The sequence below is a fragment of the Caloenas nicobarica genome, chromosome 2 (genome assembly GCF_036013445.1).
Source record: "Caloenas nicobarica isolate bCalNic1 chromosome 2, bCalNic1.hap1, whole genome shotgun sequence".
Classification (NCBI taxonomy): domain Eukaryota; kingdom Metazoa; phylum Chordata; class Aves; order Columbiformes; family Columbidae; genus Caloenas; species Caloenas nicobarica.
The window spans coordinates 74247525-74306537 of NC_088246.1; the positions used below are offsets into that span (position 1 = coordinate 74247525).

General features: G+C 42.9%; 1 protein-coding gene across 3 annotated transcripts; it reads right to left on the bottom strand.

Moving 5' to 3' along the window:
• Nucleotides 1-1344: 1344 nt before the first annotated feature.
• Nucleotides 1345-40334, bottom strand: DSP (desmoplakin). Of its 3 annotated transcripts, none has more exons than XM_065627646.1 (24): nucleotides 39830-40334; nucleotides 31157-31259; nucleotides 29291-29439; nucleotides 28818-28992; nucleotides 26044-26172; nucleotides 24795-24845; nucleotides 24079-24240; nucleotides 23044-23148; nucleotides 21711-21806; nucleotides 21342-21467; nucleotides 20317-20469; nucleotides 18200-18354; nucleotides 17681-17807; nucleotides 16964-17168; nucleotides 16234-16451; nucleotides 15261-15427; nucleotides 14841-14979; nucleotides 13250-13443; nucleotides 12252-12414; nucleotides 11563-11646; nucleotides 10600-10707; nucleotides 9884-9982; nucleotides 8551-9048; nucleotides 1345-5227 (listed from the first exon to the last, which is right to left on the bottom strand). In XM_065627646.1, the coding sequence occupies exons 1-24, from the start codon at nucleotides 40015-40017 to the stop codon at nucleotides 2033-2035; spliced, it is 6789 nt and encodes a 2262-aa protein (XP_065483718.1). In that variant the 5' UTR covers nucleotides 40018-40334; the 3' UTR covers nucleotides 1345-2032. The 3 variants fall into 3 exon arrangements, with proteins under 3 accessions (XP_065483718.1, XP_065483716.1, XP_065483717.1); XM_065627644.1 differs by having other exon boundaries at nucleotides 6757-9048; XM_065627645.1 differs by having other exon boundaries at nucleotides 8083-9048; nucleotides 39830-40094.
• Between the last annotated feature and the right edge of the window lie 18679 nt (nucleotides 40335-59013).

Sequence of the window (59013 nt, forward strand, 5' to 3'; positions counted from 1 at the left end):
AGACACTGCTCTTCCTCTAGGGTACAGCTAATGAACTTCAGCTGTAGAGAGAAACCTCTGAAGCTGTAGAGTTTCCTAGGAAATGGGCTGCACTCTCTCACCTACTTTATAGAGGTCTCCACTGACTTGTACCAGCCCATTTAATTTCCTAGTCCAGTAACTAAGGATACTTTATGTATGGCAGAGATTTTATACACAGAAAACACTGGAAATGCTTTTCAGGCTAGAAGCTACACTTTAGCTAGAGACAACAGTATCAGAACCCATGTTATTCCTTACTTCAGAAAAGGAACATGCTACAAAAATTAGGCAGCATCATTAACAGTGACAGGTGTTTGTGCTTCTCAGTTTCTTCTGTCTATAGGAACTGATAAAATTCATAGACAGATTGAGTTCCTACATGGAACATGGCTAAAAGCAGGTATGCACTTCAGGCAACACTTTCAACTACTTACAGTAAGAATTCATTTTAGGCACTAGCAAATTATACTAATAGTTTGTCATTAAAGCTCTATACTAGCAGTCTAAAACCATACTAAATTGTTTTAAGTGATCACCTGGCTAAGAACATAGTACCTACCCAGAGGTATCTGCACTGTGTGGCAACTAGGAAAGGAAAGGACAATCTTGAAGTATACAGATCATTTTCTGCTCATGGCAGCTCAAGTGCCTTCAGGCCACTTTTTTCTCCTCTAATCCTGTGGTCATCTAGTCCTGCACTCTGGTTTCTCATCTCAGGAGTTTGCTCAGCTCAGATAAAATGAGTCAGCAGGCTGACAACAGCCTATGTAGAACTGACAACAGCAAGACATCATGTAAACACTGGCATACTCCAGCTATTTTCTCAGCTTAGGCTTTCAGGAGCCCGCAGAAGGAGGAAGACATTTCAGGAGGTGACTGTTCAGGCTTGGAAAGATCCTCCTGTGCTACCACATGGCTTGGGTAAACCCCATCACTGTATCTTCGTTCTGCTCCTTGTCCAAAGTTACACTGATGTGTAAGGAAGAATCTGACTCAGTCCCTTGTAGCTGCAGAGACAATGGGCTGGGGCATGAGCAGAAGAGATATGGTTTTGGTCATCATCAAGTCTATAACCAGCTGCAGAAACATGCTTTCTGCTTCTAAGAGCACTGTTTCCATTACTGGTGCTATCTTCATTTTCCTACTGAAAATGCAGAATCAGAAGTCCACATTCATAAAACTGATGGATCAGCATCGTTACAAATAAAGTGCCTGTACACTATTTTTATGACAAAGCTAGTTGTGGCTACTTTTTAAAATGGGTCTCTCATCTGTACCACCAAGAATGTCCACAGCTAAATTTAAAAAGCACGCAACAAATACTTTAAAACTTGAAAAGTTTATTGCCCAGAATAGCTCACTTGGTACAGTTAGATTTTTTGTTACATGGAAATCAAGCAAAACAGTAGAAAATATATATGAGTAACAGCAAAACAAAAGCCCAGCCTAATAATAGCCCTTTATAGCTATCAAGTTATACTTAAGAAAATGGCTAGCCAAACATAGAGAAGTAGAGCATTTGGAAGACAGAGCTTTTTGTGTTATAGTATAGATTCTAAACCAACATTAAAGACATTTTCTGTCCATATTTTTAATATCTTTTTTCTTCATAATAGCAAATTGAAAAGGGTCTATATGGAAAAAATTAACTACTGCAAAACTTTAAAACCTCAGTTATCAGCTTATGGGTTGAGTTACAGATAAAAGAAGAAGGCACATGACAGAGTATTTAAAATATACAGAGACCAATTAAAATCCAAACGCTAAAAGGAAATGGGAACCAAACTCAAAATTCACAAGTACGGCTTTTTGCATCCCCTAATCTGTATTTCATATGTGTGCATTCAAGCATTTTACAGCTTTTTCAGAAGAGAAATTGAATACACACAGAAAAAAGACTTCAGGGTTTTGCTTTGGGTTTCTTTGTTGTTATTGGGGATTTTTTTTTAGGAAAGGGGATATAGAAAAATCTAAATGATATTAAAATGCAGACACATTCCCTCACTTGTTATTAGCGCCCAATAGACCCACTGCTGAAGGTTGAGTATGAGTAAGAATATGAAGAACTTGCCGATGCATCAAAACTTCCCCTCCTGGACCCACTGCGTGAGCCTGAACGTGAGCCAGAGCGAGAGCCAGAGCGTGAGCCGGGTGCTGAGGAGACATTGTAAGGACTGGATATGCCTTTAGATGAAACGGAGGCTGCTTCCAAGAGTTTAAGCCCGGTGATGTCTTCCACCATTGACCGATTCATTGCATCTTTGTAGGATATTTTCAGTTTGGTCTTGGGGCAGGTCAGAATTTTGGGATAGCTGTTCGTGTCTTGCAGTTTCTGGGCAGCGCGACCATCAATCAATCCATTCCTAATGGCTTCTTCAGTACTTATTCTTCCACGCACTTCTGGGTCCACGAGACCTCCAGTGAGGTACTGGAATTCAAGGAACCGCTGCCCAGCCTCATAAGGCAACCATTTTTCCTTCACTGCTTCAGCTGCTGACATCCTCTTGCGTCCGCCCTTTATGCCTTCAAACCCTATGAAGGCCTTCTGGGCTGGTTTGAGTCGTGTGGCCATATCCTGATCAATGATGCCTTGACCAGCAGCTTCCTGAAGCGAAAGCCTCTGGCCTGTGGTGGGGCATATTATGCCCCCTGTGCAGGCCTGGGCTTCAAGTAAGCGTTGCCCAGTGATGCTATCCACGATGCCCCGCTGTATAGCTTCCGAAATTGAGATTTTCTCCAAGTTTTCTGTGTCAAATATGGCTGCAATAGGACTGCACTCTTCTGGGGTCTCTGAGAAAGAACCGCTTCTGATCAGCGAGGAAGAACTCCTGACACTCAGCACTGTGGGGGATCGAGTCACCGACTCATGCCGAAACACCTCGTCAGTGCCGTTACGGCAGGAAATCATGTCTGCAAACTGCGTCAGGCTTAAACTGCCAGAACGGTACTGGTCAAAAAACTTCCTCTCAACCAGACCTTTATCAATAGCATCTTGGATGTCATACTGGCTACCTGTTTTTCTGTCAACAAGGACTACTCTACTGCTACCATCTGATCCTGTAATAGTTATTTCTTCCCACTCACACTCTTGTTCAGCTAGTTCCGTATACGTGTCATAATCTATGAGGCCTTTGCTGTACGCCTCCTGCACAGACATTTCCCTGTTTGTTTCTGGATCTACGATGACAACCCGGCGCTTCCTAAGGGTGTTCTTCTGCGAGGTGTGCACCACCTTCTTCTTCTCTCTCAGGGGCAGAAGGCAGAGCCCTGTTTCCTCATCCTTTATGCATCTTTCTTTCAGCTGCAAGTAGGTCAAGTTCTCCTCTGTGTTGGGATCAAAGAACCCTTTGGTGTCATCACTTGGATCACTAAGGATCTGGTTGAGCTCTTCATTGAAGTAGCCACGCTTGTAGGCTGTCTCTACTGGCAAGCGGTAGCTCTCTTTGGGGTCAATGATTCCTCCGGTAGCAATCTGGGCCTCCAGCAAACGAATGCCATGGCCTCTCTCTATGAGCTCTTTGTTCATTGCTTGAAACAGAGAAATGATGTTTCCAGTTTCTGGGTCTTTGTACCCAGTGACAGCTCTTTCAGCAGATAGAAGTTTCTCTTTAAATTCAATTCCAACAAGGCCTCTTTTGTAAGCTTCTTCAACAGTCAGCCTCACATTGCTGACAGGATCCACTATGAACCCTGTGGCTGCCTGGGCTTCTAGGAGTTCAAGGGCTGTCCCCGGTCTAACCAAACCTATTTTCATAGCCTGGTAAATGCCAAGTTTCTCTTTGGTAGCCTCATTGTAGATACCCGCAATACAGCTAGAGCCCTGAAGGAAATCAATAATTCTCTCACTCACTTCTTCCACTGTAATTGCACCTCTTTCCAAGTCATTCCTTGTTGATTCCTTAATAATTCCAGCCTCGAGCAGTGCATCTGCTGAGACGGGCTGCCTGATCCCTTGGAATGACATACTCCTCTTCTGCACTGGGAGGAGAAGCAGACCAGTGTGTGGTTCAATCCTACATTTTTCCTTCAGCTGCATGTAAGTGACTGCTTTTTTAGTGGTGGGATCAATGAAGTTCTTTGTAGTGCCTTGGCAGTTGTTTAGGATCCTGTACAGGTCTTTGTCAATCAAGCCACGAGATAATGCTATATCTTTGGGTAGGAAAACACTGTTGACAGGATCAACGATCCCTCCTACAGCCAGCTGGGCTTCAAGCAGACGAATCCCAGTTTCTCTGTCAACCAAGTTTTTCTTGATGGCTTCAGATACTGGCACAGTTTTGCCTGAGAAAGGATCTTTAAATCCTGTAATAGCCTTTTCTGCTGTATAGATTTGCTCTCTGTCATCAAAGTCGATCAGATCTCTGGCGATAGCACTGTCCACTGTTAGTATCTCATTTCGGTGTGGGTCTATCACACCTCCTGTTGCTGCCTGGGCTTCTAAGAGCAGGACCGCGTTTTCTGCTGTAAGCAGCTGATTCCGTTTGGCCTCGACGAAGGAGTACTTCTGCCTGGGCGAAAGGGACACTCCTGCAATAGCACCTGCCCCTTTGAGGTAGGGTTCAATGTCAGCCGCAACTTCTTCCACTGACCTCTGCCCCTTCAGCAGTTTATCCAGTGTGAGTTTGTCTATCAGTTGACACTCATACAGCTGCATTGCTGTAATCTTCTTCCGCAGCCCACTGAACAGCAACTTGGAGGCATCGATACAAAAGTCTTCTTCAGTCTGCGTAGATCTGTGGGACCCATACGGACGCTGCTTGAGTTTCTCAATCTCTCTTTGCAGCCTGAGACGCTCAGACTCCAATTCTGACTGGCTTTTGACAGCAGTCTCTTCCAGTTTGCACCGGTATCTCTCCTCAATCCGTTTGATCTCCATCTGCAGCCTTTCAATTTCACTCCTCAGGCTGTTCTTCTCCCTCTCACTCTTCTCTCTCTCACACTGGATCTTCCTCATGGATTCTTCTGTCCGGGAGTGTTGGCTCTTCCACTGATTGAGGTCATTCAGGATTTGTTGCTTCTCACTTTCCAGACGTTGCTTCAAACGCGACTCCGATTCCAGGGTAACTTTCAAGCGGTTCAGCTCCTCTTCTAATCTCTGCAGCCTGGCTTTGTCTTGCTCCAAAGCACTCATTTTTATCAGCAAAGTTTCTCTTTCTTGCATAAGGTGAGTATACTGATTTTTGGATTCTTGAATCCTATTGGATGCCTACAGTTTATAAAGAAGAAATAAACCAAGAGAGGATGGTTAGAGTTTATGCTCGTTAGAGTTATGCTCTCCACTTAAAATGCTCTTCAGCCTGTCATTTAACCTGCAGCAAGCTGCCACTGGAAAACACTCTAGTTGCAGCAGTGCCTTACCCAAAACGATGGATACTCATAAACCAGTGAAGGTACATTGTTCCTTCACTGACAGTGTCTCTAGTACCACTGGAGACTCCATTCTGTTACCCATAGCCTTGATTTTCTGCTGACTTAGTTCTTTATAACTTTTTAATACTTCTCACAGTACATCTGTGCATACACAGAGCATTCAAGACTCATTAAGAGTCTGATGCTCAGCAGATGTACCATGGCACAGCCCTACTAACCTGGCTGAATTTGTGTTAGCTAAGGACTGGTCATACTTGCATAAAAAGGAAATATATTACTCAGTTTTCAGTTTACTATTATTTTCGCACGTTACTCCAAACAATTTTACCTGTGTTGCTTTACATTTTAATTCACTAAATGTCTTCATATATCTATACACATATACAAACACCTACAAGCATGCACATTTGTATGCAGTCCATATTAAAAAGAATATAAGGTTATATTTGTAATATATGCATATATATATATATATGCACAGATGTCAGATAATCCTAAATGTTAATTTTTTAAAAAATCAGTAGTAAAGTTTTTCAAATAAAGGAAAAATAGCTGAGAATGGGAATGAGAAAAGAAATGTAAGGGACAAGTATAGCAAAAAGCAAAGAAACATTTTCACAAGTGCTCACTTGTATATATTCAAACAGTGGCAGACAGAAGAATGAAATATGAAAAAATGTTTTCTTTAACTTGTTTATGCTGTTGCCTCAAGTTTACGAAATAAGGGCCAATGGTAAAATTTGCAAATGCCCTTACTGACTTAGGAACATAAATCCCCAAAAGAGTCAATGAAATGTAGGCTTTCAGTACCTTAGGTACAGCTGACAACATCATCTTTAATCCTCACCTGTAGTCAACACCTTACCCAGCTAAGCAGCACTTTGACAGCTTGTTGGTTCTGGGGTTTTTAGCTGGTTTAGTCTGTGACAGCACTCAGGTCAGTCCCAAAGGACCGCGTTACCCATCCTGGCTGAGACAGCCTGAGGAAGCACACAGCCAGCAGGGTACAGCTAAAGCACAGCAGTACTCCGTGTACTCTCCTCTTCCCCCAGCATGGTTTGGTGGAGACTGGCACAGGCCCAGGGTTTCTCCTGGGCCGAGGGCTGAGGGCAAGGCTCAGCTAGATGGTAAGACAGCTTATGGCTCCCTAGTACAGCTCCCAGGGAATAAAGAGGCTAAGAAAGTGGCCAAATCCTGTCATTTTTGTTTAAAAAATGAGCAAGGGGAAGGGCCATAAAGGAGATATTAGTCATAAGTACAGTGAACTTAAACAGCAAAGTGTGAATTAAGTTGATTCGAATGGACACTGCAATTAATTATACATGTGAGAGACAGTAAAGCCGGGATCAAAATATGTGTGAATACCTCTAGAGCTTGCTTTTGGAATTTTTCAATTTCCTGTCTCAATTTTTCCCTTTCTTTGTGTAAATCATTAATCAAGCCCTGAAGTTCCAGGGTTTGCTTGCTGCTCGTCTGAAGCTGATTCTTTAGTTCAGCAATGGCAGTATTTTTCTCATCAACTTCACTTCTGACCATTCTGAGATCATCGTACTCCAATCTAACATTTCGCAGCTCCTCCTCCAGTAACAAGTGTTCCTTGGTTAGGTTCTCAGTGAGAGACTGAAGCCTTTCAATTTCTATTTTGCACTCATTCAAGTTTTTGCTTTTTTCCTCAGAGGTTTTCTGTAAGTGCTCATTTCGTAGGTGAGCCTGTTTTAATTGCTCCTGTTCTTGGACCAACTGACGGCGTAAAGTCTCAATATCAGATGTGCATTTTCTTATCTCCTCCATGTATCTCTGCTTCTCTCTCACATGACCATCTAATACTTCTCTTTGGTGTCTAAGGTCATCTTCATTCCTCTTCTTTATAATAGACACTTCCTCTATCTGCTGTGTGAGATTAGTTATTTTAACTGATTGCTCTCTGAGAGATCTCCTCATGCCTTCAATTTCCTCCTCCAGTTTCTTCCTCCTGGATGTCTCCTCCATTAAATTTTTATTCTGCCTGCAAAGTTCTTCCTCCAGCTTATGTTTCTGGATCTGCAAGTCTTTTACAGTGCTTTGGAATTTTGCACTTTCTTGATCCCTGCCTTTTTTCTCTTGTGAGACTCTTTCATAGTCAATTTTCAGTCTGGTCAGTTCCTGCTCCTGGATTCTCAGCTTGTTAATTGTCTCAGTAGCACTCGTGTTTGCTTTCTGCAGGTCAAACTGGACTCGTTTTAACTGACTGTTCTCATCCTCTATTTCTTTTCTCTGACTTGTTTCTACATCCAACAACTTTCTCAGCCTTTCAATCTCTTTGTTTCTTTCCTTAATGGTCTTAGAAGCATCATCAAGCGACTGTTTGTACCGCATGCTTTCATCAGAGTGCCTCTGAATAACTTGTTTTAGCTCAATCTCCAGCTGCTGTTTCTTCTGAGAAAGCTCTGAGCCAGCTGCCTTTTGCTGCTGAGCATTCTCTTCTATTTTCCGTAGATTATCAGTTGTCTGACTTATTGTATTCTTCAGTCTCCTAATTTCCTCACACAAATTCCTGTTTTCTCTCATGGCATTATCAAGCTGTGTTCTATAATTATTTGTGTCCTCTTCCTTTTGCATGGTGACCTGGTGAATTGTGGTCTTTGTGATATTAATCTCAGTTTCATATTTGTTTTTTAAACTAATAATTTCCTCATCATAACTGTTCCTTACCTTAGCCAATTCATTTTCAAGTTCCCATCGGCTTTTAGCCTCTTCCTGAAGCTGAACCTTTAGCCTTTCCAGCTCCTTAGTTTTATCCTGAATAGTCGAGGCAGCCTCCTCGAGAGCCTGCTTGTATCTTGAGTTGTCTTCGCCACGAAGCTGAATGATCTGTTTCAGCTCCAGCTCTAACTGATGCTTCTGCTGTGACACTTCAGAACTGCAAGCCTTCTGCTGAAGAGCATCTTCTTCTGCTCTCCTCCGTTGATCTGTGGTTTGCAGAATGGCATCGTTCAGCCTCACAATCTCATCCTTAAGGTCTCTGTTTTCTCTTGTCAGTCTGTCAACCTGGGCTCTGAGGCCTTTTGCATCATCATCTTTCTGTGCAGCTATCTGCTGGATCGTGGTCTTCTTAATATTAATTTCTGTTTCATACTTGTTCTTTAAATTACTCATCTCCTCGCTAAACTGGTTTCTTACCTTAGCCAGCTCATTTTCATACTCCCTCTTCCGTGTGCCTTCATCCTGAAGAAGAACTCTTAATCTTTCTATCTCGTACTCCTTCTCCTTGATGACCTTCTCAGACTCTAACTTTTGCCAACCAAGGCTGTCTTTCTCGTTTTGTCTTGTTTTCTGCAGCTGGTCATAGTCATTCTTCTGCTGCTCATATCTATCCTCCAGCAACTTCCTTTTCCTTTTCTCATCTTCAATCTCATAAGTCAGCCTGGTTATTCTGTCATTTAGATCCTTTATTTGGGCATAGCATTTGTCCAGGTTTTGCTTAGCAGAATTTCCATCCATTTCAGCTTGTCTTTTCATCTCCTCCAAACTCATCAGCTTCGCCTTGAGTTGAGAAACGTCCATCTGGTACTTCTGCAGATTTTGCTCCAGGAATTTATGTTTGTTGCTTGTCTCTGAATTGGAATCCCTGGCAAGCCTGAGTTCTTCTTCCAGGAGTTCAATTTTGGTGTTTTTCATCTGTAAAATGATAGCAGAAAAACAAACAAAACACCCACTTGAACACTTGTGATAACTGTTTCAAAATCATCACATGCAATACCGTATACATTTGTAACACTGACAACTCACAAAGTTATTTTTCTCTGCTTCAATAAGAGCTCAAAATCCTTTCCTACTTAATGTCATCAACAAAAATTCTGGAATCCTTACTTATTCAGAGTCAAACGTTATTCAGAAATCAGCATAATGACCTTCAGAGGGGAAATGGTACTTGATGGGGGGAGTGACATGCAATACAGAGAGTAAAATCCAATGTAGCAAGAGTTCACCAGCAAAGTACTAAATAGCCTTCTTTAGAACTTCCGCGATACTCAAACAGGTGATTCACATTCCATATATGTGACCTCTTAAATGCACCTGTTTCCACTGAACTGTATCAAATCAGAAGTTACTCCATTTGAAACACTTTAGATATGGCCTGAAATGTGGTGTGGCCCCTGAACCATGAGGAGCAAGTTTTCAGCACTGAGATAACTCTGCTTTCACTGAGGTCAAGGCTGTGACTGGCAGAGAAGGACTTCCTCCATGCTTTGATGAGCACCTTCTGTTTGCCGAGAAGGCTACTGTTCTCCACCTCACATATGACCTTAGAGGTAACTTTGCAAGATACTGTACTCTTTGAAAAACGGTGCATGAAACTGCTTATGTGCTTCCTTCATGGGACAACCCTGATCTCAGGATTTAGTTTGGTGGACTGTTTTGCGCTCTAATAAAGCAGAAAGTCTTTGAGCAGTGACAGCTTGCTAACATGTGATAAAAATAGAAGGTAAAGAAAATAAAAGAGTCAGATTACCTTCAAGTCCTCCATGCTCTTTAACATTTCACTTAAGAATCTGTAATAATCTCCTGATCTTGTAAGAAGCTCTATGTAGCGAGACTGAGCCTCGCTAGCCTTGAAAAGAAAGAGAATTGTTAGCAGCTTGTACTATAGAGTGAACATACCTGTCTCAGATCACTGAAAGGATTTCAATTCACTTGAGAAAACACATCACTTGACAAAGTCAAAAGTGAAACCTCCTCCTTACAAATTCACATGACTTTCTGGGGACCCTAGATGTATAAATTCTCCCTTCTGATAAACCCACACCTTCTTTTTCAAGATTATTTTCTCCCATGGCTGATGTGATATTAAATCCAAGGCTTCATCCCCTGGTTCATCATGCTCTTCCTGTCTGACAGTCACAAGTAATCTAAGTTAAACTTCTAATAGTGGTTAATTCCCAGGTTGAAAGTGACTAAACCACTTGGGGCATGAATCCTGCTTTCTCACAATATGTATGCAATGGACATTGAATAGGAATGAGGCAAATTTTTAAGGGCTAATCTACTGAGCCCAAGTATGATTTTACAGCACAGTGACTATTCTGCACTAATTCCTTGTGTTTACATGCTTAGCGCACATTACCAATGACAGTGCTAATTATTCAAATACACCTGGACATGACTCACAACGGCTCACATGGGCAAATAAATGTATTCAAAAGACTGATGGGGAGGAAAGAGTGATACCTCTTGTAGAATCAGCACTGCAGGAGACTGAACCACACTCTTCTTGATAGGTATGTTGAGCAATGTTTCTAATCCAGAACTGTAGGAAGCAACCTGTAGTTCGTAATCCTGTAAAACAACAGGGAAAGGCAAGACCCATTTAGCAACTGCCAAGGAACTCTCTGGGAATCTGGATTTCTCAAAATGCAAATTAAGCTTTGGGGTTGTTTTGGTTTTTTAATAAAAAGCTACATTTTCCCTAGTTTATATCTCTGGCTATGTGGAGACTCACAGAGGAGAACGACGAATAGAAAAAGAGAAAAAACATTTTACAAAAAAGGGAAGATATGTGTTTCTGTTAGTTGAGGGCTACGCAGAGGTGAAAGATTCACGGGAGCAACTGCTCTAGGTACTGTTATCAAACAAAACTTCACCAGAAATAACGGTCTCTGCACCTCTTTCATATCACATATGCCATATCATGCATACAGCAAGATCATTGTCCCAGAAAGTAAGATTGAGCTGGAGAAAGCTCGGATATAAAGGTGACATAAAAATGAAAATACCATCTCCCTGTATATTTTCTTGGTTTTCATGGCTATTGCACACCATTCCCCCTGCTAATCTGCATTTGTCTTGCCTCTCATACCAGATCCTATTTAGACCTAATTCTTAAGCTAAAATCTGTTCTCTACTCCCTTATTTTTTTAACATGTGAACTGGAAAGTTTGGCCTGGCCAGAAAAAGGCTTTGATTCTCCTGAATAGAAGCTCTCACTGGTATCTCCTGTATCATCCTGTGGTCTTCAGGTAGCAAGTACTCAAATTGCTTTAATTATATTTTGTACACACAAGTGCTTCACCCCAGGAATTTCTGCATACACACATCAGGGTGCTGACATTTCACCTGCCAGCAGAGCAGACACAATGGGACACGCCTGACCATGAAAAACCACACCCCATAAAAATGCTGAAATCCAAGTACCTTAATTGCAGCTGAGCACTGATCTGCATGCTTGAGAAGCTCCTCAACTTTGTCTCGCTTCCCACAGATTTCACTGTGCAAGTTCTGTCAAGAAAAAAAAGTGAGCTGTGAAGCACTCCCTGAGGATTTCCCAGTGTTTCCTCCTGTACATGCTGCCTCCATCAGAAGGCACCTGCAGGATGAGACCACTGCAATCCCAGAGGCTGAGACCTGAAATGACCTGTAGCCATGCAGTTTTCACAATGGCAAGCTCTCTGTGCATGAGAAGGTTGTTCTCAGAAAGAACACCTAGCAACTGAACAAGCCTCAGAGCTGGGGAGGGAGAGTTCATTGACTTTAGCTTAGATGTATTTCCTCGGTTTTTATTTTTGTGCTATAGTTTGTCCCATGAGTTACACCACCATACAGTCCCTTGATTTAATTCAAAGCTGATGTGTAAAAGTGTCAGTGATTGTGTAGGAGCCAAAACCGGTCTTGTTCATAATCTGTAGCAGTGCTGACAGAAAATAATGAGGATAATATTTCCTCTCTCCTGCTTTTTAGACATCTGGTGGTTTTTGGTAGCTTGTGTGCTTCCTAATTCAAAACAGGCCACTGTATTGCAGACTGCATTGATATAGATATTTTCTGAACAGCAAAACAATTTAAAATCCAGATAACTGAAGACAACTCATTCAGGTGCTGCATACCTTCTGATCATGCAGATATCTCATGATAGTGTTGCAATCACACAGTTTCATGGACTCAATAGAATCTTGCCTGCGCTTGGCATCACAGATCCATTTGCACAGAGCCTGGTAGAGATCTCTGTAAGTTTTCAGCTGTTTGATTTGCCTTTCTAAATCCCATGATCTAGAAAAAAGAAGGAAAACTGTCAAAATGGAAAGTGCATTCTCTTTCTCCCTCTTTAAACATTTTTCAGAAACAAGACAGTAATAAACTAGGTAAAACTATGGGAAGCTCTAAAAGGAGATTCTGAAAAAAAATTTCAAATATATGAGAATTGTACAGGTGATTAGTCACCCAATGTGTTTTTAGGGCCCTACTTCTGAGTAACTCTGCAATATACAGAGGTTGACACTTTCTGTCAACTAAGCAGGGGATGGATAAAACTTTGCAGTGGTAAGAACCAAGTTCACTGACTTCAGTTCTCGTGTTCTAAATTTTCACCAAAACAACCAGCAACCAGTCAATTTTTATTAATGAGACTAGATTTTAACCTGAAGTAAAACCAAAACAAACACTCCAAAAAAACCCACAAACAATCAGAACATGCCTTCAGTTCAATAAAGCATTAGAAAAATAATTGTGATTTTTTTACTTAATTCTCAGTGTTACGTTTTTAACCCTCAGGTATAGGGTATTCAGCATGGTTGCTTTGTTTGAGGGGGAAAATCCTGACTCAAAGTACTTAATATAAGAACATTAGCAAGAATTAAAAAAAATTAGAACTCCTTAGCACTTAGGTTATACATTTACATGACTAACTAAATTTTCCTGCTTGGTCTTACACAATCCCTTTTAAAGCATGTTCAACCTATTCACAGTTGCTCTACTCTTACTGCCCTAAAGTCATCATTTATCCTCTGGAAATAATGATTCATGTACATCAGTTCTTTTAGACTCACTGTTAAGATGGTCTTAGCAATAGCAATAAGCAAAAAGCTATTAGGAAAGATGAGCAAACCTGTTATCTATCTGCTTTTCAGCTCTCTGCCAGCGGTCTATTAGCTGGGTAACTTTGTCACTGAACTTTCCAAGGTCCATGTCATACAGGGTATATGACTGGCAAGACTGTGAGTGAATCTGAAGTGTTTTCTGCAGCTCGTTTTCCAGGGCATTCAGTAGTGACTTTTTCATGTTTAGGTCTGCTTTCATTTTCTGGAGAAAAAACAAAATGCTGTCATACATTTTGTTCTTGAGAGAGTACTCAAATTTAACTATCAACAGTATGCACAATGTGTTGTCTAAAGATTTTTATTCTAATTCAGTAAGGTATGTGCACTGATGTCAGCTGGACTTAATATAGTTAAAGTGAAACACCTACTTTGGTAAACAGAGTTTGACTTAAGAATGTGTAAAAACTTAGACTCACTCTTAAACAATTTGCTAAACCGAAGCCCTCTGCTGTCATATTCTGTAGCTGACATTTCACTTTCTCAAAACCATGTGGAGCAGTTACCAAAAAAAAAAAAAAAAAAGGGAAGAGCCTGCCTTGCTTGTTCCTGAAACAATTCACTGAATTGAAGTTCCTGAAAATTTCACTGAAGTATAAAAGACTCCTGCACTTGCAATAGCTGTGGAATCAAGCCTCAAGATTGACAGATCCAATTTTTAAATGTTATCTAAAACATCTGCACAGCTTTTTTTTTTCCTGTTTACATTTTTATAAACATCTTCCATGGAGATGTTTCTTTACACACATGCTTGTTTGTATGCACATACTTGCATACTGTGGGGTATCACCAAATGGCATACACAGTGCAGGCAGTGGTCTGCTTTGCACAGGGGTGACTGGATCCTTCAATCATATGCTCAAGCTTTTTTTGTGTGTGTGTAGCTCAAATTTACACCAGCTAAGAGCAACTCCCGGCAACTGAACTGCAGCTCTCATTTAACGTGATAAAAAGGTAACCTGGTTGTGTTCCACTTCTGCATACTATTTCCCTACTACCCCTGAGAACAGGAAAGAATGAGAGAGTCTCTGTTCTCCTAAACGCATTCAGTGCACAAAAGGACCAGCTCAACACCCGATAAAGACTTGTTCTGCAAGGCAACTTTGTGCTCAGCATAGCGGCTCTTCTTTGCCTTCTCCCCCTTGTACAGGATGGATAGTTCACACTGTAAGATTTGAAATGGACTCTATGGCAAAACTGGGACACACAATTATTCTGACAATAATACTCAAATTTACTTGTTACAGCTAGATGACAAGGGCAATTAACAAGCCTTTTTACAAGAAAAGAGGTATTGCCTTCAAATCCAGTTTCGTAAATTATACAAGTAAATACAGATAATTTTGTACAGAAATGCATCATGGAGACCTTCTACATCACTGGCTTTGCTGTGGGAGCAGCAACAACCAGGGGATGGAGGAAGTAGTAACCTGTATATTCCTTCCAATAATTTGCAAAAGCACTGTATGTCTATGTCATAAAATACAACAGGATCAGCATTGCCATCTCCTGTGGTTTCGGAAGGGTTTCACCCAGCTCAATAGACCAGTGCTGGCAGCTACGAATTTTGCCTTGCTGTGTCCTTGGGTCTTGGCCTCTCACCTTCAGACAAGCCCGATAAGCCTCCACTTTATCAAGATCCAAAGGGACAGTCTCCTCTTCAGACAGTCTGACTTCAAAAACTCTGATCACATCTTCTGTTTGTAGAATAATCTGGAGCAGACACCTCAGTGCATTCAGGCTAAAATAAATAATGCAAGACAAATCCGTTACGGACTGAGGCAGGAAAGGTGCTATTTCTAATTAATTGCAGATCATTAGTTAAAGAGAATAGACAATACAGAAGACATTTCATTGACACCCATGATTTTCACTTTTTTAAAAGTATTCCAGAAAAGATAAGAAATTCACGTAAGTGTCTGTTTCTATCCACATGTACAGCATTTGTAGAAAAGAATGTTTCTTGACTAAGAACTATGGAAGAAAATGCATGATTTATTGCTATAACCTCAATTTTCTTACCTGTCTAAGTAGCCAGCAGAAACACCATTAATATTTTCCAGTTTTTGAAATAGGGCATTTATCTCTGACTGCAAGTACACATACTTCTCAGAGCCTCTGAAGTTAGGCAGCAAGTCCTTATGCTTATTGAGGGTTTCAGCCATTATTTGAGAGTCATTCTGCACACCCTAAGGAAAGAGAATGCCTAATTTACACATTTTTGGTGGCTGAATGATCATTCTACAGCACATATGCAATTGGTCTCCTTATCCAAACAGTTTGCTTTTATCTAACCAGTTTGATTGAGGACTGAAGTGGTGCCTGAGCTTGCTTTCTTCAATGTAAGTAACATTGGGCAGTTTCTTTTCTGTCCACAGTCCACAACAGGTAATACTTCTTTTTGAGCACTGCATCCACTCCGAAATTCAGCTCTGCCAAAAGCAGAGCACTTTACTGCCAACTGGCTACTGCACTTAGTAGACTTGCCAAGGTCCTTCTGCTCTTAAGATCTTTGTAACTTCATTGCCTCAGGGGAATTTCTCATATGCTGAACCTGTCCTCTTTTCTTACTAATCTTCTCTCTCCAGTCTCCTTCAGATCTTAAGAACTGGGAGAGGGAGAGGGTCTGTAAGCCTCATGTAACCACTCTGCATCCCACAGACAGCACTTCAGAGGCAGGTGGTAACAGGGGTCTGTGCAAAAGGATTTTAATAGTGCATTAACCTGGATGAGGCTTAACATGAGCTCAGGTCCACATGACATCAGGCTTTCTGTATTCTTCGCTTGACAGAATTTGACTTATAAAATCCAAGAGTCAACTTTTTCTACTTAGGAGCTAAACTCCAATCCAAATAATCATGATTAGCTTCCAATTGAGAATTTTCTGCACAGGATGTGTGTCCTTCCCAGCTGACCAGAAACACAAATGCAGTATGCTCTGCAGCACAGAGTCAAGCTCAGCTTGAGATGCTCAAAGAAAAACATTCACAGTTACCTCTAAATCTTTTATTCTGACTGAAAAGTCATGCACAGCCCCTTGATCCACTCCAAGAGGAGTTTTTTGAACCATCTGAATCTCAGAAGCTTCAATTTGACGCCGAAGTTTCTGAAGCTCCATCAGCAGCCAGGCCTCCTGCTTCTCATGTTCTCGGTTTCTCTCGTTAACAATAATGGTGCTTGAGGAATTCACAGGACAGCACTCAGTTGGGACCACTGTAAAATGAATTGAATAAATGTCAACTGCCAGAGAACTGGGCACTGACATACAGAAAATCAACGTACTGCCCAAGTGACCAAAGCACTGAGTTGATCTGTAGAACTGAGAACAGGTGGAGGATCTGGGCCCTTATGCAGCTGTTTCAAGGAATGAAATCACTCCTTCACAAAAACATAAACTTGCTTCCTGAAAGGCAGCAGTGAGATTTTGCTTCCTAATAACTGAAGACATATCAGATGGACTAAATTCCTCTCATTTTCCCAGCAAGTTCCATGAACTTTGGAGGACTATTCCCAGATTCACACCAAAGGAAGGAAGAACACAACATACTCTTCCCTATGCATGGCCAGTTTCGTTATGATGAGAGAAAGCAGTCCAATTCTTGAACATGTTTCCATTCATGTGTTTATGAGAACATTTTCACAGAAAAAGAATGCACCACCATCCACGCTCCGAACAAAGAAATCAAAACAGTCCAAGCTCTACAAAAAGCAGGATGATGACAAACCTGTTTGTGGCTGCCGTGGTTGATTGGGCAGTTGTATAATCAAGGTTTGGTAGTGCTTCTGAGCATCAGTGAACTGAGTCTGGATCTTTCGCTTGTCTTCATCGCCAAACATCTCTGAGCCTTGGCTGTTCCTGAGGAATTCTTGATAATGGATCTCTAGGTCTGTTATTATTTTTTGGTAATCTTCCTTACGCATTGTTTTCAGCTGAAATGGGGAAGAAAATAATTTTGAAAAAAAGAGCAATTTGGAAGATTTATGACCAGTTAATCATTAAGGAACAAGCTAATACACCTACATATTAAAAAAAAAAAAAAGGAATTGCAGTTTAGAATAAAACCTACCTGGGCTGCCTCTAAAAGTATGGTGCTAATAGTGCCCTTTGGGCTAAACCATTCTTGTTATAGTAATTTAATAACTTAAGATTAGTCTGCCTATCCATACCTTTGCATAGTGGGAACAAGTACAGCAAGTATGTAATAAATCTCCTTAGCTAATCTTCCTGTTTATCCACATCATGTTTGAATGGGAAAGCATTTTGCTTCTCCTTTAATAAGACAAAAACTTTCGTATATAACTAACTGTGCAACCCAGCAAAAGGAAGGCCCATGGTTTTGCAGAACATACATCTGCACGGGATACAGAAAGCACTGTTTGGGACAGCAGAGGCCAGGTCATGGATGTCCCTGGTCTAAAGGTAAGGCCAGCTGGAGTCTTACCTTGGCAATAGTCATAGCTCTGATTTTCTCAATGTCAATCATGCAATAATGCCAAGATACCAGGCTCTTCATGTTGATATACAGCTGGTTCCATAAAGCTAAAATAGCTTCATAGTACTGCTCAATTCTGAAATGAGAAAAGAAATTCCATGGTCAAAACATGTCTGTCCTTGTAGCATAGCTACAAAACATCCCAAGAAACATCCACCAGATGTGGACTGTGCTAAGGCTTCTTCTCTACATCTTGGAAGTTAATTTATCTATGACTTTCATTATTAAAGATGAGAAAAAAACATTGTAAAAGTTAAGTTTTAAATATTTCTAGATCCCAACCTAAATCCTAGGAAGCTTCACTGAAGTGAATTTCCTCAAGTCAAGTGTCTAGTCCTTAATGTCCCATCCTTACAGGGTGAGTGGCCAGTCCGATCAAGGCACAGACTAGATTTTGTGGCTCACTGCTATTTTGAGCAACTCTATCTGCTCCCAGTGGCAGGTGTCCAAACCCAGGCAGCAACTCACTTGGTAGCAAGATCCACTGCTAATGGATTGGGGGGTGGAATGATAAGACTAACAGATGGCACCAGCATATCCACTCCTCCAGGGCCAGTCACCAGCCACTTGCTGCGCTCATTATTGTCCTTCAGGATACATTCATCTCCTTTGCGCACCGTTTTCTGTAAGGAACGCAGAAAATTTTTTTCTTTAGTTAAGTAAGATGGAGTTTGTAGGAGAGATACCCAAGGAATCATAGAATACCATGCTGGAAGGGACCTCAAGGATCATCTGGTCCAAACTTTCTTGGCAAAAGCACAGTCTAGACAAGATGACCAAGCACCCTGTCCACCTGAATCTTAAAAGTGTCCAATGTTGGGGAATCCACCACTTCCCTGGGGAGATTATTCCAATGGCTGATTGTTCTCATTGTGAAAATTTTCCCTCGTGTCAAATCGGAATCTCCTCAGGAGTAACTTGTACCTATTACCACTCATATTTTCCCTGTGACTGCTTGTAAAAAGGGAGTCTCCATCTTCTTTGCAGCCACTCTTTAAATACTGGAACATGGTGATAAGGTCTTCTCTAAGCCTTCTTTTCTCAAGGCTGAACAAACCCAGTTCTCCCAACTTTTCCTCATAAGTGAGGTGTGCAGATGTGTTTTGCTCTTGCCCCCCAACCCAAAGGCACCAGGGCAAGCCCCTTGCCTGAGGAACAGTGGCTACATCACAGAAGTGGGAGTGCTCCCCAGCTGCTAGGTCTGGGTGTGCATCTTGGCTTCATACAGGGGGAAGACCAGTGCAGATCAACCCCTTCTGCCTGAATCTGGTTTCCATGTGAAGAAAAAACAAGAAAACCAAGTGAGAGCCACAGAACACTCTGAGCAATTGCCAGTCTGGTTGATCATCAGACTTGAGGCTTATCATGACAAACATCAAAGACTGAATGTGGACACATGACCACAGTAAACTATGCAACCACGTATGGCTGTAAGCCAGTGAGCTGGAGGCATAAGGATGCTTAGTGATGGGACTGGGAGCAAGTGTGGCGGAGCTAGATCCACCAGCCCCAACTGCCAGAAATCCTAACAATGAGCAGCCACAGTGCAGGTTACAACCCACTCACATCCAAGAGTGGAAGGCTCCTCCTGTCATTTATCTTGACGGGACTCTACCTGCATCACACCTCTACAGCCAGCAAGTAGGATTTTTGCCATAACTAGTAAAAGGCCATGGGCTTTGCATTGATCTGAGCATGAAGTGGCTCCAGAATTGTCTGCTTCATCTGAGCAGAATTTAGCTTGCTTGAAGTAAGAGCAATTGCCAAGCAGTCAGGTAACCATTGCCTAAATTTGTTTAGTTTTGCTTATAGTAACAACAAAAAGTTACTCTGTGTGGGCTGAACTTCTGTGACTCTGGAATAAAATGTGGTACGGAAAAGTGCAGACACAGAACGGATAGCGGAAACCCCGGATCGTAAACACAAATCACAGTGGTCAATTACTGGTCACTACAGGAGTGCAACCTAGTGAATCAGGTAAAACAAGTGTTACAGATAACAGAACAGAAAAACTGGGTAGCTGGGAACCATTGAAGAGAAAGAGCACACAGGCAGAAAACACATCGGAGCCTAATGTTAAGAAAAAATATAGAAATAAACCCAAGCAGCCCCAGTACTGAAGAAGAAACATCATCATCAATTTCACACTTCATCCAGCAAAAAACTGGGGATACCAATGACTCACTGTACATTCCTCACTTTTTGTTAGATGAAGTGTTGACCTAAGGACACAGAGGGACACTGAAAAGGTGAGTAATCACACAAAAAAAAGGTGTAGATGCAGGGAAGCATCTGTATAACAACTTTACCCCTATTATCAAAGAGACTTTTCTGTGCTAATTTGAGCTATCAGTATTAATACTATTTAATGGACTAACAATTTTGACTCGACATTTGCCAACTAGAACCTAGCTTGTTTATTCATAATTGCAAGAAAGTCAGGGCTTTTTTGTCCAAGAAATTTCAATGTTGACCAAAAGCAGACAAAGGAGTTACACCTATCATCTCAGCAGTTTGTTTACTGAATTATTTGCCGTGCCCTCGTTTACATGATGTTCATTCTCAGCCAAAAAGGGATACAATACCAGATCTTGTTTGTAGTCACACAAAGCCTTCAGGATAATGGGCTTGTTACTTCGGTAGTCTGGGTTACGTGGCTTCAGCTGCACAATCTTCTTGGATTTATTCACCAAACTCTGCACTTGTCTCTTGTATTCAAGAATTCTCTCTCGTTCATTCTGCAATGATTAATCGCATGTTAAAAATTCATTCTAAGAAGAAACCACTTCTACTTCCCACTGCTTTGTTAAGAGAGGGATACATCTGGAGCTCGTGGCACGCAAAACTTCCCTTAGCTCCAGTGCGATGAGTCTTTGGACTATAATGTAAAACTGCAGTTTAAAAAAAAAAAAAAAAAAAGAGAGAAGCACCAAACTAAGTATCTTTGCAGCTCTGGCAGGCAAATTTTGCAAAACTTGCAAAGCAGGTTTTACGTACAGTTCTGCAATGTGGCTAAAGTGGCATGTAAGAAACACAATAATAGATAGAATCTATTACAATATGGATTCTAACAAAAAAAAGTAATAGCTACATTCTTGAACCTGACTTTATCAATTGCCCTTTCACATCACTGAGCATTTTTTCTGCACTATATTCACTTTGGAATTGTAGTACCTAATCCATGATGAGTAAATAGTTAGCTAAAAAGCTGAGTTAAGTCCTTTCAAAGAGACTACAGTGATATAATGACATGATGAATCATTTATTAAATGCACTTATCCTCCGAGGCAAAATCTATTCTGCCACTTATGAATGAAAATCTGCCCTTTTTATAATTTGTTAGCATGTCAGAAACTTGGTAATCTGTTGGGCTCATTCCAGATTTAAAAAGAAATCAGAGTTCCCAAACAGTATCACACAGGTTAAAATAACACTGATCCGTTTGTAGGCTCTCCTAAGAAATGGGCAGGAATATACCCTTATGGTTTCAAGTTCATACAGTTCTGTATTTAAACATCACAGTACACCTGGGTTTACATTTGGTATCTGAAGAGGGCAACTGACTTCCAAGCAAAGCAGAACACAGCCTGTCGGGTGGCTGTGACAGTACCTCCAGCTCTTTGATCTGCTCCAGCAAAGTTGGCAGTGACATGCTCTTATCACAGATGAACTTCTTTCTGATGGAGTCTTGTAAGTTTTTCAGGTAGCTCTCCGTGGATTGGGCCTCTTCAAAGAACTACAGGAGAAAAGTTGTGATTTCAGTTGTACACAGCTCTTAAAAATGTCTGCTAAAAATAAATGGATTCCTTTCATGAGAAATTCCAGTTCACATCTGGCAGAATGGCATTTACAACATGGTAACAGTGTGTTATGCATAATTGTGCCCGGATTTAGAAACATTTTGGTACAGAAAAAAATATCTGTGATGGGATTCACATTTATAACAAAAGTAGTGTGAATTCTCCACATCACTACTCACCTGAAAGTAAGCTGCATTCTCTTTCAGATGAACATCAATGCATTTGGTGATCTGAAGAATCCAGCTCCACTGAGTTTGTAATGTATCCATGTAGGCCTAACAAAAATAGTAATATACAGAACTCAACCCACCATACTGATCTCTGTCCCATACCTAGACTCAAGCAAAACTATTTATGCTCCACATAAATGCAAATGAAAAATCTGCTAAAACAAATTCATGCACATCAGAATAAAGTAACTCATGCAAATAGTTCCCCAACTTCTAAGCATCCGCCTAACTGAAAATGAGTTAAATACCTGCTTGTGGGATACAGAGAGAAATTTGTTCATGACTTGAATTTTGTTTGATCAGCATAAAGCCTGAAGTGCATGAACAAAAAGGGGTGAAATGCACAAACAGTAGTGCAAATAAAATATTTCAATTGCGAATCGTTACGCTCTCCTTCTCCCAAGAAACAGTGTCAAACATGATTTTTTTATGATGGCTATTTTTAAATTCAAACTTCTCAAGTAGTCCTCATGTATATTCTTTAGAAAATTACGTACAACTTGTGCTTCACTACTGGAGCTTACAAGGATCTTTCCTTTAAGGCAGAAACTGACTACAGAAGAAATACGAATGCTGATTCTACACAACACAATAACAGTCTTTCTGAAAAGCAGAAAGGACTCTTTTTTTTTTCCCCCCCTATTAGCTTCTTTCAGTTTCAGGTTCTTATGCACTCTTAAAACTGTAACAGCTACAGCATTTCTTAATGAAATGAGGTTTTCCAAATTGTTGCGGCCTTTGTAATTTAAAGGTAAGTGTACACCACAATGTGAAAGCAAAAATGTCTTGGCTAACCTGTAGAAATGCACTATGAATTTCAGTTGCAGAAAGTATTTGCACCTGGATTAAATATTAACCCTCGAAGGGTGTGGCTTTCTTCAAAACACGCCAACTAAGATAGCAGAAGAACAACAACAACAAACGCCTTCCTACCATAAATTCCACTGCACTGTAGTCAATGCAAAGGAGATACAGCAATTTCAACATACTCAGACAACTCTCTAAGCTTCATATTAATTTTTACATGCATCTATCATCAAATTTGATAGCAATGAGAGCTCTCATAGCTCTTAAGAAGCCTGCAGCCATTGTGGCCAGGTTTGTAGAGGAAGGTAGTAACATTTATGAGAGCAGCTGGTAAAGCTAGATAAAAGTGGGCATGTTTTTGGCTTGCAAACCCTTCCCAGGTCCAAATGCAGTATTTTATTTGCAGACTTTCACTGAGAATTTTTCCCATGTAGCAACTAAAGGAGCAAGAGAAATCACGCAAAGTCTAACTCACCTCGATTTTGTCTGAAGCAGGATGCTGGTTGAGCACTAGCTGGTCACTTTCTTGCTTTAGCTTGTTGAGTTCTTTTTCTTTAAGCTCCAGTTCACTCATGCGTTTCTAAACAACCAAAGCGCAGCATTAAACAAGCCCCCAAACTTAAGCTGCACAGGATGATTTACTTAAAATTTTCCAGATAGTTGTGATAATGTAAAATTATCCCTGATAACACTATGTAGTAATTCTATTCAGTGTATTGAAGTTAATTATGAAGGCAGTAGAATTTAAAAAGTACAATCATCTCAGATGTAGTCTCTAGGCTTGCCACTTCACAGAGCAAAGCACCCAAAGTTCTGTCTTTCCTAGGAATGATGGAAGCAAAAATGACAGCATCTTGCAACATCCAGGACAACAACTTTAAATAAATAAATAAATAAAAGTACCTCCTTAATAGTGTGAACTTTCAGTCCTTTTTCAATTTGGTGATCAGCACCAATATTGGTCAAAGAAATGCACATGCTCAATTTCCTGGTGTACCCACAAAGGACAAGGACCAGCGCAAACTGTGTGTTCAACGTGTTGCTGGCAAAACCATCAGAGAAAGAGAGCAGCTCCCTCTGGTATAGCTCTGCTTTCTGGTGACAGAAAATCAGGGCCAAATATGGGGACCTCATAACCCCTACATAGTCCTAACAGGGAGAATTAAACTGCTCGACTCAAGTCCCTTAGTTTAGCACACCAACATGATGACTGTGTGCACAAACTATATGTGACTACCAGTCCACAGAGGACTGTACTGATAAGGCCAGCTTCCAAGATCAAAAGAAACAACTGGTTGAATGGGAGCACCATCCTCCAATAGATGTCCAGTCTTGATGCAAAAGGTTGTCACACAGTACTTAATCCAAAAATGTTGATAGAAGTCCCCAGGAACTTCAAAAGAGTGAAGAAATGCCCATCCTGTGGTCAGTCCCCCTGACCCAGGCTCTTCCGCCCTCCCTATCCCAAAAGAGAGCCCGTGGAAAGCATGGGGAGGTTGAGCTGTCTTACAGAGAAGGCCTCCTGCTTCCTGGCAATGTCAGTGTTCCTGTCACTCCAGTCATAGAGAAGCTCCTCTTCCTCACAGTCATTGATCCACATGATCTCTCTGCTGGTGGCTTGGATGAGGTTCTGGAATTGACGGAGCTGATCCATTCTCTCAAAGGAGTATTTCTGCAAGGAATTCCAGAAATGAGAAGCCATAAACACAGAAATGCCTGTGCTAGGTGGAGAAGGGGAAGCCAAGAGCACAGCATAGACAGTGGGCAACATGTCTGGATTTATGGAACAATGGGAACCTAAAGTCAGCAGCTTCTGAAAGACATTTCAAACACAAGTGTAGCAGACAAGCAGGGAAGACGCACAGACCTACACAGAATTTGGTTCTAATCCCACCTCTGAGTGCTATATTTACTCCCATTATGGAGGTAGAATTCTACTCTTCACCTGCTAAGCAACCAACTCCTTTCTCCAGGTGCAAACTAGAAACTTCCTTGTAAGGGTAATTCACTATACCAGGTAATGAATTAATCTCAAGTTCACGATGCAAACTGAACCTTATAGAAAATACAAAGCACTGCCAGTTTACTACTGAATAGAATTATTTAAATATGCATCTGTCACTCTGTTGAAACCTGAAGTGTCCCTTGACTATCATATTGGTGTTAATAAAGCAAAAAGAGCATCCATCATAGAGGGTATCAAAAGTGAACACATCTCATGCTCACCAGCAGTCCTTCGTATTCTTCCTCCAGCTGATGAACCGCAGCCTTCTCTCGCTGAAACAGAGACAGTAAATATTTTGTGAGCCTTTTATAAGTTGCCTATTTGCTGATATTTCTTTTACAGTGCCAGTATCATAACATTACAACTACAGGTGGTAACCTGCAAATGTCTGTAAGGGACATAGGTAAGCAGCTTGTCTGCACCACTGGAGGACCACAAGAAGTATAAAACCAAGGCCTGGACAAACTTACTTCCTTCAGGGATACTTAGAACATAAGCAAGGTTGCATATAACTCCTGTAATATCAAAACAGCTTCTGAAACTGGATCTCTTTCTGTACCAAACTCCTACACAGCTGTGGGGAACCAACTAATCCTACAGCTAGCTTCGGAGATTGTGAAGTAGTATGAACTATGATGTGAACAGGAGGCTCCAATTTTTATGCCTATTTCTATGACTAGGAACCTCGCAGCCTTGGAACTGGTATTTCATAGGGCCAGACTATCACCTTTCCTATTGGGAGGAGAAGGGAAAAGGGAGTAACACTCCTTTCACTCTTCAGCCTGGCTGAGAGATCAGAGCTCCAGAACGGGTGCCTTTTCCTCAGATCCAACTCTTTCTTCCTGTCTATATGAGCAATTAACAGAAAAGAAGAATAGACATTAAGTCAGTCTCCTCTCTCCTATACCTAGCTGGGCTGATAGGAGAGGAAGTTAACCACTGCATTTGCAGTGACTTCTTTATTCCAATCACAAGACCCAGAAGGGAACAGAAGCCTCAAAAGGTGGGGCGGGGTGAGGGAAAGGCAACACCACACCTAAGAAAAGCTCTACATTTACCCCAGAATTTGGGCATTTCTCACAGAAATTCCCTCATTACTGAAGCCTGTCTCTAAGCACCTCCTTTATCCTTTCACTTTCTTGTTTTAATATGCCTGGGCAGAAACTGAGAACAATCAATTCTTAGCCATTCTTCTCACAAAAAACGTTGCAATATTTATTTGCCAGCTTTGGTACACAACAACATGATGTTAAATAGCTACTAAATTTTCATTTTAAAATGCTGGGGAATGAAGTGTAACACAAAGTAATCACGAAATAATAAATATTAGGGTTGAAAGTGGTTCCTATCATGACACCAGTGCTTTCTGAAGAGGAGCTGAGCTATTCAGCATTCCTTTTTGTAGTGGAACACCAGCGAGCCAATATATAAATCTAGACTAAGCAATGTGTAAAGGAAGACAGCAATTACCAGATCTGTTTTGACTTTGTCCAGGTGCCAGCGATAGTCTCCAATGGCATTGTGAGTTCTCCTATGGTCACTAATTTGTTGCTCGATGGATGCTGCATCAAACCCCCATTTCACTAGCTCCATTTCAGCCTGGCAGAAGGAGACAGTAATTGTACTTTCATTTCCAACATTATTATCTAAACCAGAGCATAAAGGAATTGGACTGAAGGAAACATGACTATGCAGTAGAGAGTAAAACTGAACAAAGGGAAGTTCAGAATAAGCGTTTACAATTTCTTAAAATTGTAATCACTTAAACTGTGTAACAGCCTACCAAAGTAGAAGAAACAAAGTAGGGAAAATATTTAAGTTGCTTAGAATTAGACTAGATGAAGCACATTCAGTAGTGTATTTTAATCTGTGTTCTTTGGACCAAACTGTTCTTTTATGTTCTACAGTACAGTTACATTCTTATCACTCCAAAAACAAATTATGACTTTATCAAACAATGCTATTCATGCAATTCATGTGAAAATACCCAGAGTCAAGTTCCGTAGCCCAGTACACTACATTTCCAATTTAATTACACTCATGTAAATTCCAATAACTTCAGTAAAATGCAGTCAAACTAAATGAAAAAAAGGAAGATAAACCGAAATGATTATAGAAAGTGTTGTTTGTCTTGCATTTCGGCAACATTCATTGTAGGATGCCAAGTGAAAATCACTAGGGACAGCCTTTGAAAAACAGTAATCCACCTGGATAATTACTAACTTAAAAACTATCTGACTGCAGTTCTTTGTTTCATTATTTTCAAACATAAAAAGCCACTGCATTCACGATTCAGCTCGTCAAACTCCAAATCATCTTTTATACTGTAAAGACACACTCCGTCTCTGTCCGAACACCTGTCTGTGCATGCGCACAGCAAAGAAACAGGAATCTTAATCTTGGGTTGGGACCGAATTTGGTAATTACCAGCCTGGAGCCAAATCTCTGTGAGTCAACAGAAGACAATAAAGCCCGAACCACACTCAAGCGTAGGGGTTCAAAGGCAGTGTTGAAAATGATCCAAGAAGCAAAACCATTTTGCATTCAGCCATCTGAAAGTTACAGGACTTTGACCCTTCTCGTTATATTTACACAGTCTAAAGAGTCTGTAGCAACAGCAGCAGTCCCGGCTGGCTGCCAGTACGCGAACAAAGGCTGTCTGGATTTCACTGCAGTTTCCCTCATTCTGCACTGGAAATTTGACCAACCCTCCTACCACCTGATTCTCCTGTCAGCAAATCATTCGACAGAAAACAGAAAAACACCGGCAGAAAAGCACAGCTGCCCAGACCTTTTTCCCATGTCTCGACACATTGCTAGGGGAAACATTATCCTGGTCGCACTATGAGCAGGTAATGGAACAGAGCAAGACACAATGGAAGGTTCAAAATAAATCCTCCCTAAAAAACCCCAAAAGCCCAACAGGGAGCTAAGTGCTTACTGGCCCCACCTTGGCTTTGCCTTAGGGATTGAAGAAGGGAGAGAGAGAGAGAGCACCTTATACTTTCACAGGAGGTTTTGTGTAGGAACACAGCTATACAACACTTGCTTATGCTCCCTGTGCTTAGCAAGGGATGTCTGAGCAGGGTGTCACGTGGCGTCTTTGGAAGGTGCAGCATGTTCACCGTCTTTCATCGCTGGAAGCGTGCCCAGCGTCTGTCCAACATCACTCCTCAAACCCTGGCAGGTCTGACAATCAGCCTGCTCTCCCACAGCATGTGTAGTGCAATCATATCTGCTGTTGCTCTCCGGGCACAGAGCTTATACACATTACCACTCAATGAGCGCGCCTCCACTTCCCCTTCTGCCTCTAAAACACGCCATGCTCTGGGAGGGCACTGGAAGACTAGACCATGAGTAGCACTCACAGAAAAGTATGGGAACCGTACAGCTCTCCCCTCCCCATCTGGTTTGCATAGCAGCCACCTGGCAAACACCATATGCAGATAACAATGACAGGATCACTAAGCAACAACCTAATAGAGACAAAAATACTGCAATTTCAGTTTACAAGGAGTCTGCAGAGTATAACTTCAGCCACCTTGTTCCACCCTCCCTACGCGTCTCTCAGAAAGGGCTGTCCAACCACAAACACGCAACTTCACTTCAACAGCACAAAAAAACCCAGACTACGTGCTCTCAACATGCGTCTTCTATTCCAGGTTACACCATCAACAGCTGTGCACAAGCAAATTTACTCTGCGAATGCAACAGATGGCAACTTCAGCATTTTTGTGTGAATTTCGGCAGTGACTTCTGAAAGCCTACTCCTGTGGCAGTTGGCTCTACCTTCTGGCTCCCACTGTGATGAGGATAGATTAGAGGGGGAGAACAACTGTAAAATCCTGGATAATGGTTAAATCTGTGAAGCTGGTCCTGTGTAAAGGGTTAAAATAAATATGAATCATAAAGGAAATCTGTTGAAGGAAGGAAATATCAAGCCTAATAATCTCTAACGCAAACATTCCAATGCTTTTTGTTATGTTAGCAGCCGTGTCGCATTTAGCTTTCAAAACTAACTTCCACACTTATTGCTCTGCAAAAGAAGACCCCAAATGCATGTTCGTATTTCAGTGGAAAGTCACTATATGTACAATACTGAAAAGAGGAAAAAAATAGGAATTTGGAATAATATATGACAAGCATTCATATGTACTTTTAATCTTCTACTGGCACCCAAACATTACTACTTTTACAAATAACACCAGGTCTTAGCATTGTCGCTGGGTTTTGCACAGATTTACCTTCTGCTGCCTCATCCAGCCTAAACATTCGGTTGTGACACGTTTCGTGTACTCATCCCAGCCTGAGCCACTCTGAGAGGAGTAGCAACCACCGCCTTTGGAGCTGGCCCTCCTGGCGCGGGGAACACTGATGGCTTTGTACAGGGCACGCATTTGCTCTTGAAGTTGAAGCAGCCTGAAAGGGAAGGAACCACTTAGCATCTATGAGGAAAATGCGCAGAAAACATGGAAACAATGCAATTCATCTCTCCTACTGGACCACCAATTATTCAAAACAAAGTGCTGAAAGCAAAGGCTGTGAAAAAAAAGTACCTGCAAGGCCCTTTTCCTTGCCCCAGATCTATAGAATCATCGTTTTTTTAGTTCCACCTTATTCATTTCTGCCACATCCTGCAACACCAGGGAAGGTGAGCACTTGAGACAACACAAACTTATCAGCCACATTCCCTCTCCCAACTCTTCCCTGGCAATACCTTTTCTGATACATCTCACAGGGTTGGCCCATTTGCCTCATCTCTCTAATCAGCCCATCCAGGATATCCATTTGGTCATTTGCCTGTGCAAAACAGTCTTCCAGATCTCTGTTCCCTCTAATCTGGACTCCATCTCCATATTTCAGTTCCTAAAACAAACGAACAAAAAAAAAATACACAAAAAGGAAAGAGATGGAAGACTAAGTTAAATATTCATCACGTAAGTGTCAGCTTGGTTGTTTTAAAAGAGATGTTACGAAGACTGATTATTTTTAAGAAGCATGACAGGTTTCAACTGCTAGGTTTCTGACTGTCAGTTTTAACTGGCAGAAGGTCAATTGACAGAGGATCCACAGACATTGGAAGGTCCTTATTACAAATAAAATATGAAATAAAATTATTAAAACATAATACCAACCAAACCTTCCCATAAAGAACAGCACATCCTGACTGATGTTTATTTCAGCAGATCCAAGGCTTCACACGGCGTGCTAACTCTTTAAGACCTTATGCTTTCGTGTTTAGAGGACAAGAAGAAAAACACTGTCATAGTAGGAGCTAGTGGATACTGCTCCTAATTTTTCAGAAGTTTCCCTAAGGTTCTAAGACTTTCATCCCCTGCAAAAACACAGACTGCACCCTGTCTGCCTGGGACCAGCTCCATGCCCCACCATATTTGCGTCCCACCTTATCACCAGAGTTTAGGCAAATTCTCCATGCACCTTCTAAGTGCAGTGGACCAGCATGGTCATGGTGCTTCAAGCAGGAAGACACGGCTTTTTGATCTCATCCCACACTGACACAGCCATGCTGAACAAAACATAACCCAGCTGTGATTTGACTTTGCAAATAAAATGTTGATGGACCTCATTACTTTGTCCCTCGGAAAGAAAAGAAAAAAAAAAACCACGAAGTAAGTAATGCGTGCTGTGGCACCGAGCTGGAACTAAACATCACTTTCTTTTAACTTCACTGGAATAATATTAATCCTTAACAAGAGGCAGTATTTACCCTGGCATTGATTTTTATATAAACATGCTCACACATGCTGTGTCTCTGAAAAGGAAATGAACTGCTAACCACAGAGTTCATTCCTGAAAGATCTTTCTGTCCATAGAGGGTCCAAAAACGTGCATTAAATCACATCTACTGCCAGAACTGTGACTGGGGTTTGCATCTCAGAGGCCTCAACAGCAGGATGCACTCACCACCCTGCACCTCCTCTAACTTCAGCAGGAACAGAGGACATTCCACATTTCTCCAGGCTTGAATCCCGCATCAGTGAGTAACCCACCCCCAGGCACTATGGGTTTATACCAGTGTAGCATACAGCAAAGATCACCTGCATGCATTTGGCATGAAACAGTCGAGAAGACTTTAATCTAGCTTTATATATTTCTTTAGGAATCATCTGGAAAAATAAAGATAATGCAGGTCTTTCCTACAGTGGTTCTGGTTCATTATGGCCCAGAATATGATGACAATATTCTATAGGACATACTAAGAGTATAAGTGGGCATAACATTATAAACAGCTGTTTACACTGACAGTGGTCTTGATCTAAAACTGAAAAATAAAATGCAGCATAATCTGTTTGAAAGGTGGATTTTTTTTTCTTTTTAATGAAGAAGTCCCCCTTTTCTTAATTGCATGCATTTCACTCAGTTTTACTGAACGCTAACTGCAGGAGGAAGAGAGACACCTAGGAAGGAGGTGTGCTATTCCACTTCCAGTTTCCTCACACAAACAGCTGAAAGGGGAGGAAGGAGATGAAGAAGCAGAGCCTGTGAGTCCAGATAACAACACGGCATTAATTCCCTGTAATATTTGTAATCACTTTTGATAAGAAGAACAAGAAGCACTCACGGGTTGTACTATGAGCTCAGCTCGCATCAGGCAATCCGAACAGTTTTGCAACAGCTCCTGGATGGTGTTCTGGCGTCTGGACACTGTACAGGTCCCATTCTGACTGTTGTGGAGAAGAAGAAGATGAAGTAAGTACAGAGTGATCACACATCTTGAGGAGACACAAGAAACACAAATTCAGAATGGCTAAGGGAAGTTACATGGAATAATCCATCTCATTTAGCTTCACAGAGACGCACACACTTTATCTGGCCCTCCTGCATAACTGCACTGTGAAGTTTGAATGACCATTCCACAATGGCAGAACCAGCCTATAATCTGTAACAGCAAGCATGGAACTGGCTTCGCCACAGGACAGAGCAGAAGGTAGAAAGTGGCAGGCCATAAGGAGAAAGTTTTTCTTCAGTACAGGAGTTTGCAGCTTTGACAGGCGAAACTTTGGCAGTATTACAGTGATAATAAATTACTCGCAACCTTTGTTAATGTCACTACATTAGAACATAGCCTTTGTATGATGTTCTAATATGTTGCCACACCAGCCATCGAATGTCAGAGCATAAAAAGAAAGCAGGATCCTCTGCTACACATGAGCACACAAGTCCATACAAGTGTACAAAGGGCCTTTTTATCAGCAGAAATGCATGAGGCTAGTGCAGTGTCTTAGGAAGGAACTGCACGATGCGCAGAAATAGATGTAGGGCGTGGAGTTAGAGGACATGCTTTCTTACGAATAAATAAAGTGGTAGTTTGGGGGTTCCAAGTAAAACTCCAGAACCGAAAACACTAGTAGGGGAAAAAGCCGAGATAGAAAAAGGACTTGCTATTATTGTCTCGCACATAGCCTACTGCATCCATACCACTAGAAGGTTGCTTTTCCAGCATTTGGGATTGAGCCGCCAAAGCGAGTCACTGCTAGTCAAATGTGGGTGAGGTGCTTCAAGCAAGGAACCATTCCTCTGATGGAATCAGAGCTCCCAAGCAAGCCCAGGCAGCTCCCAAATTGAAGCACTTGCCAGTAAAACTAAAATAAACCACGACTAAGAGACGTTAAGAAAAAGAGACGCTTCAAAGCTTCCTTTTCTAACTCCTGTGCTCACAGTAGGTAACCTTCTCCATTACAAATCACTGAGGCTCAAACCTTCCATACAATACTAACATCAAAAAGACAATTGGTACAAATCTGTCCGGCTCAGACGCAGCAAGTCATACAGATTCAATGGAAACCTTTCCACTGACTTCAACAGACTCTGACCAACCTTCACAAAAGGAATTGTGACAATGTAAAAAGCTTGGCAGAGGTGTTCTTGGGAAAATCACTGAGAGAAATGGTCAATGGTGAGAAATGGTCAATGGTGTATTTTTAAGAGCTCTTCTGCAATGTGTGCAGTTGGTGCTCCAGCAGCCTGCTATTCTCCTATCAGCTCCTCTTGAACAAGTGGAAAAACTTTGAGCAACTCATCACCAGCTTCCCCCAGTACCAGAGAGCAGATCCTCAAAGACAGAGAGATAGGACTGGAGAATCACTGGGTGACTTAAAACCAGCTGTGCATGTGCAACTCCTGGTTGGCACTGTGACCCTTTGGCTGCACAAACGCTGCGCCCTGCTGTGCTATGCACCCCTGTATATCTTGGAAAGAGCTTAAAGAAAGCAATTGTGAAAAATAACATATGGGTCTGACTTTGTGCCAGGCTTCCTGTCAGCTTCCTTTTCTAAATCGTTCCTTCTCCTTAGGCATCACTGTTGTGTTTGGATCTAGAAGTATCTGGCTGCATCTAAAATTTACATTTAAATACACCCACAATTATTCTCATGAATGAAACATAATAAAGAAGAGAAAGGAACCTTCCAAGCAATTTTCTCTTTTCAGAACATCAGAAGTGTATTTTTCTTCTTCAGTCGCTTTTTCAGTCATCTCCTGACAGCTATAAATGCTGGATATCCATTAAAGCCAAAAGAACTATAGATGGAGACCAGACTTCTACTGTAATAAATCACCATATCTCCACTGGCCCCAGTGTAACTTCACTGATCTTAAAGGCATTACTTCACTTCACACTGAGAGAAGGTCTAAACAACAGCTGTCATAGTTAACACGCTAAGAAATTGTGAAGAAAAACTTTTTTTCAAATAAATAAAAAACAATTTAAAAGATAGGAAAAAAAGAATCGCAGGTATTTTGTGCTCATCCCAACGATGTTAGAATACCACAACCAGAATTATTGTCCAAATAACAAAAAAACCTGGAAAACTGAAGATGGTTTAATACAGACGCACAGAACTATTTCAAAGGCAGGAGCAGATGCCTTGAAGTAGGAGGCTTAAGCGCACTCTATTTAGATCTTCAAATAGAGATCTACAAGTAAGTTGCTTACAGTTCACAGGGACCTTCAGAAGAAGAAAGCAGCAAGCGTTTAAGGCTCTCCGATCTAGTAGATAAAGACATAACCAAAATAATGGCCAAAGCTGGAGCAATACAAACTGAAACCAGAGAAGCGCACAATATTTAATCAATGCTGCTTTTATGATAACACCTTGGATGTCCATTTTGTTGTTAAACAACTAACTGTTATTCTAGTCAAAATACTGAGAGCAATACTAGGATGATGGGTGAAAAGGTGGCGGCTTGCTAAAGGCATTTGATGACACTGGGTGAGCTCGTGGCTTTCAAATCTGTCAGGCGACCAAACAGAGCTACACTGGGTCACGGGGCATCCCGAGGGACAGCAGGCACCAATACAGGAGCTGATGTTTGACGGCATAGCTTCACCAAGTCAACAGCACTCAATGACTTCACATCCGAAGAGGATTTAGCTGTACAAACATACTCAAGAAAGGCATAAATCAATCTCTGAGTTTAGAAAATACTTAGCAAGACAATACCTCAACATATATTGGTTGATACATCAGATGGCACTAGCCCAATCTCAAATGGACACATCTTCAGTACTTTTCACTCATGCGACAGGAGAGTATTTCATAAGCAGTTTCAAAGGCCCTCAGTGAAATATTTCTCTTATTGAAACCAACAGTCCTTTAATGGGAATGAATAGATCAAAGCAGAAACCCCAATGCAGAGTAAGCAGATGTCCAACCTTGAGGCAGAAGGAAACAGCCAGCCAAAGGAAAACCATATCCAACACAATGGCATAAGGAAAAAAAAAATACTGGACTAAAGAAACTGAGGCAAACCCTAAACCCTGAACATATTACATGGAGGCAAGAACAAAGCTGAATTTTCAAAGTACAACCACGTAACCTAGGTCATATATAAAAATACATTTATGTCCTTCAGAAAGATGTAGGACCCCAAAAATCCTCACAGGACATAGATTAAGTGGATTGCTACGGATGATATTTTGTCAATGTCTCTCTTGCTTCATCTGACTTTGTTTACATGAAACTGCATTAGTTTAAAGTAATGTTTGATTGTTGTAACAACTACTGCTGCTATGATGACAATTCGATTCGATTTTTAAACTCTGGCAGCATCTAAAGCTCAAACCTGTGAACAGGAACCTGCTGTGCCAAACACAGTAGGAATGCCAAACAGTGAAAATAGGGACAAATTTTTCACTTATTTTACTGCAGAGCATAAAAACAGCATACATTTTCAACCATTCCAGCAGAAAAGAAATGGAGTTCAATCTTTTAGCAGGGCTTGTAACATAAGAGTGCAGGGAATCCTACTAACAAACACACGCATTTGCAAGAATCTGACTATTTGCTGTAGTGCTTTGGTTTTGTAAACACTGCATAACAGTGCTGAGTGAAACAGCTTGGACTGCTTCAGACCTTAACCACCCATTTCTCCCTACAACTCAAAATTTTAGACCACCACTTATTTTGAGGGCAGCTCATGAATTTCAAAAAGACACTATTAAACTGAGTTCTTTATTAAAACGGCTTAGTTTTAATAGTCATTAGCCATTAAAGGAACAAAGGAAAACAACGATGGGTAGCGTCTTTTTCAAAAATTATGAGCATACTTCAGAACACAGAAGAATCCCAGAAGAATCACTTTCATCTGGGATCTTAAAACGTAGCCCTATATCTCTCTCCAGCCAGAGGAGCCCTAGGAAAGGCACGGCATCTTCACACTGTCGTCATTCTGTACAGGAGCCACCCTGCTCGCTGCATGTCAAGGCAGAATACACGGCTCCCTCGCTCTCCCAGAGAAACCAGAGGACAGCCCAGCCCCTGCTGCCACTGGGCTTTGGGCAGGATGGTGCAATACACCCCACCTGAGCTAAACTCAGCCCTTACATTACTGCTGAACTCTCAATTTCTGAACCAGGATTGCATTTAACTGTTAAGCAGTACCAGTGATCCTCACAAGAGCCCCAGCGGGGCCAAGGAGACAGGCAGAAGCACATCCAGCAGCTCCACAGCTCCTTAAAGCTTTGGAAACACAAATGGGACACTCTCGGCCCAGAAGATCTGATTTAAACCAAATTAGAATAACCCTTGTTAAATTTTCTGATTGCTCCACAGAACATTTTGCCTTTTAAAAATCTGAAGTGCTTGGTTTTTTTCATTCAAAAAGTAAAGGAAGCTTTAAAAAAAGGTCTTTATGCAGATGGAAAGTATCAAGCAACTCCCTTAACTCAACAATGAGAGCAAAACAACAGCATTCACTTTTTTTTTTTTTTCTTTCTTCCTCCCTATCCACACAAACTTGTTTGAACAAGCAATAGATTCATCAAGGGATTACCTGGTATGCCCAGGGTAGGCAAGTCAGAAGAAAAACCTGACCTGGAATCTCCATTCCCAGCACACCGCCCGCACACCCCACAGGACTAAACCCCAGCCCATCTGCCACCGCCTGCCAGTTGGGCGTGTGCGCCCCTGAAAACACATGGGTGTACGCTGGCAAAAGGTGACAAATCACAATACCTGTAAGAATATAACCAGAAACTAAAATACTATAAACCAGCATTTCCCGCCCCCCCACCCCGCTTCAAAGAAGGTGAATGGAAGTGTCAGTAATTATCAAGAGTTTCATAACTGGGTTCTCCCTGTACATCTCTGGTTTTACTAGGATCAGTTTTGGCACACTCTGGCCTTGCCAAACTAGTCCCATCTGCTGAGTATGCACATACACTAAGGCACAATGACAGGAAACTTCAAAAGATGTCTGCGTCTTACACAATTGGGCTCTAAATACCATTAGAAACATGCAAAAATTTAAGAGTCAGTGGTGAAATCTTAAGACATCTGAGGCCAAGCACCTTTAAAGAAAGCAGGGTTTCACAACAGACCCTACCACATGTATTTGCAGAAAATCCTTGCACTTTTTCCCCACTGGCACTAATCATCACGAGCAACAGCACTGTTTCTAAAGGCCATAGCTGCCCAGTGCAGCAGGCTGCAGACTTGCTGCCTCTCCCACCTCCGGCTCTGGGAGAGGGAGGTGCCAAATACCGGGTCCTGCCTGCACCACAGAATTACGCCCCTGCCACTCGAAACGCCAGCAAACCCCTCTCAACAGGCTTTCACACCTGCAAAGGCACCTAGCTTGAAATCTCACACACATACCTATGGAAAGGTGAGTTGGGATGGGTACAACCTGGTTTTCTTCTCATGGCGTGGCACCATCACCAGCTGCCGCCGAGACCCATGTCTCGGCCAGCTCCAGCACACCAGCGCAGGCTCTGCCGGTGTTGCAAGCATTCGGCAATTCCGACGCATCCCTCCCTCTGTCTGCCCAGGGTTTTGCCTGTCACCAGGACAGCTCTTCCCTTGGTGCAACGCTATGGCAGAAGAGCCCAAAGCCCCACCACCACTCAGCTTAGCCAGGACCCTGCAGATACCTGCGAGACTGATGGGAAGGGCAAAAACATGGCTTTGAATCTGTTTTCTCCAAGTTTACTTTGTCTGTCAGTCCCTGAAAGTAATGTCAGAGGATAGGATGTGAATTTCTAACTCCTTTTCTAACTTAAAGCGCAGAAGTCACATTCATTCTTAAGCAGAATTGTGTAAATTAATTTATTTTCTTATCACACAGTAACCGTGAACACCCCTAATCTTAGCAATGACAAAACTGCCTTTTTTTTTTTTCCTTTTCTCACAGCATATCAGATTTTATCTCTCCATAGCAAAGACATTGACAAATATTTGACTGATGAATTGGCAGCTTAGGAGTGTGTGACTCACTGTCAAGCTGAGTCTCTGTACTCAGGGCCAAGCTCATCCTGAGTTCCCAAGCCAGAAGAAACCGGGAATGTTGTAAAAGCACCTTGCTGAGCCCTAAGGGTAGGGAGCGTCTTATATTGCTCTGTGAGTAATGTAATACTCAGCACAGACTTGTTTGGCAGAATACGCCCCAAAACTTACAAGACTAGACCATACGTCGAATGCTACTGCATTTAGAATTCAGGTGCAGTAACCTTCCCCCTTGGAAAAAGAAGCCTCGGTTCTGTAAGATCAGTAACTGCCACTAAACTTTGGCACTGTGCAGATCAGGCTGAATTTAATTATTAAAACCACTTCCATAGATGATGGTCCTGGTCCTGCAAGCACAACATGCACAGGATTTAGTGTGTTTTCTGCTAGCAGTGCATCTGCAAAATCAGGCATTGGTGCTTTTTTTAATTAACTGACAACAAACCCCTCATTTCGTATTTTGTGGGACATTTTAATTAAAATCAGAACTAATTAAAAATAAACCTATACAAGGTGCACACACATATATTGTTTCGCAAATAATTACTTACAGTATTTTGTTATATATATATATATATATACACACACTTACAGTATATGTTCTATATATATATGCGTGTATTTTGATCTCACTAACAGAGTTCTTTAGTTCCATGTAGAAACCTCGCAATAAAGTGAACAAGAAGTTTCATTGCAACCTCCTTGCCAGATACGCCTTCCGAAAAAGGAGATATGAATATCATATTATAGACAATAAGTGACAGGATGTTGATATAAGGTTATTGACCTCTTGATCACATCTGTCCTTTCCATTCTTGCTACGCCACCACTGAATACTACAGAAAGAAGAGCCTAACAAACTACAGACTGGTTTAAAATATGTAACAAAAACCAAAGAGTGCTAAATTAAAGGAAGGTATTTCTCTTCCAGTGAAGGTCAGGAATAATAGGGGAGTGACTCTAGTGAATCCAATATAGTTGCATCAGACTAACCTGGGAAAAAAAAGAGAACAGCCTGGAAGGAGCATGTTCCGCCATTAATTTTTCATGTCTGCCTCTTGTAAACGGTAAAGGTATTCGCAGCGGAGTGCCACTGAGCAAAACAGATCCTCACAAATGCAATGCAATGACGGCATTTTGGAGTCCCTGTTCGTGCACTCTCCCCTGGTAAAGTATTGAATTGTCCTAATTATATAGCAATAAATAGGTATCCCCATACTACTGTAATAGTAAGTAGACATGTTACAGCTGCAATTCATCATTAACTAACTTACCTGTGCACGCACCAAACTGAAAGTAAAATGAAGAACTAAGAACCAGGCAAAGTAATGAAGAAAAAATAGGTAAAATGCAAATTTTGCCTTTCATTCAGCGGTCCTCCAGCAACAGGTCTGACATACATAAACAGAGGTCTCTGTGCTCTCTAGGGTAATCCTAATTCTCTACAGTAATTTATAGATCTGCTTGATTTAATAAAGCCTGCCTGTTCTCATCTGCTGTTTATTTACTATACTTTAATATGTTTAATTCTCATCTTGCAATCTGATAATGATGTACTATCCATAAAATTAGGCGATAAATTCTAACACAAATTACACAACAGCACTTCTGAATCAATTCCTAAATCAGTGGCATAAATAATTAGACAAACAGGCTTAATGGAGCCATTCCACATGTACAAAGGAGTAATCTCCAGCAGTGTATTGGATAGGTGCCTTATCATACACCAGTGCTGTTTTCCTTCAGTGACTGTAACTGCTGCCTGCATTTCAGTCCTGCGAACTCCAAGCCAAGGGGATTAATGGAGAAGTCTTCATGATCACTGCACTGATTTTGCTGGAACTGATCCGCATGGACTGCTGGTACAGCTGCATCCATGACACCAGGCATTCTCCAAATCAGGATCCGCAGCCTGTACCCCATCTGCAAGACCTTCTCTGTGCTCACAGCAACACAACAAGCAAAAAGAAGGCAGGGTGGGGGGGAAGCAGACCGTATCTTTGCACCCCAGCCAGGGATCCCTACATAAAAGATCATGGCCTTACACTCCCAGGCCTTGCACAAGTTAGAAACAAACTCAAAAATGAATACGAGAACAATTCCCACTAGTTAAAATTGTGCTATAGCCCGAGTAATGCAAGTGCTGCTGAGGACAGCAAGAGCTGAGCCTGGCTGTACGATGTATAAAGCACTTCACCTAAGTACAGCTTGTTTTGTACCACCGAGCAAAGCAGGACTTTATCCGCAGAGAACTGTTGGCTCAGTACAGCCAGCACAGGCACATCTACACTCCAGATTGCAAAGGGGAGACAGCGAGGTGACCATTCTGCCTTTTTATCCTCTTACTCTCTTCACGGAGTCCTCACCAAAAGTTAAAAAAAAAAAAAGTGTGCAAGCTGGCACACCTAGGGAATTAACCAGCGAGCAGGCTGCCGGCAGCTCTCCCGAGGCGGGTCCGAGGGAGCGGGGCCGGCGGGAGCCGCTCCCTCCCCGGCCCGGCCCGCACCTACCCGTATCCGTCGGAGGCGTAGTCCCCCCCGTAGGTCTTCTGGTAGTAGTAGGTCTTGTGGGTGTGGGTGCCGCCGCCGCCCCCCACCACATGGGAGCTCATCTCGTAGCGCAGGTCGGTGCCCGAGTCGGCCCGCGCCAACCGGCCCAGGGTGTTGATCCGCGGGTGGGAGCCGCCGTTGATGCTCATGGCGGCGGGGGGGCGCGGGGGTCCGCCGCACGGGGAGAGGAGAGGGGACGACGGGCGAAGCGACGGGGAGACTGACCCAGAGCCGACGCGGGGAAAGGCATTCACCCCTCCCCCGGGAGGGCCCGCCGCGATGCCGCCGCCTCTCCCTCGCAGCCCGCCGACGGCCGGAGAAGGGCCGAGCGCCGGGGATCTGCGCTGCGCCGCAGGTGTGGGGTGGGGAGGGCAGGGGCGCCGCGGAGCGCTGCGCGGTGGCGGGCGGCGGAGGCTGCGGCGGCGGCAAGAGCGGAGGTCCGGTCCCGTCCCGTCTCGTCCCTTCCCCTCCCCGCCGGCAGAGGAAAAGCAAGGCCACACCTTTCGGCGGCGGTTTTAAGCGGCGCTCCTGGGCGTGGAGCCGCCGCTGCCGCCTCGCCTGCGCCCTCCGCGCCTCCTCGGCGGCCGCCTCAGGTTTCTCCGCGGCCCCGGCCCCCGCCCCGCGGTGGCGGTGGCGGTGGTGGTGGCGGTGGTGTCGGTGTCGCTCCCCGGTGGCCGCCCGGGCACCGTAAGACCTCTCGGAGCGTCTGTACCCGTGTTTCCACCTCCCTTGGTGCCCGCACTGCGCTCATCAGTTGCCCATTAAAAACTTAGTCGTGACCCATATCGGCTCTACCGGCCGGCGCTTTCCCCGTCGCTGTCGCAGAGCCCCTGGGCATGGGGTGCCTGGGCCAGGGGTGCCCAGGGCGCCTAACACCCTGGTACCGCTCCAGAAAGCAACCGGCAGCCGAACAAGGCAGCGCCGGCTAAATCAGTGCCATTACTTCAAGGATGGGTCCTGTTCACTGGACCTCTGCCCCTGCGCATCACAGGGCCAGTGTGCTTGTTAGGACAGCAGCGTCGATGTTTTATTCATCAACTGGGAAATACATCAGATCCCATGTGCGGGAAGGCTGTTGATGCTCCAAGTCCAGTTTGCTTCTGAAACAGCCCAAAAACTTGTGCACCAGCACATGAAATGTTTGGGTTGTGTCACGCACCGATGGCGTCTGTGTGTGTGCAAAAGATGATATCCAGAAACAGGTGTTTAAACTGACATTTTTGCTTGTTTTTTTCTTGACTTCAGGAGTAAGCTTTACTCCTAAAAGTAAAAAAAATAAGCCAGATCCTGGAGATAAAATCATTTTAATATACTTATATACATGCAAGGTGTTGGCAAAGGTGGTTTGCCGTCGATTGCCCAGCAGTGCCTCCATTATCAGCCATTGACCACTGGGTCAGTCTCAGTGGTCAACTGGGAACAATTTCTTAGCTACGCTCAGCGGCAGTGCCTCAGCTGGTCTGGCCAGTTGTCCGTGATGTTAGAAGACAAAGGGAAAATGGCCAGACCTTAAGAAGCAACAGTCACTCATGAATAACCCTGCCAAGCTTTTCTGAAATAATCCTGAGGCTTTCGTCCCTAAGTGCAATACGGGAGCCAGCCATGTCAGTCATCTGATGCTCCGTGACAATGCATGTGCTGTAAGCTTTTTAAGCTTGTGGGAAATCACCAGCAGCCCACACCACGCATAGACTGTTGGGCCCGTTTCTGTTGTCCCTGCACTGATCATTTTCCTGGTATTTTAAATCCACATGGTAGGCCACAGGACAGTAAATAACAACTGCACAAACATACCAAAGGACAAGATTTTCTGAACTATTCAAGAGAAAACCAAATAAAAGCAGTTCTCCTCCATGCCACTGAAACTGCTGTGTCTTTATGGGAGCACTACGGTACAGGTTATGTGAGAACCTGGCCTGCTGCTGGAGGTGATGGTGGGCACAGCGTACCAGGGGCATAAAAGCTCCTCCAAGCAAACGTGGGGTTGCTTGATCTCGAAAGGCATCCTGACGGCACTGCCCGGAGCTGTATGGAGCGCTACAAAGAGGCAGAATGCAAGTTGCCTATTATCTATAAAGTCATACAGTGACTTCCATATTGTAATATATATGCCATATTATATATAATGTGAATCATTATATATCAGTGCATTTATATATATGTATACACACACATACTTACATACATACATATATGTGGATTTGGGGTGCTTTTTTGAATACAGATTACATCTGCATGATTTGATGATTTGACATTACATTGCAAAGTCATCAGGGAGCAGAATACAAAAGCAGTCAGGATGAGTAAGAAAAACAAGTACATAGGCTTAATGCTGTAAAGAAGGAAGTAAAAAGGTAGAAAACAGATGTAGAATAGGAGGGAAATGCAGAATGAGGGGAATTTGAACTTTGTGCCTTTATACTCTAGTCCAAACTTTTTGAAACATAAATACAGGTCACTGCATTAGTACCACCAGTATACCTAAAAGTCAGATTTTTTTGAGTGGTGATGCATCAAACCAGGCACTTGTATTTAGATATATGAACACAAAGCATTTTTTTCAACAACTCTCTTTGAGAGCTGTCCGTTTATACGTGTGCGTATTTAGAAATCCAAAAGTATTACACTGATTTGAGGTTCTTGCTGAGTTTTAGCACCACCTCAAATCAGCCCCACCTCTCAGCGTGGATTGGTGTGCCAGCTGAGTGAGACACTGCATTATCTGTGATGGAGACAGCATGTGTGTGATACACCCAGGGGCCTGGATGAGTCACTGTTACCTGGACATGCAGAAGAATGTACTTCAATAGCAAGTGGATTCTGCTGGTCCTGCTTGCACAATTAGCCCCACTGAAATGGAGAGGAGAGGATGAGGCTGAACCAATATTCGAAACAGCTCAGTGTTCCTATCTGAACTGTTTTCATATATAGACAAATGAAAGAAGTAAATACAAATACTTTTATTTGCTCGAACCATCAATTTTACTTGGGTGCTTACCCTAGGTGGACTTGATTATCTTGAAGCAGAGTCAAACCTCGTGGATATTGATTAAAATTCTACCAGCTACAGGAAAATATCAGTGTCATAACTGGTCAACCTTGCTTAAACCTTCCTTCACTACTTCTGGAGAGGCCTGGTCCTGAGGTACCTAAGGCTACATCCTAAGTTCCTTGATTTTTTTTTTTACTTCAAAGAGTTTTTGAGAGCAAATGTCCAGTAAACTCTGCAAGCTGCGGAGTCTCATTTTCTTCCTGAGGAAAATGCCATGCAGGAAAGAATAAATTGCAGTAATTTGGAGTTCCTTGCTCATCTCCCTTAGCAGAAGGTGGAGTTCTGCCTCTTAAGACATAGATGCACAAAAACTGGGGTTTAGGAGACCCTCTTTAAGCAAGTTAGTCTTAAGGAGATGTAATATTCCCTCTGAAGGAAAGAAGCCAGAGAGTCGTGGTCAATGGGGCAGAGTCTAGTTGGAGGCCTCTATCTAGTGGAGTGCCTCAAGGGTCAGTACTGGGGCCAGTATTGTTCAAATATTCATCAATAACTTGGATGAGGGAATTGAGTGTACTATCAGCAAGTTTGCTGATGACACCAAGCTGGGAGGGGTGGCTGACACACCAGAGGGCTGTGCTGCCATCCAGCGAGATCTGTACAGGCTGTAGAGTTGGGCGGGGAAAAATTTAATGAAATATAACAAGGTCAAGTGCAGAGTCTTGCATCTGGGTAGGAACAACCCCAGGTTCCAGTAGAGGTTGGGAAACGACCTGTTGGAGAGCAGTGTAGGGGAAAGGGACCTGGGGGTCCTGGTGGACAGCAGGATGACCATGAGCCAGCACTGTGTCCTTGTGGCCAAGAAGGCCAATGGCATCCTGGGGTGTATTAGAAGGGGGGTGGTTAGTAGGTCGAGAGAGGTTCTCCTCCCCTTCTACTCTCCCCTGGTGAGACCCCATCTGGATTATTGTGTCCAGTTCTGGGCCCCTCAGTTCAAGAAGGACAGGGAACTGCTGGAGAGAGTCCAGCGCAGGGCCACAAAGATGATGAAGGGAGCGGAGCATCTCCCTTATGAGGAAAGGCCGAGGGAGCTGGGTCTCTTTAGCTTGGAGAAGAGGAGACTGAGGGGAGACCTCATTAATGTTTATAAATATGTAAAGGGTGAGTGTCACGCGGATGGAGCCAGGCTCTTCTCGGTGACAACCAATGATAGAACAAGAGGTAATGGGTTCAATCTGGAACACAAGAGGTTCCTCTCAAATTTGAGAAGAAACTTCTTCACAGTGAGGGTGACAGAACACTGGAACAGGCTGTCCAGGGAGGTTGTGGAGTCTCCTTCTCTGGAGACATTCAAAACCCACCTGGACGCCTTTCTGTGTAGCCTCATCTAGGTGTTCCTGCTCTGGCAGGCGGATTGCACTAGGTGATCTTTTGAGGTCACTTCCAATCCCTGACATTCTGTGATTCTGTGGGTGCCTTAAACCAAGCTAGAGCCAAGGCCTGTCCTGCAGCCCTATATCCTAACTCACCTCCTTTGGAGTTGCCAACACCATGAGGATATTGGGAGAAATCAGTTCCAAAAGAGGCAAAGGGGCTATAGCTGAACACTGCTTTAGTAAGCACAGGGAAGCTCCTTTATATATAATACTAGGGCTAGGCATAATCTGTCTCTTTAGGTTTCATAAAAGGCTCCTTCCCAACCCCAGTGGGGTACCCAAAAGCTCTAGTTTAGGCTTAGGCTGCTGGATAGTTGATCTTTGATTATTCGAAACACTACCTGAGGTGAATATAGCAACTTGCATTTGTCCCCGTCTATACCAGGAAGATGTCTTTATTTTATGTTAACAACTGAATTCCCAAGGGCACACTGAAATTCTCCTCATTGGTTGTCATTAACAACTTTTAACAGTAGCTGCTATTCCGTCCTATTTCACATGCCATCTTCTGAGCTTATTTAATGACGTCCTCTTTTTAATGCCTTCCTTGGATGGAGAGGAATGAAGTAAATTTAAAATATTTGAAACACATTGATAACTAGTGATATCTGACATTCAAAGCACAAATCTGACTATGACTTGGTAACTGACTTCCATTATTGTAGCCTGCAAAAAACCAGGTCTGGCGTTCCAAACAGATATCAAATCATGTAGGTAAAACAGCGTGTGACTCCGGTGTTCTTAACTTCTACAGTTTTGGGCAGTGAGGACAAGTTTACACGCGCAAGCCACTGATCTGGCTACGTGTCTTTGTAAGGTGACTGCCATACACCACCACTCCTGCCCGTGCAAGGGCTGCCTGGGAAGCCACAGCTTAGGCTGAGTGGCAGCATTCACAAAGTCTGTGTTTATTACGACATGAAGGTCAGTCCTGGGAATTTCCACTTCCTCACTTCACTCAGGCTGAGCTCTCCCCAGAAAATTCACAGTTAACACTCCCAAGTCCGCAGTCTGAGCTCTTCCCTGTATAGGAAGAGAGGCTCACCAGCTGGCGCCACACCTCTGTAGTGACTGCAGAGGTGGTCTCAAATGCCATTAATAACAAACCGAGAGGGTTCAGACATTTTACTCAAAGATATCCCTGTCATGGGGAAGATAAATGCACTTATCTGGTGCCGAATTGTGGGCAGATTTACCGTGCCCTGCAGCACAATCCATTTTAAAATGTAGGATATGCCTCAGCCAGTGTTTGGAGGGGATGGGGAGGGCAGGGAGTGACTGACACAAGGTGCTCAGAGTGAGCCTGTGACTAGTCGAGCCTGGAACTGCTTGCCAAGAGCTGTCATTCCCAGGTCCCTGAACACTCAGTGTCCTCCTTTTAGACAGTCCCTAGAATATTATGCTACCAGTTTCTGGTAGGATTAAAAAAAATGTCTTGGAATTCAGCGGTATGTAATGCATCTTAGGACTGCACAATTCCTTCTACACTATGCAAAAGTAGAGGGTGTGGTGAAGGATGTGTCAGCCTTGTCAAACCCGACTGACTACTCATACAAAAAGTTGCTGGATGCCTGGCTGTTTTGCTTCAGGTGAAGGAGACTAAAATGTGACAACGTTTTCCCACCATGGTGCCACCATGACCGACAGAGCATGTACACAATATTTCTACACAGCTCTTCATTTCATGTTGCTGCAAGCAGAGCGCCCCAACAGTGACTGTACAAGGTCAATCATTTAATGTTATACTATTTCTATTCCTTCAAAAGCAGCTTCACAATTCTGGTGACATTTGCCAGAACTTGAGAAGTTAACATACAGAAAGATACTTAGTAGTGCTGAGACCACTATGAGGCTATTTTTGACTAGTTATTCTTTAGTAGTGGGGCAAAAATCTTTTCAGCCACAACATGCATGCAAAATACATTCGTTTGTGAGGATGAATTATTTTAATAAAGCACAAACTTTTGGCAAGGTGCATCTGCCCCCCATTATTCAGATAGCTTGATAATTGGTATCTAATACCAGAGTGCAGCTCAGCCACATGCGGTACAAGATGAGAAATGGAACAGTGAGAGTTCTCAAGGGATCTTTACACTTGCTTCACACCGGGGCTGCTCTAATTTACATCCAGGTATTAGGGGATTAGGAGCACAATTATTTTATTGACAGCCATCTCTTTCCTCTGCTTGTGCCCTCATTCTTGGAAATGGGAGTGAAGGGTCAAATGAGAGCTGCTGCAGTAGCCCTGTAGACACCCAGGGTTCCCCTCATTAGTATGAATCTTCCATTAACAAGGTTGCACTTAGTAACAGGTGCTTGTCAACCCAACATGTCAAATAACTGGGTTATAGCATTGGCCCCGGGGCACCGATAGCCTTATTAAAATGTTACCACCGTAATTAAAAATACCTTGTAACTTGTAAGCGGGAATACCGGATGAGAGCAGTTACAAAGGTCCCAATATCTTTACCAACTTAATGGAGAGGAGTAAGACTTTTCAAACAGATCTTCGTGCACATCTCCCTGATGCTGAACTTTTACAGTCTATAATGGCTGCAGGCTGTGAAGGACAAAATTGTATCTAATATATAGAAAAGAATACCAGTTAACTCACTTTGCATTAGTTTTTGCAAGCAGACCTGTTGTTTCATGTTCAATTTATGGGTCATACCACAACTATTTTGGTAACAACTAAGGAAGATAAAGATGCTGTTCTTTACTGTGCCAGAAGCTCTGCTTCTGACAGCTGAGGAGGGGAGGTGTCATCCTTACAGGAATATTTTCTCTCCAAACCCCAAGGCTATGGAGGGCAATTTATTTCCTGGTAGAATTGGAAACCTCCTTACTAAGACACCCTTTTTACAAACTTCAGATGTTATCACCATATTGTATGCTCCAGCTGTGCTTGCTTGTATGCCCAGCCAGCAAGAGCTCCCCACACCAAAGGGACCTCAGGCTACTTGTTAAAGGCAGCATTAAGTATTGCTTTCTGCTGAAAAAAAAAAAAGCCCTTTCAAATGTGTAAAACTTGACTTAAGAAAGTTTGCTAAGAGTCTTTTTTATTCCCATCATTTAACGGGGAATTTTGCAGTACAAGTATGGAGGAAAGAAAAAAAAAAAAGGCAGCCTCCTCTCTCACATACATCCCACAGCTCTCCAAAGACAAATTCAGAAGTGAGAAGTTGAATTTAGCCTTTCTCCTCCCTCCAGCTAAGTCCCGTTGAACAGAAATGGGAGCTCTTTTATCACAACTGTATTCTCCTCTGTTACAAAAGCACAATCATCACTGTAACGCACTTAAATCTTGAGTAGTTGTCACCAGTGGGACCAAAATATTTACGAGACGGCCACTGGGGATCATGAAACATCTGTGATTACCTCAGCTTTCAAGATGCGACAATGTAAATGTGGAAGAGTTCTCCTGTCTAGACCAAATTCCAGTGCTGCCTAAGTTTCACTCAGACTTGCAATGGAATGTTCTCCTCCTCCTTAGTCCTCAACTATTTCTATAGTGTTGCTGCTCAGCACTCAAGAGCTGGTTTGCTTTGCTTCCTTCCCCCAAACACCTACACAAACCTTGTTGTTCAAATAGCAGAATCAATTGCATTTAGTTTTCTGCCTTCTCAATCTCTGCTCTGTGTAATTATGAAAGTCTGATAAAGAGACCAGAGGACTAGAGCCCTAATAAGATATGAGATGCTAAAGAGGCTACTTTGCATTCATGTTTTCTTCCCAGTTCTCCATGTGATTTGGATGTGTCTGTAGGTATCTACAATATCTTCTCTATGTAAGTAGGTCTGAGTCAGACATGTAGGCAATAAAATTACCACTTTATTTCCTTTTTTTTTGTTGTTCAGATCCACTTTTCAGTTAGGATCATTTAGACCCCTTTAGGAAACAGCCAGCTGTTTCCATAAAAATGCTTATCTTCTCCATGATTAGCAACATAAGAACCAGTGAGGTTAACATCAATTAAATTCAAGTTCACCTTGTTGGCACATCTCTGAGCTTTTATGCCGGCACTGAGGGACCTACAGTTCTCCTTGGTTTTATTTTCTGTGTGGATTCCTGGGAAATCACCTCCAAATGGTATTGTAAGAAACAAGATCAATTTACTGTAACAATGCCTCCTTGTGCCTGTCTCTGAACTAAATTTGCTCAGGCAGTCTTTAAAACACTGTAAACAGATACTGGAAGACCACTACATGTAGAACACTATGTGACATACTGTATATGTAATTTCCTTCAACATAAGCAGAAATTTCACTTGTCCAGACTACTCTGTTAAATGTAGTATGAGTTTAAATTAAGAGTAAGTCCAGTCCTGCCAGTTGCATGACAGGTATGGCCTCACCTCCAGGGCAGACTCTAGCCACATCCTTGAAAAAATGCCAGTTTTGTCTGCAAGAAAGCAATAAAATAATAATTATGAACTGGGATATTGTTTACAGTAGTGCACTTTATCGTGCTTTTGTAGCTAATGCAGTCTGTTGACACAGACAAGAACAAGAGGAACCACAACCTGGCTCTTCTGGGAGAGGCAGGAGCACTTGGGGCTTATTCCACCTGCCCCTGAGCTGGGCAAAGTGGGAAATGGCAACAGACACTGTGCCCAAGGGGAGATCCAAGGCAGGGACTCTCAGGTATGTCAGCATATTTTGCTATAAAGTTTTACCTGCCTCATCTCATCTGGCCAGAAGTTTTTCTGTACTTTTGTGTGTGAGCACTGACTAGCACTGGGAAGTTCCTGCCGTCACTAGGACAAGACCAGGGCTTCTGGATAGTGAACAACTTAAGTAATAAAGTCTCCCTTCACAGAATCACAGAATCACAGAATCACAGAGAGGCTGCTTTTAGGTTCCCCTGAAGACATCTCATCCCTGGGCTGGAACAAAGCCTGGTCCCTCAGCCTCTCCTGATGGGGTTGGTCTCCAAGCATCTTGGTGGCTTAGCAACAAGTTTATCAATCAGTGCTGAAATCTGGATGCAGTATTCTCTCTAGATGGATCTCATGAGTCCTGCATAGAGGGACATAATCACTTATCTCCATCTGGTGGCCATGCTCCTGTTGATATAGCCCAGGCTGCACCAGGTTCTTGGCCTTTCTTGCTGCCAGAGCACACTGCTGGCTCATGTTCAGCCTACTGCTCAGCAGCACCTGTGTCCTCTCCTGCAGAGCTCACTAGCAGCCCATACTCTTGCAAGGAGTCACTTCACCCCAGCTGCAGGATTTTTGTCCTTGTCAAATTTTGTGAGGTTCCTATTGGCCCATTCCTCCAGCTGCCCACGTCCCTCTGAGTGGCAGCCCTGCCCTGGAGTGTGTTGGTTGCTCACCCCAGTTCGGTGTCAGCTGCAAACTTGATAAGGGTGAGTACTGTCTCCACTTTTGTGCCGCTGACAAAGACATTAAACTGCCAGAATAGATCTCTGAAGAACTTTTGTTCTTCAAGAGGCTTGTAAAGGCCTTTATGTAGAATGCGAGCCCTTTAAGCTTAACAAACAAACCAGTTTTTCACCCATCTTCCAATCCATCTGTCCAGACCAGAATGGTCCAGCTTAGATACATACATGCTGTAGAAGATCATGTCTAAAGTTAAGTTAATGTCAAGGTAGATAACAACCACTGCTTTTCCCTTATCACACAAAGCAATCAGGTTGGTCAAGTGGGAGAAATTCCCACTCAATATTAGGGAAAATAAGTTTACCATGAGGATAAACACTCGAGCAGATAGCCAGAGGTGCTGTGGAGTTTCCACCCTGTGGATACTGAAAACCCAACTGGGCAAGGCCCTGAGCAACCTACTTTACCTGGACCTGCTTTAGGCAGGGGTAGGATGAGAGACCTCTAGATGTCCTGCAAAGCTTACATGATCTGAGGATCTAACCTTGGTAGATCCATGTTGACTATTCCCAGCCACCTTTTTCTCATTCACGTAACAAAGCTTTCGTGTTCACCACTGTCCCTCGGAAAGGTTTTATAGCAGCATGAACACACCTTATCTGCCCTAGAATGTCCTTATTCCAAAGGGCATAAATCACCTCATTTGTTATTCAGTAGCATACAGACAAGTTCTGGCAGACTCAGTGGAGATCCTGATACTGCTCTCTTCTGGGTGGATGAAGACAACACTTTCTTGAGGGCATTTATTTTCTTCTCTTTTTTTTTAATTTAATTCTTGTTGCTGGATGATAGCTTTTAAGAGAAGGTGAAGCTGTCTATATTGTTTTTATAATGGAAGAATAAGGGATATAGATGTGTCCAAGTGTTAGTGATATTCACATTCAAGCATATTAAAACACTAGAGCTGGTCCTAACTTTCCCTGTAACAATACTGATGAAATACTTTCCAAAAACCTCCCCTGTATTTTGGCATCTCAGAGAGGTGCCGAATGAGCCAACCTAATGAGATGAGACAACATGCTAATATTAGAAATGTAACAAGCAGAAAACAGTGCAAAATTCTTATGAATAAATGGAAAACAAGCTGACTTACAGTTTAAGATTCATGTTCATTGCTTACAACAATATGTTGTAAAATTATCAAGCATCATCCTTAGGACATATCTACACTATCATTGTGGTTCGCTACCTGTTTCACTCCTGGGCCCCTGATTGTCCATACCACTTGCATGCTGGTTTGCCCCCAGGCTCCTACATGGAGAAAATCAACTCGCTCCCTCCCAGAGGGCACAAAATTCCCAAGTCCCAGCTCCAAGGACACAAGACACTCCACCACTTGGTAGGTCAGACTTTTCTTCCTGAGGCAGTCAGGGTTTACTTCCCAAGCAGACCACAGATTGTGTAGGCTCCCTGGTAGTCTCTCATCATACTAAGATATTCATTTTGCTGTGTCGCTTCCTCTGGAGCAGATGAGCAGTTTTCTACAGGGCAGCTGGAACGCTGCGCCAGGGGAAGCTCTGGAAACAGCTGGAGGAGGTGAAGTATGGAATGGCTGAAACCTTTGCTCTCAGGAAGGGTGGAAAGCATTATCACAAGGAGCTGATCTAAGAAACCTGTGTTTGTACCATGACTGCTCAGTATTTTTAAGGGAGAATATATGCCTGTTTCCCAGGTAGATGAGCGCTGCAAGCAGGACCCAGATGTGATTGTGCTGTACCAGAAGCAACTTGCAACCCACCATTGAGTCTGACTACCCGCCTGTGGGGTTGCCCATCACCACAGCATAGCAAGAAGCCTGGCGATTAGCTTCAACCAGATGCCAGCAGCTCTGCAACTCCAGCAGCAGGGGCTTAGCATGGCCGATGACCAGCATAAGTGCCCAAGGTCTCGGGCAGCTACCTGCTGATGTTGCATTGCTGTGATTACATTGCCACTAAACAAAGCCCGGCATGAGTCCATCCATGCTGCAGTTGCACCTTCAGCTGCGGTGTGGACATGCTCCGCATGGCAGATGATAATCAGCGTAATGATGCATGACATCAGCTATCCCTCTTGCTGCCGCTTCCTCGCCCTCTATAAGGATCATGCGTCTTCTCTGCGGATAAAGACCATAAGTGAAATAGTCCACCTTTGTTTTAGCAACAGCCTATCCCCAGAAACACTGGTAAGGATTTTTTGTAGGCTGACTGGCTCCATTTTAACCACTACTCCAACTAACCTTGCTCTGAGCCAGTTTTATGGTAAAAAAAACCAAACAACAACAACAAAAAACAAACAAAAAAACAACCCTGTTTCCTCTAGAATTCTCATGTCACTAGTAAAGATAGGGATCACCCCTGTAGCAGCAGCAGGAGATTTTCCTACAACTCTCCATCAAAAAACCTGATTTTCTGTACGTTCACAGAAGGCTGGGTCCTTTCCACATAGAGGTGGTGTCCTCCATGGCATCACTTCTGTGAGAGGTCCGTGGGGTGCTCTGGCTTAACAGGATGCCTGTCATGTATACAAAGGCTTCAGTATTGCATGCAGAACTACCTTTAAATAAATACACAAAAATTCAGACCTAGGGGTCTCCAGCATTTTTATATTCTATGTTGCTATAATCTGCTTTCTAGTTTTGCACATCCTCAAGGAGATCAGGTTTTGCCTGTCAAATTGGCTGATGGATATATTCCACATACACTACTACATATTTCATGCATAATAAGAATAAAAACATCCTGATCCAGAAGGGCAACTGGATCAATTAATTCATTCTTTGGTCTGCATTTCCTTCCCCTTTGTCCCTTCTTTCTGCAGACTTTGACAAGTTTCCACAACTAAAAAACCCGTGTCAAATTTACACCAACAGACTGAAAAATCCACTGCTGCATGCCCTTGTTTTTAATGGGAATAGCCCATCAGGGTGCTTGTTCCAACACGCGTGGTATGATTTTTGCACCAGCAAACAAGTTTTTATCTAGCACGCAGAACTATTCAAAAGGTATTACTTCTGCTGGGACTAGAGGCAGGAATGAGTCACATCTTTTTAATACTCATGAAGTGCCCTGCCCCAAGGAGTGCCTCTGTTTTCCTCCCCTCCCTGTCTCGCGCGCTCTCTCTCAAGCCCTAATTGTCTTGACTTATAACACTTTTAAGAAATCACTCTTAAAATTATGACTCCTGTTAAAGTTAATTAGAAATGAACTCCAGCCAGGGGAGCAAGGGCAGTTTTGTAATTGTTATTCTAGCTGAAAACAGAAGGATTCCCTGACCACAGGAAGTTCAAAGGACCAGCAGCAAAACGAGGAGATAACCTCCGTTCCCAGGGAACACCGGCTTCACTTGGGATGCCAGCGGATTTATGACATGAGCTTCACTCTAATTAACATTTGGGGTGGGGCCTCTCACATTGATAAACAATAGGGTTTCACCAGGGCTGAAGTTTGCAACAGCACTATGTATTTAGGGATAGGCATTACAGCAACACGCATTCAGCGTATTTCGGAGTCTGCTGTCCCTGGAGTTGAGTATTGCCCCGAAATGAGAAGCTGTTGCCCTATGTGACTCATTCAGAAAAAAATTAAGCTTCAGTGAGGTAACATTATTTTAACAAGCAAAACGTAGTAGTATTTACCAGTTTACAAACCCAGAAGTCATTCAGATCTGCAACACTTCAGAAAGCAAGGGAAATTTATATAGACAATATTGGATCTATATAAAAATAAAGATGAAGCAAACTAATAACCTAAACCTACAAATGGACAACAATAATTGTAAGACTGTACCCTAAAATGCCCTGTGTCAAAATTCCCATTGGCTTTAGCAGGAACAAAGCCTCACCCCACAGATTTTTCTTAAGCTGATTCCTCACGTAAAAATAATTTCAAAGTAATTTGGAAGGTGAATGATGTTCTTATTTATTGAGCATCAACAGTGTATTTAGTGAGGTATAAACATGCACAGAAGAGTCTTTGCCTGAAGGTCACTGCGGTCTAGTCAAAATATGGCTAGAACAGATTCAGAAGAGCATAATAACCACTTAATATAAACATTGATCATATAAGCAGACAGATACAAATACAGAGACTGATGGAGAAACATTGCAGATGCCAGTGTTTAAAGAGTTCATGAATATACAGAAGGTTTTGGAAAAAAGAGAAGAAGGTCTTATGACTCACTGTCAGGATGAAAGCCAGTTTTGTTAGAAGGCACCAAGTTGGGATCTGTAAACACGTATGTTCTATAGTCAGGAGGGAATTTGGAGCAGCGTGAGAGCAAGATAAGGAAGGAATGTGTGAGCAGATACAGAGAGAAGGGGTCACACAGGGCATCGCTTGGGAAGGCAAGAGGCTCCAAGCTTGGCGCAGAGAAACAGGAAAACCTGGAGAGAGGGAGCACGAGGGGAGCAGAGTAGTGGCAAGGGAGTTTGGCTTCAGCAACAGAAGCACTTCATCCATGGTGGGAAGCAAGGACTCATGGAGATACCAGAAACAAATCGAATGTTTGCTCCTACAAGTTTTATAGTTGATTTCTGTTAAAATAAAAAGACTCAAGAAAATATTACTGTGTATGAAATACAGAATTTCCCTCCCCTGACCTACTCACACTATCTCTCTCTTTTAATACCTGCAAGAAGAGGGCTGGACACTCCTCACAGAAAAGGAGCAAGACAACATATTTCTGTGTGCAGTGTTCATGCTTTTCTACAAAGATAATATTCATTTAGCAGAGGGCAATTTGACCCAATACTAAGGATTTAAACTTCAGTGGAGCTGAGGTACAGCATGAGCCTTAGCAGCAAAGAACAGTGCCTTGGAAGGCGATTCAGAAATTCAGGAGCAATGTAGGCACAGGCAGATGCCAGGCTGAAAGCAGACTCAATTGCTGCATGAAGACAGCAGTTTTATAGAGAGCTGGGACCCCAGGGTGAGCCCTCACAGCCAGCAAACACACAGTTCGTGCCCCCAGCATGGGGGGAACAGGGAGACCCATCCAGCTGGGGACTGCCAGCCCTGCAACTGCAGGAATCCTAGTTTGCACCAGGTACAGGATCGTTTTTCCACTTCTTCCTCTCATCCATGAAAGCCCTCAGACACTGTCAAGAGGTCCACAAACCACTGCCTCACAGAAAAACACAACCCAACAGCTGGATATATATATATGAGATGGCTGTAAGAGATGTAACAGAGACCGTTTTTTAAGTCATGCCCTATCCTGCAACAGCTGGCTAGTTTTGACAAAGATGAACATTTTAAAGCCAGAAGGAACTGTTTTGATAATATAATTTGTCCCTGGCACAGGACAGACTATGTAATCTCACCTTGTAAATCTAATCTTGAATCAAACCTGTATTTTGTGGCTGAGTTAAAGCATAACTTCTGGAAAGACAGGCAACCTCTATTTTGCTTCGGACGACTGTGTGACAGGGGTGGTTAAGAGCTTCAAGAGGAAAAATCACCTGCAAAGGATCATTTTTGATCATGGGTCAATGAAGCTGACAGCTTAACCTTCCCCTGTCCCTGGATTAGCAAGCAGACCTCAGTCCTGCCCAGCCGTGAGAGAAGTGGTATCTTGTATGGGACCAGCTAGGAAAGCTTAGGTGAGAAAAAAAGAGACATGATAAAGGGATACTGAGGTGGAAAACTTGTCTATCTTTCCAGCCACATTACTTGATCTGACAGAAGATTTTTTGTTTCTTGACAAACCTTGTTTCCCTTTTATCCTTAAATCATCCCAGCTGCTGCAGTTCTACCTCTGCGCCTTGCACCTCACCTTGGAAAACAGTATAGACAAAAAAAAAAGTCTTTCAACAAAAGAGAAATCAGCAAAATACCAAAGTGTATTACACCCCCACTTTGTGGCTCACAGCCAGATAGCACAGTCCAAAGATCTGTTATTACACATTGCATAAGTAACAAACATTTGATCCTATAGATGTAAAATAATGCATTCAAACAGACAATGCATTCACATGCACACTGCCCGTCTCCCTACTTGCACGTGTAATGCTGGAATGTATTACTTTCATAAAATATGCCTTTTATCTCGCTGGAGCTAATAACAGATCTGTGGGTAAGAATTTTTCAGGCACGCTCCATCCAAGTGGTGCTGCCTCAACAGAGACCTGCTGTGCCTTTCCCCTCCCCGCGCAACCTTGGCCAGCCGGCATATCCCGAGGGACGCCTGGCACACCAGAAAACTGTCTCTTGCCAAACTTACCTTCCAAAAAGAGGAGAGGTAAGATAGGGCATGGCCACAAACCAGAAATCCTCATGGTGTTCCTCCTGTAGCATGGTCCCTCTGCCTCCACGATAAAGTTCTGACCAAAACAAGCAGGATTTTCCATTGTGTTCATCATCCTATCAGTGGGAAGCAAACCCTTGTCTCTTCTGAGCTCCAAAATGAGCTGGAAATAGCTCATTGTTGGTGCACAGCCTCTTGTGGGTCAAGGGTGTTCTGGAAAATAAACTGTTTGACATGGTCTGCTCTGATTAATACAAGAAAAGGAGATTAATTTCATCTTACATAGCCTGTGAAGTAGCACTCCATGCTTATGATGCCTTGGAAGACTTATCAGGAGATTAGGCATCAGCTAGCTATTCTTATATCTAAATCTCAACTTAGACTAACAAATTTAAATGTACACCCACATTGCGGGCATAATTTTTAGTGCTTCTACTTCTGCACAGTTGCACAAAGGGCTCCTGAGGTGAAAAAGGACGGGAGACTAATTGCAGCGACTGGCACATAAGCTCAGTTTGTATAAACATGCATCCTGGAGAAATATTTGATTTATGGTGAAATAGATTTGCTGCTCACATAGAAGAATTCAGCACAAAAATATCTTTTTGTATTATAAGGTTGCTATGTTTCTAAGCTGCAGTCTGCTCAAGACAATTTACCTTCTTTTTGCAGGATGATCCATTTGCAGTCCCTTGCATTGTATCTGCCATCTTCACATATGTCTTGGCAAACTGGCAAATACAGGCAGGCCCCTACCTCCAAACACACAAAAGTAGAATGACCCCAGTCCTTAACAAGCTCATTTTAGTTCTAGTTACTCAAAAGGCAAGCAAAGGGGGTAAGGATTTGGCCCTCTGCCCCCTTCCACATCACCTGGGAGAGCTGGGGCCCTTGCCCCACTCCCCAGGCTCCTGCAGCCTGCCTGGGAGGTCCAGGGAGGATGGTGTCCATCTGATCCTAAAAGCCACAAGAGCAGAGTAGATAAATGTTCAACTCTACCTGCTGAACCAAACACATCTTGCATTTAAATCTGTGGATATCAATGGCCGTGCACAAGGGATGGATTTGCTGCGTTGTAGCTACCCACTGGACATCAGAGGTTGCTGTTTGCAAATGTTGTGTGGTTTTATCTGCTTTATGTGTATACATCCTGGCTTCACTGGCCTCAGCCCACCTTCCTTATTTATGTGATTCCTGGAGCAACACTATTTAACATCAATCCCATGTGAAGCGGTGAGGCTCAGAAGGCATACGAGTGTGGAAAGTAGAAAGCTGAGGTGAGCAAATTCAATGTGGAAAGGAGTATAGAGGCTCCAGATTTGGCCCAGACTTGCTGTTCATTAGCCCCAGCACACTCCACCCAGCAGTGGTCTTCAGAAATAAATGTTCCTCACAAAAAAAAAGAAAAAAGAAAAACAAAAGCTGTGGATAGTTCCCTGATGAACATCATTGTAACAGTGCTAAGAATTGTTTGTGGTTCAAGAGGAAATAAGGAATATTTTTCCTTTTCCCCTCTATACTAATGAGAAGTGATCTGAAACAAAGAGTCAATGGCCTAAAAATCCACCTTTTGGTGGGAATCTTCCAGAGCCTCTGGTGGGTGATGTTTGAGGACACATAGAGTAAACTTGCAAGGAAGAAACAAAAGGCAGGTGGCACCTACAAGCCTCCACGTCCCTGCTCATTGCAGTGGAGTTAGACTAGATCACCTTTAAAGGTCTCTTCCAAACCAAACTATTCTATGATTCTATGTACTCCAAGCCTTTATCTTGAAGCAGAGGCTATCCATAGATACTTTCTTTGAACATTTAGGTGCGAAGGATTTTCAGGCTGACCAGCCAGAATTTTTTTGATCTGAGTGTAGCCACCTTCACAAGAAGCCCCACCACCCTGCAAGCCAAATGCCCCCAGGACAAGCTATTTCCCATTTACTCTTTCCAAAGCTGCACTGGATGTGAGCTTTCCGAAGGGCACACCCTTGTCCTGGGCTAGGAGGGGAGAGTTTGCCTCTTGCATCCCTGACACAGGTCCCACAAGGCTGTCCTAGCACAGAGCAATGGATGTGGAAGGCAGGCGGCTTCCAGCCTCCCATCCCTTTGCTATCAATAAACTGTAAATCATTCACGCTGGGTCACAGGTTGGAACATGCCACCTGGATGGCTGCCTGGGTTTGTTCTGCCACCAATGGCTGCAAGTGATCGGCAGTTACCACTGCAGAGAGCACAAGGTACTATTTTTATGGGTCTAGCAAGCTGTGATTATATAGCGACCACAATAAAGGTTGAAAATAACCCGCACAGCCAACAGCCGGTGGAGAGGGAGTGCTCTGCAGTGTGGATCCGGTCAGCTTTCCACTTTCTAAACTCAAGGAAATGCCTTCTTCCCTCAGCGGCCGTGAGTCTGCCCCGCTGCGGTGTTGCACCAGAGAGCCAAGGGCCCTTGCTGCTCTCCATTTGCACACCCTCCAGCTCCTCCCTGCCATTTGCTTGCCTTCCAGACTGAAAAGGACTGCCCGGCTTGGCAGTCACTTTACCGACAACAAAAAGTGGAGAGAGAGGGGGAGAAAAAAGGAAAACAAGAAGAAAAAAGAAAAAGGAAAAAAAAAAAAAGGAGAATCAAGGGGGAAAAAGGGGGGGAAAAAGGGGGGGAAAAGAGGGAGAAAGGGGGGGGAAAAGGAGGGAGAAGCGGGGGGAAGGGGAGGGAAGGGGGGGGAAAGGGGAGGAAAGGGGGAGGAAAGGAAAAATAAAAATAAGAATAGAAGAAGAAAAGAGGAAGAAAGGAAGAAGAAAAGAAGAAGAAATACAAGGGGAAAAAAAAGCCTGTGGTGGTATAAAACAGACCCTGCAGCACAGGGGCTGGGCAATAGCAACGCCTGCACTGCCAGCCACTGTGGTGCTAGGAACAGGTGGGATTGTGTGCAGTCATCCATGAGACGTGGAGATTGAGGAGACGCAACTTTTATAGGGGGGCATATAAAAAAGCACATACACTGGGTAATCAGATAAATAGAAACTCTGAACCCCGTAAGCTGTGTGTATTGTATTACGTCGGCTCCAGCAAACACAGGGCAGGCAAAGAGGAAAGCCGAGGGGAG

Bases quoted from the DNA above. Each gene is read 5' to 3' on its own strand.
- DSP (XM_065627644.1), bottom strand. From the start codon at position 40,017: ATGAGCATCAACGGCGGCTCCCACCCGCGGATCAACACCCTGGGCCGG. The intron at 29,440-31,156 runs GTGAGTGCTTCT...CGTTTGTTTTAG, and splicing joins CTGAGCTCATAGTACAACCC to GAACTGAAATATGGAGATGG. The intron at 26,173-28,817 runs GTAAATCTGTGC...TCCTTCTGCCAG, and splicing joins GCTGGATGAGGCAGCAGAAG to GCTGAAATGGAGCTAGTGAA.